At 41.9% G+C, this 72089-nt stretch overlaps 2 protein-coding genes across 4 annotated transcripts; one reads left to right on the forward strand and one right to left on the reverse strand.

Moving 5' to 3' along the window:
• The first annotated feature begins 1451 nt into the window (after positions 1 to 1451).
• si:ch211-256e16.3 (kelch-like protein diablo) lies at positions 1452 to 28947 on the forward strand. Of its 3 annotated transcripts, none has more exons than XM_062452891.1 (12): positions 1452 to 1706; positions 2212 to 2548; positions 2722 to 2856; positions 2947 to 3138; positions 3491 to 3634; positions 22324 to 22510; positions 22760 to 22906; positions 23556 to 23684; positions 24194 to 24370; positions 24678 to 24824; positions 24935 to 25100; positions 28205 to 28947. In XM_062452891.1, exons 2-12 carry the CDS (start codon positions 2270 to 2272, stop codon positions 28374 to 28376), a joined length of 1875 nt encoding a protein of 624 aa, XP_062308875.1. In that variant the 5' UTR covers positions 1452 to 1706; positions 2212 to 2269; the 3' UTR covers positions 28377 to 28947. The 3 variants fall into 3 exon arrangements, with proteins under 3 accessions (XP_062308875.1, XP_062308866.1, XP_062308884.1); XM_062452882.1 differs by having other exon boundaries at positions 2253 to 2548; XM_062452900.1 differs by having other exon boundaries at positions 2253 to 2548; positions 2722 to 2805.
• A 7549-nt stretch (positions 28948 to 36496) lies between these two features.
• LOC134013481 (uncharacterized) lies at positions 36497 to 37458 on the reverse strand. Its single transcript, XM_062452993.1, has 3 exons — positions 37394 to 37458; positions 37143 to 37289; positions 36497 to 36862 (listed from the first exon to the last, which is right to left on the reverse strand). The coding sequence occupies exons 1-3, from the start codon at positions 37436 to 37438 to the stop codon at positions 36701 to 36703; spliced, it is 354 nt and encodes a 117-aa protein (XP_062308977.1). The 5' UTR covers positions 37439 to 37458; the 3' UTR covers positions 36497 to 36700.
• Between the last annotated feature and the right edge of the window lie 34631 nt (positions 37459 to 72089).

The following is a 72089-nucleotide window of genomic DNA, read 5'->3' on the forward strand; positions in this document are numbered from 1 at the left end:
TTCAATTAGCTAACAAGATGATACACAAGTTCTGGTTGGTTGGAGAGTTTAGGTAGTTGAGACAATTGCCTGATAAATTTGCTAACTTTGAACTAAGCTACAGAAAAAATGTGCAAGAATTGGATGTGCCAACAAACGAAAATGTTTTAAGAAAAAAACGACGTTGATAATATCATAATCCAGCTCCTCCATCGACGGGGACAGGTCATTTCAAAACTAAAGCAGATACGCGGGCTCGGCCCATGTAACTGTAGAGCAGAGTAATGACACCGCGAATACGGACGTTTATCATCATTATTATTTTGTATTATTATTAAGAGGCCCCTGATTGGTCGAGGCCCCGGGCTTAAGCCCAGGTAAACCCGTGCATTAAGGCGCCACTGATTGCGATCTATGCCATGAAGCTGAGACAGTTGAGCATATTCTGACATCATGCAGAAAATGTAGGCTATACAGGACAGACAACAAATTATAACATGTTTACGGTAAACATGGCGGGTATGGCAATGTGGAGACAGTGTCGGAATCAGTGGTGTAGTGGTAGAAATAGAGGTGGGTAAACTATGAATTTTAGTATTTATTTATTTACAGGGTCGTCAAGCCCCCCCCCCAGACGAGCTTTCACGTCTGTTTCAACAACCCCCCCCCCCCCCACACACACACACACACACGCATTGACCGGACCGTGAGACACACGCATTTCAGCCCCTTCACAGAGGCTTGACAACCCTGTTTATTTATTCATTTTTACGTTTCATTAGGCCTATTTGGATGGAACCGGTAAGGTTGGCTTGTATCTGCATCGTCGTAATTAAAAGAACGTTATTAATAGTAGGCTAGCCGTTTGTCCCTGTCTTAATGCAATGTTGTGCAAACCAAAACAACGTTTACAAACGTGAATTGATCACTCTGTACTTGAGGCCTTTTGCGGGCATCTGTGGGAGTGGGAGCACTCGATGGTCTCTTAAAAAATCGCCTGATATCCATGGCTAATTAATCCATTCCGAACAGGAAAACTAATCCACAACGTGTGTGTAGGTTTACATAGCCTACTTCGTGGATCCTGATTGGTGTCGCCGCCGCAGCCGCAACGCATTGATTGGAGGGTCACAGACCCTACAGCGCAGATTAAATTATCCAGACTACATCGTTTATATGTTAAACAATATGAAATTTAGTCTTTGGTGTTTTAAAATTACACCAAATTTATTTCGGATTATTCCAACGGCAGAATACGAGGCGCAGGGAACTTAGATGTGCGTAAACGCGCATAAACGCTATTTAGAGGTGGATAAACGCAATTTCTGCAATTAAGAGGTGGATAAAGCTATTTCCGAATTTCGGGAGGTGAGTAAACGGCGTTTACGTGCGTTTAGCCCCCACTACATCCCTGGTCGGAATGGTGGGACTGGAAACAGCGTGACTGGGTCTGAAATGAATGGACACAGAGTTATAATAAAACATGGAAGTGGGAGTAATGCAACTAGCCTACGTGGTTGCCAACTGCCGTAAAACATCTAAGAACAAGCATTTTTTTTGCCAAAACAGCAGGTGGCGGTAAACGCTTTTCAGGTGTGCATGAACTGCTACAGACTCAGAAGGCAGAAGAAGGAATGGCGACTGGTCACGACTCTTGACAAACATTTTTTGTTTGTTTGGGAGAAGCTGAATTTGGACTGTACATTTTCTTCAACAATGTTGAACAGGTAATGTAGTGGAACACCAAGATGCCATCATATTTTTTTGTAATTTTATGTATATACAACTGGTTAAAATTGAATGTTGAAACATTAGCTAACAAGTAACTAGAGGCTATCATCAATAGCTAGAAAGCCAGTTGCCTGAAGTAGTAGTGCAGTAGGCTGCATTAGTACGGGACAGTGCATGTGACGGTGATTGATGATAATACCTCCTTTGTTATTCAGCTATTTACTTGGTTTACATATTTTCTTATGCTTATTTCTATGGCACAAACAGTTCTACTCGACAGTCTTGGAGTAGTCAAGTCCGTGGTCGCTTTAAATCGAAACCACTGAACTGGTCTTTGCATTTGACATTATCAGTGTTGTTTTATTCTGCCCTGTAAAATGTTTCTAGTGTAGGCTGTAAAGTTAGAAATGAATAGGAATCTGTAAGATACCTTATCCCAAACAGTGAGTTTGTCATGCACAAATCATTCAAGTGTATTTTATTTATTTATTTTGCCCAAAGGTAGACAACGTAACGACAGAACACGTGTTTCTCACATCTAGTCTGATCTAAACTGAGAATGGCTGAAATCATCGCGGTGAACATCATCTCGCCCTCTTCTCCTCCTGTCACCGCCACCCTGCCTCCCTCACCAGTCCTGGAGGACTCTAGCCTGCCATTGGCCTCTCTGGACAGTGAAGACTATGTGTTTGTGGAAGCCAGGCACCCTAACAAGGTCCTTGAAGGCCTGAACAGTCTGCGACTCAACAATGCCTTCTGTGACGTGACTCTGTGTTGTGGGGGACAAGAGTTCCCCTGCCATCGCATTGTACTAGCATCTTTCAGCTCCTACTTTCAGGTACACAACAACCACTATTGATCTTGTATACTGGTCTTGTTTTCAATGGACTTACAACATTTTATAAATTTAGCAGATACTTTTATCCAAAGTAACATACACATATCCCACTGAATGAGTTCTTTAAACAAGACTATTCTAATCTCTGTAAATGTCTATTGTTTTATCATCAGGCCATGTTCTCCACTGACCTCATGGAGTCCAGGCAGGAGCGGGTGGCCATCAATGGGGTGGAGCCTCAGATGATTGGCATGCTGGTGAGCTATGCCTACACAGCGGAGGTGGTCATCTCCAAGGCCAATGTACAGGTGCATCCCCCCCACCCCACCTTTCCAGTTTGCAGTTACTTTAGGCCTATAGTTACCATATCCGCCTAAAATCCCACTCGTCCTGCACAGGCCCTGCTAGCGGCAGCAAACTTGCTGGATGTGATGGCTGTGCGAGAAGCCTGCTGCCGTTTCATGGAGCGTCAGATGGATGAGATGAACTGTGTGGGGATCCACTGCTTTGCCGAGGCCCACTCCTGTACGGAGCTGGAGAAACGCAGCATGGACTTCATCCTCCAGCACTTCTGCACTGTCTGTCAGCAGGTGAGAGAGGGAATACAGATGGATGGAGAGAGGGGTGATGGATGGATGATGGGATGGAAAGAATGTAGGGGGGAAAAGGGGATGAGTTGATTTATTGAAATGTGGAGGAAACGTATGGATGAGCAAAAGGAAGGGATGAAATAAAGGAGGAACTTTTAAAAGGGTGCGAGTGAGTATTTTATTGTTGTAGTTCCTCAACCTTTTCTGCGTGGTTGGATCCTAGCCACTGTCAATGTTTGTGTACGGTAACTTTCGCCATTTACACCCAGTCAGCTTAGTGGCATTAAGGAACGAGTTAAAAGGAGTAAAATAAAGGAATGGGCTCACATCCTCGCTGCATTTTCCATTGTAGGAGGAATTCCTGTCTCTGTGTGTAGACAAACTGACAGAGATCATCGCCAGCGACCATCTCAATGTACTCCAAGAGGAGGCTGTGTTTGAGGCGGCCATGTTGTGGCTGGACAAGTGTGCCACCCGAAGGCAGAGCTTTGAGAAGGTTTGAGTATTTGAATGACCTGTGTCTTCTATGGTACAGTAGAAAGACTTATTGAGCTGTGTTTAATGCCATCTGTCTGCCAGCTTGTGTTGCCTATGCACGTGTCTGTGTGCACGCAGGGGCGGACTTACCCATTAGGCAAAGTAGGCAACCGCCTGGGGCCCCCAGCTGCCAGGAGGCACCTTGAAAGACTCCATAAAAATAATATATGATCAATAATAACTATAATAATAATACAAATCAATTAAGTCATAACCTTCCCCAAAAGTATCAACAAAGATGCCAACAGAGCGTTTATTCTATTTGTGTCAACGCAGGCTTCCTCTCCCACCCGATACTACTGTGGACTATTCCATCGATTGCAGCAACTGCGCAGCAAAGCACGTCATTTCAGTTGGTTAATATGAGACAGTAGAAGAGTTAAGTGAATGCAAAAACCAATTTGCTAAATGAAACGCAACTCCCCGAGCAGAGCACAAAAGAGGAAGACAAAAGACGAGAGAAAACAAGTAGTTGCCAAACTGAAACTACTGAATGAAACGTCATTTTCCTCTCCACTGGTATCCTATGATGCGGCAACTAGCACAAGTGCTGCTCAGTGAAGTTTGGCTAGCAACAGCAGCTAGGCTACTGTAGCTTGTTCGTAGCACAATTTACCGGGGTCAGCTTCTCCACGCAGGGCTCTAGACTGAGACCAAATTTGGCATTGTTACTAACAATGATCGCTTCCAACAAACCTTTTTTGAATTAGCCATGTCCCCCTAAATAAATGTCAAGCTTATTTACGTTTTGGGTGGCATATTTTCAGTCAGCAGATGGTACTGTTTGAATCGCGATTCCATCTGAAATACTGCCGGTGACAATGGTGTTACAATAGCTTGTTTCAAAGGGGGTTCTTAATTGGGTGTGCTTTGCCTTCGGCAAGGGCACAACCTTTGTTCTCTCACATATATATTATTATTGTGAGATTGTTTTCCTGTTTCTCTTTATTATTATTATTATTGTGAGAATGCTGTTAAGCATTCTCACTATTGTTTTCCTGTTTCTCTTTATTGTTGGAATGCTGCTTCAGCATTCCAAGTATTGTTCTTTGAATCTTTATTGTTGGAATGCTGCTTCAGCATTCCAAGTATTGTTCTTTGAATCTTTATTGTTGGAATGCTGAAGCAGCATTCCAAGTATTGTTCTTTGAATATTTATTCAACTTATTATTGTTGGAATGCTGCTTCGTTTTTGGATCAATAGATAGCTAATTTTGTGCTGGTCGTAGACAGTTGTCTGTTGAATCCAACAGACGTACACATTTGTTCAGAGCCCCACGAAAGCGAGACAAAGTCCAACTCTCGCCCCATAGAGACCAATGCAAATCTGGTGACAAAATCGTCAGAGAAAGCAAAAAGAACAAGATTTTGAAACTGCCGGTAGAGTCGTATTTCTGACCGCACAGAAATATATAGAATATCTCTGGTTTCGGCAGAGTCTTGGGTCTCGGAAAATATCCTTAGATTTTGGATTGGACGTACAGTTTTGCGTCTAGGTCAACTTGTTTGAGGTGTGGATTCTAGCTACATTTCTCTTATTCTCTGCCCTCAGCGCGTTAGCAATCATAGCTGCACCATCACCGTAACGACAGACACGCACCACTCAGTCTCTCAAATAGGTGATTGGTACGTTTACTTGACCATGAGAAACCCGATTACTAGCAATTGTCGGTTTATGCCAATAATACGATTACTCCGTTTACATGTGTAATTGTGAGAATGCTGTTAAGCATTCTCACTATTGTTTTCCTGTTTCTCGTTACTGTGAGAATGCTGTTCAGCATTCTCACTATTGTTTTTCAACTTCTTAGTTCTTCCGCCGTTTTTTGGCCTTTAACTCGTTCTGCATACTTTAACCGATTCCTACAACTCTTGTATCAAAACGTTCAGCTCCTTCAGGAGATGATGGCTATGACTTTTGGTATTTCTCACTTTTATACTTTTTAAGACATTAAGGTTTTTGTGCAAATTATTCTCCCATTAAAAGTAACTGTCTTCCTGTATCGGCCCTACTGCTGTATGTTTCATTCCATCAACACATTGAATCCAACTAAGAAAGCCGAGTAAACGCATAGGCTACATCTGCTACTGCTAATACTATCCCAACTATAATTTAATCTGTTAAAACGATAATATTCTTGTTACGACTAGCTAGCCTACTTCTTCTGTTTAACAGTTCAGCTTTCAGCTTCTCCCACATTGTAGGCTATTTTAGCTCTTAGCTTTGTTAAGATGATGCAGTTCAGCTTCCACACTGCCTCTTTTGTGTGACTCACACATTTTTGAAATTCATTTCAGCTTGCGGGTATTTTCTCATTTCTCACTTTTATACTTTTTAAAATATAAAGGTTTTTGTGCAAATTAATCTCCCTTTAAAAGTAATGGTAAATCCTTTCAAATCATTGTTGGAATGCTGCTCCAGCCCCTTTCAAAAATACCTTTCGGTTGCTTTGAAGCTTCAGCTTATAACTTTCTACTAAATTTTCACAATTTTCCGCTTTTTTAGCATGGTCAGCTATCCCCATTCAGGTTTTCAGCATTCTCACTGCTGTTTCGCAGGAACAGCCGTTTCTAGTTATTATTATATCAACTTCTTAGTTCTTCTGCCGTTTTTTGGCCTTTAACTAGTTCTGCATACTTTCACCGATTCCTACAACTTTTGTATCAAAACGTTCAGCTCCTTCAGGAGATGTTGGCTATGACTTTTGGTATTTCTCACTTTTATACTTAAGACATTAAGGTTTTTGTGCAAATTATTCTCCCATTAAAAGTAATGGTAAATCCTTTCAAATCATTAAAAAGCTTCCTCCTCTTTCAAACGTAACTACTTCAGCATACTTTCAGCTAGAGACACCATTCAACCTTTAAAATGTTCACAAGACATTCAGCTATTCCCAAATGATTCAGCTTTTTCAAATATTCAGCCAATTTTGAATTATGACAGTTTGAAATACATTAAAATGTTTGCTCCTTCTTGATTTTTATGAATGAGCAGCCAGCAGAGTGGCACACTGCTGGCTGCTCTTTTTCTGATATTCAACTAATTTGTCAAACAAATTCCTCTAACGTTCATATAGTTTAACTTACAGAAACAAGTTATACCTTAAAATGTAGGAAAAATTGTCCTCTTTCAGCCAATGTAACTACTAAAGAGCTCACGTTTACATATTTTCAGCTATGAGCCTTGAAGCGAGAGCAGCCTTTCAAATTCTCTCACTAACTTCAATGGAGAGGTGAGTAAAATCAGTCAGAGAAAGCAAGAAGGAACAAGATTTTGAAACTGCCGATAGAGTCGTATTTCTGACCGCACAGACATATAAAGGACATCTCTGGATTCGGCAGAGTCTTGGGTCTCGGAAAATATCCTTATATTTTGGATTGGACGTACAGTTTTGCGTCTAGGTTATCTTGTTTGAGGTGTGGATTCTAGCTACATTTCTCTTATTCTCTGCCCTCGGCGCGTTAGCAATCATAGCTGCACCATCACCGTAACGACAGACACGCACCACTCAGTCTCTCACACAGGTGATTGGTACGTTTACTTGACCATGAGAAACACGATTACTAGCAATTGTCGGTTTATGCCAATAATACGATTACTCCGTTTACATGTGTAATTAGTTATGCGATTACTCAATAAACACGTCTACATGATTCTTTTTTATTAATCGTTGTATGCTCCACGGACAAAACTTGCACCATCATCCTTCTGCAACAAAGTGTCGCCGTGTCTTCCTGTATCGGCCCTACTGCTGTATGTTTCATTCCATCAACACATTGAATCCAACTAAGAAAGCCGAGTAAACGCATAGGCTACATCTGCTACTGCTAATACTATCCCAACTATAATTTAGTCTGTTAAAACGATAATATTCTTGTTACGACTAGCTAGCCTACATCTTCTTCTGTTTAACAGTTCAGCTTTCAGCTTCTCCCACATTGTAGGCTATTTTAGCTCTTAGCTTTGTTAAGATGATGCAGTTCAGCTTCCACACTGCCTCTTTTGTGTGACTCACACATTTTTGAAATTCATTTCAGCTTTCAGCTTGGAAATGCTGAATGTTATCATTGTTGGAATGCTGCTCCAGCCCCTTTCAAAAATACCTTTCGGTTGCTTTGAAGCTTCAGCTCATAACTTTCTACTAAATTTTAACTTTTCAGATTTTTTTAGCATAGTCAGCTATCCCCATTCAGGATTTCAGCATTCTCACTGCTGTTTCGCAGGAACAGCCTTTTCTAGTTATTGGGTGTGCTTTGCCTTCGGCAAGGGCACAACCTTTGTTCTCTCACATATATATTATTATTATTATTATTTCTTTTTGCCCCCCTAAAACTCAGTCAATATTTGGCCTACATAGACAACATAGGTGTCAAAAGTTTCGTCTTGGTAGCGATTGAGTTGCTTCTATTGGAATTTACGTTCCGTTGCATGGTTTGGGCTTAAGTTAAGTTTTTGTGGCGAAAAGTGAAGCTAACGGTGGCTAATTTGCTAGCCACAGTCACTGATGTTACTAACGTCACGAAAACACGCGTGACTACCTTTAGCAGAACATTCATTTCGCATCTGTTAACTTGGGGGATAGCTAGGCTAACTATAGCTTTACTGCAAGGCAGCTGCAGAAACGCCACAAGCAAAGAGGCCAGGGTGATAACTATTTACTCATTTTACTTTGTGATATGACACACAATTGTGATGTGTAATGTACAATATAAGCTGATATTATTAAGGAAGTACATCTACTTTCGGAAACAGTAGTCTACTATGTCACTGAAGTATTAGCATCATGACGTTAGCCTGTGTTGCCCGGGCAACACATACTACAGTGGTCTATGATGTATCTGTTTTCAATCGTTAAAATAAACATTCCTCACATATACATTTTCGTTGTAGGATTTATTCTGACATTAGTAAACGATTTGTTGGCGAAATTACCATTACCTGTGGTTTCAAACCAGTGTAGCTCACTGCAACGCTGTAGCTTACGCGAGACACACTACAAAAACATCTACACTACACAGCTATTTAGGAAGTCAAACGGCGACAGAACATGTTCGGCACTCCCCTTACTTAAATCAAAAGTCTATCTAACTACTAACCTGAACTTCATTGCCACAGCCTAAACGTTGTCAATCTGTTCATGAAAATAATTAATTTCAGCTTAAACCGTACAACGGAACGTTAAATCCAATTCAACCAACGCAATCGCTACCAAGACGAACACAGCAGTAGTCTAGTACTGTACCGTAGTAGTACAATTTACCGGGGCAGCTTCTCCACATAGGGCTATATTGCATTTTGCGTTGTTGCTGACAATGATCGCTACCAGTGAGCTTTTTATGAACGAGCGATTTTCCACTAAATAAATGTCAAGCTTATTTATGGTTTTGGGGGCATATTTTCAGTTAGCAGATGGTACTGTTTGAATCGCGATTCCATCTTCTACTGCCGGGTAACGTAATAGAATAATCTTCAAAGGGGGTTCTTTATTAATGAATGAATGCCATGAGTAGGCTAAATGCCTGAAAATATCATAAGGGAAAAACTTAAAATGACGTTTAAGTCATAGAGATTAGGTCAATTTTTACACTGGTCTGCCAAATTTATTCGTTTTGATTTAACGATGAGGCTGCCTCTTGCAGGGGAAATGAGAAGACATCTATTTCATTCTACACTTCACTCGTATTTTCAGTTGTAAATGAGCAGCAAAAAAAAAATCTTTTAAATCTATGTAATCTTTATAAATAATAAGTATGCATTTTTATATAAAATATACAGAATTCTGTTGTAAAAATGTCATTCAAAAACGGACCCCTGTGCAACCGACGCAAGCAAGCACACCCTACAATTTCCCCAGAAATTGTACCCTCTCTAGTGAATTAATGCAATATGAGTAGGCTAAATGCTTGGAAATATCGATAGAAGGGAAACGCTTAATGTGTCAGAGGTTAGGATCGTTTTGCACCGGATTTCCCAATATCTTTACAACTGAGGCTGCTATAGCTTATCAATTTTCCTTCTTGCAGGGGAAATGAGTATGGAAGCAAATCGTTACCACAATTCAAATGCAAATGCATTTCCAGAAATGCATTTGCATTTCAGAAATGAAATTAGTAATCAATCATCCTATTTGCATTCTAATTTTCTCCAAGAGTGCTCAATCTTTCACTTAATTAAAATGAAAAAGAAATAGACATTTGAGATTTAATTTTCAAAACATGCCCCAGCAAATAGATACCAAAATTCAATTTGAAATGTAACATTTGAAAATTAAAATGCATTTCCAGAAATGCATTTTCATTTTAAGAACGTGGCTGCAAAATCATGATCACAATTCAAATTCAAATGCATTTGCAGAAATGCAAAATGAACGAAAAAGCATTCTGAGCGGCGCAGCAGAGTGACGTCAGTAGCCGCTCTTCTTCAGCTCCCTGCTGACCGAGCTACCCGTCTTGTTCGGTAGGGGGCGGTGTGCACATCTGCATTGCATTACATTGCAAATGTGCCGGGAAATTGATTGAATTGCCGGGTCTTTAGAGGACGCATCACAGACTGAGCAACTTGATGTCAAACAATGACTAAAACAGTGGCAGAGCTACTATTAATGTGTAAATCTGTGACGGCAGAGTATGCAGCCAAGCTCTCTATGACTTGTTCTACTCGGTCACGGGCATCAGACTCAGATATATTATTAGATTCTACCTGTTCAGCTAATTCTAACAGTGTTTGCACAATTTGAGGGAGCGCCATGATCTGTGATGCGTCCTCTAAAGCAGCGGTCCCCAACCTTTTTTGCGCCACGGACCGCTTTCATGTAAGACATATTTTCAAGGACCGGCAGGGACGGACTGGGAGGAAAGATAGGCCCTGGACAGCTGCGCTGCTAATGCATGCACATTCTGGGTTTGATGTGATCCTAGTTAGTGACTTCCACACCTAATGCGAGCGCGCGGAGCTGATTAGCTGATTTGAGTTTTATGTAAAATAAACAGCCGTTTTTTCAATTGACAAAACCATGTCTAGTGAATGTGATGTATGTTTGTCTCAATTTTTCAGCCCCATCTTTAACCCGTTAAGGAGTAGCGTCACACATATGTGATCGTTCGAAAGCGGGCCCCACAGAGTACCGTCACACATGTGTGATTCTGAACATTCCAACCGACTATTTTCCGATAGACAAAAACTATATGACACTATAGTATGGCTTCAAAATTTACAATTAGGAGGCTAACAAGTAATACTAGCAGGTAGTAGCATTGCTACGAGTATTATGCTAGGTTGCTAGGTAACGGAAGCTAACTAAAGCTAGCTAGCTTCCGTTTTGGAAAAATAACTCACTCTGGTGGAAGCGTCGGTAATATTTAGAACTCACTCCTTAAAAGGTTAAGTTTCTTGGTTTTCCATCATTATATTGTTACTAGCTAGCTTTCGATGTGTCAGTCCCACTGTTGTGTGTGACTATAAGCTACGACAGTGACACCCGAAGTGCGTTCCTTATATCCAGTTTAGGCCTATTCCATAATTTTGTTTGATTGCTGTCACGGCAGAAAATCCCGCTTGATGTTGGAAATGGAAGAAGGTTTTTCAGTGCTTTAGTGGCGATCTCAGGATAGCCTTCATCCAAAACACTGATAGAGTTGTTGTCTCAAACAGGCTTCATTGAGTGGTAACTATCACTTGTCATGTGTCAAGAGGAAGAGACGCGCATGATACCGCTCAATAAAGCCCACAAACTTGCTAAAAAATGAGTAAACACGTCTTTGCAGGGATTTTTTGCTCAGGGGAAAAGGCCTGCGGAGAAGGAGAGAATCAGGTCATTTTTCAGAATAAAACGTCTTTCAGACTCTGATAATCAATTAAAAGGAAATAATGTTATTAATTCTTTTTTGTGCGGCCTTGTACGAAATGACCCACGGACCGGTACGGGCACCGGTTGGGGAACGCTGCTCTAAAGACCCGGCAATTCAATCAATTTCCCGGCACATTTGCAATGTAATGCAATGCAGATGTGCACACCGCCCCTTACCGAACAAGACGGGTAGCTCGGTCAGCAGGGAGCGGAAGAAGAGCGGCTACTGACGTCACTCTGCTGCGCCGCTCAGAATGCTTTTTCGTTCATTTTGCATTTCTGCAAATGCATTTGAATTTGAATTGTGGTCACGATTTCGCAGCCACGTTCTTAAAATGAAAATGCATTTCTGGAAATGCATTTGAATTTGAATTGTGGTCACGATTTTGCAGCCACGTTCTTAAAATGAAAATGCATTTCTGGAAATGCATTTGAATTTGAATTGTGGTCACGATTTTGCAGCCACGTTCTTGAAATGAAAATGCATTTCTGGAAATGCATTTGAATTTTGGTAACGATTTGCTTCCATAAATGAGAAGACAACAGTTTCATTCTACACTTCACTTTTTGTATTTTGAATTGTAAATGAGCCGCAACAAATGTATGTATTACAATTGGGAAGGGCTGGCTTTAAGTGCGTGTGGGATCTACTGGAAAAAGATATACCGTATTTCTTCAAATAAACGCTGTGGCGTTTATTAAATATAGTTCAATTTTGGTGCAGCCTTTATTTGAGGGCGGCGTTTATTCGAGGGCGGCGTTTAAATTAGTAAGAGATTTCGTGAATTGTAGCTGCAGTGCAGCCATAGACAACTTTGTTGCTGGCATTGTGATAAATGAATCATGCAGCTAAAAACGCAGGTTTCTTTTACTACCGCTGACCTTGTCTATTTTTTGTTTGTCTAAGTGCGGCAACTCCCTTTCTCATTGGCGATCATTTAGGTGTGCGTTGGTAGTACAACTGTCTCAAATACAAATGTTCTGCATTGTGTAGAAAGGATTGCAAGGACGTAGATACACTGCCTTATCAAATTAAAATGCAAAAATATTAGTTATAAATATAGCTGCAAGCAGCAATGAGGTGGCCAAGCAGTCGAATGACCCATAAAACATGTTGTACGTCCTCAGAAGAGGGTTACGAGTACACGCAACAAGTTTGGTGTGAATCCATCAAAGATTTGCTGAGATACGACCCAACTTCCTGTTTGCTGGCTTAACGGCACATTTTGATTGGCCGTACCGGGCAAACGGTTTTGAAAATCCAAAAAACATATGATGGCTTTTGTGAGGCCTGGTCTGAAGATGATCTCTGCCAAATTTGGTGAAGATTGGAAAACATTTGTAGGAGGAGTACAGAAAAAACGTTTTTTCAGTAATTCAAAATGGCGGCCGCATCAATTCGGCTGTTATCACAAGTTATCATGTGTCACACACGGGATGTCCCAAGATATCATGAGACAAAGGAATCACTTAATAAAGGCAAACGAATCAACAGTTATTGGCCAAAACACATTTTTGCATCCTGTGGCCACGCCCAGTGATCACATGACACCAAATTGTTTGGACATCCTCAGATGAGGGTTCCGAGTCATCATACCAAGTTTGGTGTTGATTTCTCAAGGATTGGCTGAGATATGACCCAACTTCCTGTTTGGTGTCTTTGCTGCCGATTTTGATTGGCTGTACCGGACAAACGGTTTTGAAAATCAAAAATCTTTGGATAACTTCTGTGAGGGTTGCTCTGACGATGATGTGTGCCAATTCTGGGGAAGATTAAAGAATAATTGTAGGAGGAGTAGGCTTTCAAAGGTTTTCGATAAAACCGGAAATGGCGGAAAATCTATATAACCGGAAATTGACGTCATAGGGTGTGTTGAACTCGTCTTGACCCAGGGAATCCAATGGTACCTCATTTTTGAAAATCGGTCATACGGTTCAAAAGTTACGTGTGTAAACACAAGTCCAACTTTGACCCGTTGGTGGCGCTAGAGTGCTCCAATGGGAGACATGAAACTTGGTGAATATGAAGAGGGGACTGTGCTTAATGAGCGTGCCAAATTTCACAACTTTTTACCATACGGTTCTAGGGGCTGCCATAGACTCCAATGGCAGAAGAAGTGTAATAATAAATATAGCTGCAAGCAGCAATGGAGGGGCCAAGCAGTCCAGAGCAGGACATGGCTTCCATAGCACTTGTGCAACAATTAAGTCACAACAACCTGTTGCACTCATGCAACACACCAAGTTTGGTTGAAATATATGTTTGCGTTCAAGAGTACTGAGAGTTCAAAGTTATTTTTCTGGTATAACACTGCAGGCCTCCTCTGCTCCTCATGGGAACGATGGAACCCAAGTTTGGTGACAATCGCGCAAATGGTTGCTGAGATATGCTCTTGCGCCTCGTTTGGCGGCTTCGCCACCGCTTTTGATCGTCTCTACCGAACAAAGTTTTTGAAAATTCTTCTGATTGCTTTTGTGAAACTGGGTCTAAAGATCATCTTTGCCAAATTTGGTAAACATTGGACAAAAATTGGGGCGTGCAAAAGGTTTTTATACTTTTCCATGAAATCCAAAATGGCGGCCACGTCCGTTCGAATTTTATGAAAAGTTATTAATAGTCAGGCTTGATATCTCACAAGACATCAACAGACAAAGAATTTACTTTATTAAGGTAAACACTTCAACAGTTATTAGCCAAAACACGTTTATGCTTCCGGCCACGCCCCCTTTTAGTCACATGACACAATCTTTGGAGGACATCCTCAGAATAAGTTTCCGAGGCGGCCTACCAAATTTAGTTTCACTGCCTCAAACAACTGCTGAGATATGACTTCACTTCCTGTTTGGTGGCTTTTCTGCTGATTTTGATTGGCTGTCACGGACAAACGGTTGTGGGTATCAAAATGCTCTACCATAACTTTTGTGCGGCTTGGTCTGAAGAGCATATCTGGTAATTTTGAAGAAGATTTGACAAAGATTGTAGGAGGAGTAGGCTTTTAAAGGTTTTTGATAAAACCGGAAATAGCGGAAAATCTATATAACCGGAAATTGACCCCATAGGGTGTGTTGAACCCGTCTTGGTCCAGGGAATCCAATGGTACCTCATTTTTTAAAATTGGTCATACGGTTCAAAAGTTGCCTGTGTAAACACAAGTCCAACTTTGACCCATTGGTGGCGCTAGAGTGCCCGAGTATGGGACATGAAACTTTGTGAATTGTACCAAGGGACTGTCCCCAATGAGTGTGCCAAATTTCACAACTTTCGACCAAGCGCTTCTAGGGCCTGCCATAGACACCCAGTCTTAAGAAGTATAATAATAATAATAATAATAATAATAATAATAATAATACTAACAATAACAATAGGTGCTTCGCTGCTTGGCCCCTAATAAATATAGCTGCAAGCAGCAATGGAGGGGCCAAGCAGTCCAGAGCAGGACATGGCCTCCATAGCACTTGCGCAACAATTAAGTCACAACAACCTGTTGCACTCATGCAACACACCAAATTTGGTTGAAATACATGTTTGCGTTCAAGAGTACTGAGAGTTCAAAGTTATTTTTCTGGTATAACACTGCAGGCCTCCTCTGCTCCTCATGGGAACGATGGATCCCAAGTTTGGTGACAATCGCGCAAATGGTTGCTGAGATATGCTCTTGCGCCTCGTTTGGCGGCTTCGCCACCGCTTTTGATCGTCTCTACCGAACAAAGTTTTTGAAAATTGAAAATTCTTCTGATTGCTTTTGTGAAACTGGGTCTAAAGATCATCTTTGCCAAATTTGGTAAACATTGGACAAAAATTGGGGCGTGCAAAAGGTTTTTATACTTTTCCATGAAATCCAAAATGGCGGCCACGTCCGTTCGAATTTTATGAAAAGTTATTAATAGTCAGGCTTGATATCTCACAAGACATCAACAGACAAAGAAATTACTTTATTAAGGTAAACACTTCAACAGTTATTAGCCAAAACACGTTTATGCTTCCGGCCACGCCCCCTTTTAGTCACATGACACAATCTTTGGAGGACATCCTCAGAATAAGTTTCCGAGGCGGCCTACCAAATTTAGTTTCACTGCCTCAAACAACTGCTGAGATATGACTTCACTTCCTGTTTGGTGGCTTTTCTGCTGATTTTGATTGGCTGTCACGGACAAACGGTTGTGGGTATCAAAATGCTCTACCATAACTTTTGTGCGGCTTGGTCTGAAGAGCATATCTGGTAATTTTGAAGAAGATTTGACAAAGATTGTAGGAGGAGTAGGCTTTCAAAGGTTTTTGATAAAACCGGAAATAGCGGAAAATCGATAAACCTGAAATTGACGCCATGGTGTGCATTGAATTCGGCTTGATCCAGGGAATCCAATGGTACCTCATTTTTGAAAATGGGTCATACGGTTTAAAAGTTGCGTGTGTAAACACAACTCCAACTTTGACCCATTGGTGGCGCTAGAGTGCCCGAGTATGGGACATGAAACTTTGTGAATTGGACCAGGGGACTGTCCCCAATGAGTGTGCCAAATTTCACAACTTTCGACCAAGCGCTTCTAGGGCCTGCCATAGACACCCAGTCTTAAGAAGTATAATAATAATAATAATAAATATAGCTGCAGGCAGCAATGGCGGGTTCCTCCTCAGCATTGCAAACCATTACAAAATTGACATGACACAGACATGTATTTCATACATGTACACAACATTTCAATACAATTGGATCAATGGCTGATTTGAAGTCATTTTTTGAAATTCTTCACAAATTGTCACTGTAGAGAAATATCCATGCTGCCGACATTATGGGTTCTTGAGACTTCTTTGTTCCCCATTGGCAATAAGGCATGCGTACCAACTTTTAGACATTTTGGACTGACAGGGTTAAAATGCCACCCTTTTGAAAGTGACAACTTTGAAGCGTGTTCTGTCAGGCCACCTGTGCTCTGGTCAGGCCCATCATGCAGAGATCCATTCTTTAAAAGCTTTGATTACAACAATAACTTTATGAAAGTCAGAATACACTTTAGTAAAGGACGTGTGTAGTTTATGTACTACTACTGCTTGCTCTGCCCACACACTTTCCCCATCCATGCTGTTTCCCTCTTTGCCAGTGCGGGTGGTGCGGTGGCCGCATGAGGTTTAGGTGTAGTCCAAAAGTTGCCTCCCACAATCAAAACATATTAACCGCAACATTGTTTTCAAACTTTCTCAAAGATGGCTTGAAAACCACAGATATTGACTCTCTTCTTGAGTAGATCTCTTTCCAGAATCTCAGTCAATCCAGAATCAAGATTAGCCTCATAGGCAATTGGTCTGGTCTAGGGCACAGCCCACGTTCAGCTCCTTGCAAGTATAGCCTGTGATAGTAAAATGGCCGACTCTCTGTTCCCATTAAACTACACAGCATGCACACTCAAGGTGACCAACAAGATTATATTAACTAACAAACAATGGCCGGGTTTCCCAGATTCGTTAAGAAGCTCTTAACGCTAAGAGCTTCTTAAGAGCGTTCTAAGAACGCTCTAGAACGCTCTTAGAACGCTCCTAAGAAGCTCTTAGCGTTAAGAGCTTCTTAACGAATCTGGGAAACCCGGCCAATAACATTACAAACATCTAACTGAACGAACACAACAACTGAAATCCCTTGCGTAGCTGTTGTTTTTTTAACATGCCGCACTGCATGCTGGGTACCCAAGAGCGCTGACGCTGATTATCTAGCTGTGCTCCGACTGCGTGATATGACGAGATGCTAGTGGTGCGCTGAGGTCTCAGAGTCTCCTGCCCGAGTTCAAGTTCTGCCCGATTAGCAAGCTATTTTTACTAATGTTTTGTTAGCAATTGAATGGTAATGCAAGCTAGCTAAAAACAATGTTAGTTAGCTTGGCTAAACTGGTTTTCATAGCAACAGAAATCAACAAATCAGATCAGTCGAACTTTATTCAGAAATGGGGGGATGGCGGGAACATTAAAGGTGTAGGTACAGTAAAAGTGAAATGGAACGCGTCTTTCTGCCTTGAAGCTGCGTGCGCATCAACAAGACCCCATCTATATGTAAAGATAACATCCAAGCTAACAATTTCGCCAAATCTGACTGCAGCATTGTATACCATATGTACCGTGTTATGGTTGTTTGAGTTAAACAACTTGCTAAATGAATTAAATGTCAAATCCAACTATAAATGTATAAAAGAGAGTTCCAATCAAATCTGAATTTGTTTTAAACCTAGAGGTTTAAAAGGTTACCTTTGCCTAAACTGACATGCACCAACTCAGTTTCAACAGCCATTTACACATTTAGTCTCTATTTGTTACTCTATTCTTAAGGCATGTTTAACTTAATGTCTGCACCTCTCTGTCACCAACTGTCTCTGCAGTGGGGGCTTCACAGGGTGTCTACAGGTATAAACAAGTTAAATGTAAGACCTTTTAATACCACTTCCAAATGAAATTAAAGACCAAACTTACGATGGAAATACAAATCAAAAGTGGAAATATACAGTCATCTTTCCAAGTAAACACTGATGTCTGTTCAATATGAACAGTATGGTAAAATGACAATAATCGGTTGAGTTTAAGAACATTGACTAAATGTGTGTAATGCGGAAGGATAACACAAAAATGTAATTGCTGTCCTAAATTATACTTATTATTACACTAGGGTGGAAATGGTGGAGCAGAAACTAACAATTCAATGAATCCCATGGAAACAAAGGCAAATGTGTGAGATGTACTGATGTGGAGCACAAATGCTCCAAGAAGCAGTACTTCTCTTGAGTGGTTTTTATTCAGATGAATAATCATTGGATTCAGGTCAAAAGTCTATCACTGGAACTAGTTTCATCACTTAAGACACAAAGTCAGCAGCTTGGCATACTGGCACATGGAAAGGATTAAACATTTAGACTTTCATCAAAGTAATGCTGGCTTGTCCTTTTTCATCAATGTCCTCAAAAAAGCAGGCTGCAGAGCTACTGTGTCTGTGGGGTGACTGTCTCTGGAGGGCTGGCAGGCAGGGGCAAGCAGGGCCTGCAGGCAGGCAGGCAGGCAGGCCAGCTGGATCAAGCTGTTCTGGGGTCAGGGCTGAAGAGAAGCTGTCCAGCTAGAGAGGGGTAGTCCAGCAAGGGGTCTGTGTGGATCTCACCATCCTCGAGTCTGTTGCATCCTCTGTTGAACTCTGTTGAGCAGGCCTCTGCATGACCCTCCAGACCTGTCAAAGTGAAGAAAGGGTCCATGTCAGTTGTGAAAAATGAAGCTTTTCCCATCTACACTTGATACAGACTTCAGTTTTGACTGTGAAATGCAGTGTCATTACTTGAACTTGAATCCAAATGTGTTGACGTCATGGAGACCCATGCAGTCACTCAAAACACAGGTTCGATTCCAGGCTCTGGCAAGAGTATTTACCTCTAAACTGGTCAATATATACACATCTGACAAAAGACCAGCTCGACCTTTGCTTGTAAACAGTGATTCTGACTGTAAGAGACCTTTAAATAGCCTGACTTACCGAAATTGGCAAAACTAGCCTGGCTAACGTAGGTCGCTTTCTCAGGGCATATGACGAATGAAACAGGCTCGCCTTGAAAAAGTCTCCCTGCCGCATAGGCTTATTACAAAGACTTTCACGCCAAAAATCACCATTATGAGCCGACAGGTCTGTGGGGAATTGCTTTTTCTCCTAAAGGCTGCTCTCCTCGACCTTTTTGATGAACAATTCGCCGAGATGCAAAATGACTCACTAATTAAAAACACAGAGGAAAAAAGCTAGAGCTACAGTAGCTACTTTTCGAGTTTGGTTTTCCGTCACTTCAGAATCACGATCTATAAGGTCTAAAAGTGCTAAACCTTCACCATAATTCAAGAGTAGTGTACTTTCACAAACCCAATCATTAATTCTATCTTAAAATGTGTAAAACCAGGACTTACCGAAAGTGGCTGCCTCCAACACGGCTTTCACGGGAGACGACTTTCACGGGACACGGGAAACAACAATGGCCGCCGAAAAATAATTTGTATTCGTAACAGCGAGCTGCGATTGGAAGCGAAATGAAACAGGGGCTAAAAAACGAGGGTGGGGGCTTGGTCAGCACACATTTTCAAGAAAGCATGCGTGTGTCAAGGGGCTCTGGCCCCTTGTGTGTGAGAGAATGTGGAGCACGCGCGCACAGGAGCAAAGGGAGAGAGGATTTGGGGAAACAGCCCTAGAAATTAGCCAAGCATGCATGTTTCAAATATTCACTAAAAATCGAGTTTTCATGTTACAGTCAACTTTTTCTCAGATTTGTGTACTCAACATTCTCAAGAGTCTTCATATGAACTAGTGATTGAATCAGAGTATCAGTTTTTGGCCGGCGGATGTGTAAAGCATTATTTTAGCATTAGCAATAAATTCAATTTGCTTTATATCAATCATTTTTAGAGGTATGAAGTTGCCTTTGCACATGGTAACATGTTGTAGTGTCTTCCACGTGACATACCAAGTTTGGTGTTGATATCTCAAAGATTTGCTGAGATTTGACCAAACGTCCTGTTTGGTTGCTTTGTTGCAGATTTTGATTGGCTCTACCGGACAAACGGTTTTGAAAATCAGAAATCCCTACGATAACTTTTGTGAGGCTCAGTCTGGATATCATCTATGGCAATTTTGAAGAAAATTCGACCAAAAATGTAGGAGGAGTAGGGAAAAAACGCGTTTCCTTAATCTTTATTGTACAGACAAATCCAATATGGTGGCCGTTATAGCTTCTTGAGGCTTTTTTATTCCTCATGAGAAATAAGGCATATGTAATGAATTTCAGAATTTTGGGACTTATGGCCTGCAAATGGCATCAATTTGAAAATTGACATATTGGGGCGTGGCCTGTAGCGCCACCTATTGTCTCACATGGCCCATGTTTGGTATGGTAGTTACTAATGGTCTGCAGTTTCAACATGCCAAATTTCACAACTTTTTACGGTACTGGTCTAGGGGCTGCCATTGACTCCCATGGGTAAAAAATAATAATACCACCAATAACAATAGGGTTCTCCTACCGGAGGAACCCTAATAATAATAATCATAATAATAATCATAATAATAATAATAATAATAATAACAATAACAATAGGTGCTTCGCTGCTTGGCCCCTAATAAATATAGCTGCAAGCAGCAATGGAGGGGCCAAGCAGTCCAGAGCAGGACATGGCCTCCATAGCACTTGCGCAACAATTAAGTCACAACAACCTGTTGCACTCATGCAACACACCAAATTTGGTTGAAATATATGTTTGCGTTCAAGAGTACTGAGAGTTCAAAGTTATTTTTCTGGTATAACACTGCAGGCCTCCTCTGCTCCTCATGGGAACGATGGAACCCAAGTTTGGTGACAATCGCGCAAATGGTTGCTGAGATATGCTCTTGCGCCTCGTTTGGCGGCTTCGCCACCGCTTTTGATCGTCTCTACCGAACAAAGTTTTTGAAAATTGAAAATTCTTCTGATTGCTTTTGTGAAACTGGGTCTAAAGATCATCTTTGCCAAATTTGGTAAACATTGGACAAAAATTGGGGCGTGCAAAAGGTTTTTATACTTTTCCATGAAATCCAAAATGGCGGCCACGTCCGTTCGAATTTTATGAAAAGTTATTAATACTCAGGCTTGATATCTCACAAGACATCAACAGACAAAGAAATTACTTTATTAAGGTAAACACTTCAACCGTTATTAGCCAAAACACGTTTATGCTTCCGGCCACGCCCCCTTTTAGTCACATGACACAATCTTTGGAGGACATCCTCAGAATAAGTTTCCGAGGCGGCCTACCAAATTTAGTTTCACTGCCTCAAACAACTGCTGAGATGACTTCACTTCCTGTTTGGTGGCTTTTCTGCTGATTTTGATTGGCTGTCACGGACAAACGGTTGTGGGTATCAAAATGCTCTACCATAACTTTTGTGCGGCTTGGTCTGAAGAGCATATCTGGTAATTTTGAAGAAGATTTGACAAAGATTGTAGGAGGAGTAGGCTTTCAAAGGTTTTTGATAAAACCGGAAATAGCAGAAAATCGATAAACCTGAAATTGACGCCATGGTGTGCATTGAATTCGGCTTGATCCAGGGAATCCAATGGTACCTCATTTTTGAAAATGGGTCATACGGTTTAAAAGTTGCGTGTGTAAACACAACTCCAACTTTGACCCATTGGTGGCGCTAGAGTGCCCGAGTATGGGACATGAAACTTTGTGAATTGGACCAGGGGACTGTCCCTAATGAGTGTGCCAAATTTCAAACTTTCGACCAAGCGCTTCTAGGGCCTGCCATAGACACCCAGTCTTAAGAAGTATAATAATAATAATAATAATACTAACAATAACAATAGGGGCCTCGCAGCTTCGCTGCTTGGCCCCTAATAATACTAACAATAACAATAGGTGCCTCGCAGCTTCGCTGCTTGGCTCCTAATAATAATAATAATAATACTAACAATAGGTGCCTCGCAGCTTCGCTGCTTGGCCCCTAATAATACTAACAATAACAATAGGTGCCTCGCAGCTTCGCTGCTTGGCCCCTAATAAGAAAAGGTAGAAACACTTAAGTGGCTTCGCCGCTTCGCGGCTTGGCCACCAATAAGAAAAGGTAGAAACACTTAAGTGGCTTCGCCGCTTCGCGGCTTGGCCACCAATTAGTAATTTCTTAATTTAAGTAAACAACTATTTTAAGTCACTATCCACCTATACTAGAAACAAATCCTATTAGATTGGAAATCTTAAAAACAAGTTAATCACACTTGGATGTTTTGCAGTGAACTTGAAGTATTTCCCTGTGTATCTGTGTAGGTCCTGGAGCACATCCGCCTGCCTCTGATTAGCCCTTATTACCTCCATGATGTGGTTGAGTCCCTGGAGGTGGTGAGGGAGTCGCAGCGCTGTCAGAGGCTCATCTCTGAGGCCAAGGACTACCTCCTGCTGCAGGACCGCAGAGGAGAGCTGTACTGCCCCAGAGCACGCCCACGCAGGTCTACAGGTAACACACACACTATGGTCACCTAAACACATGCGCAATCCAGCTCTTAAAACGGCCAAATGCAATAATTGAATGTGCCCTTAAGGGTAAACAAAACTCAAAAAACAAATATCTTTGGGAAGGCAAGCATGCCTGGAAGGATTGTCTTCTATTGAATCTTCTATTGTCCTCACTTTGAACTCCTAAATCCATATGGCTGATCAGATCAGTCCCTCTTCCCCTGTCTCTCTCTTATTTTCACGGTGACAGGGACAGCTGAGGTGATTGTGACTGTGGGCGGGGAGGACGACAAGGTGGTCCTGCGTAGCGTGGAGAGCTTTGACCCCCTCACCGGCCAGTGGAAGAGCCTGGCCTGTCTGCCCTTTGCTGTCAGCAAGCATGGCCTTGTGGTGTCAGGTGAGGAGGAAGTGGCTCACGATACTTCATTTGATTACAGGCAATTCAATTATAAATGTAGGGCTCAAAATTAACTTTTTTACTTGGTAGTACTTGGTGCTCCCAACAAAGCCAAAAATTAAGAGCACCCACAAAATATTAGGGCCGCATTAATTTTTTTATGTTATAGATCTATTTTGCGTGCTAGTTGGCTCCCTGTCAGGTCAAATGGAACGTTCGCGGCGATGCAAGCAACACAATTGGGACCAAGACGAACATTTTGATACCAACATTGTCTACAGGGCTTCAAATGAAATGTTTTACTTGCTAATACTGGTGCTCCCAACTTAAAAATGTTAGGAGCACAGCAACATTATTGGAGAACTCACCAAAATGTTCATATTGTCTTTGCGACCAAAATGGTTGCATTTTCATAGTAGAGGTGGGTTTCAATCTCAAATTTCACATTGATATTTTCCCTCTGCTGTGACGTTATTCTGTTGGATTGTGTATATATATATATATATATATATATATATATATATATATATATATATATATATATATATATATATATATATATATATATATATTTGTATATATATATATATATATATATATATATACAAATATATATATATATATTTCCCTCTATCTCTCTCCTCCTCAGGCTCAACTCTGTACCTGGCTGGAGGAGAGTTCCCTGATGGGTCAGCCAGCAGGGAGATGTGGCGCTACGACCCCAGCTTTGACTCCTGGCTGGAGATGGCACCCATGAACGTAGCTCGTTCAGAGTTAGGTAAGTCTATCACTGTACAATGTACATGAAGAATGCACATTTATACATTTGTACATTAATAAAGAAATTAAAACTGGTACCATAACGGTTATCTGCACTCGGTTATCTGCACACAATTTTTGGAGCATATGCAACCAAAATGGTCGCAATTTCAAACCCTATCCTTAATCAAATCATGATCAATTGCATACAGGACAAATTTGAACTTGATATTTTTCCACACCACTAAAATTGTCTGCAGCTGGTGTTTACATGAACTGAAAGCTTATTCAATGATGCCTATTTGAGAGTATGGGTTTTATTATCGGAACTGTAAAGAAAATATATTTGTTATTGGAATTCAGATTATTATTATATTTTGTGTAAGTGCAGTATCGGACCCATCCCTAAAAATGCGATTTTCAAGAATCTACGTGGATACGATTCAACACTTACAACCTAGTAGGCCACCAATCTGTGGATGTGGATTTATGTGGAGGCATTTCAGTTAAGGTGAGGCTTACCCCCAGGTCTGGTGACGCTGGATGGGTATGTGTTTGCTGTGGGAGGCTGGGAGGGCCGCTCTCGTCTGGACTCTGTAGAGTGCTACAACCCTCACACCAACACCTGGCAGTTCATGGAGTCAGTCAAGATGGCTGTCACCAGCCCTGCAGTGGTGGCCCTAGATGGCCTGCTCTATGTTACAGGTACAGAGTGGGGTGACGTCCTCATAACATTGTGTTGTATATTGACATAAAAAGTGTAATAGTTCTGCATGCCCTATTCCAGATGGGGAGAACTTAAGACTGTTTAGTTTCACAAATATTTGACCATATTTAACCTACAAATCAGTCTTGTCTTTAATTAGTAAAAAATAATATCACATTGATATAGCACCTTTCAAAAAACCCAAGGACTCTTTATTCTTGAATACATTGTAGTCTTATTACAATACCCCTACAGTAGCCCTCTTCTCTTATGTATCCTATTATAGTGTTTCCCCCTTGCTTCTAGGTGGGGCTGTTCTAGAGGAAGGGGATGGCACAGAGATGGCGCAGGTGTACAATCCTAAAACCTCAGGGTGGACAGAAGTCGCCCCCATGCATATTCCTCGCTCTGGATCAGCCTCCTGCTCTCTGAAGGGAAAAATCTATGTCATAGGTAGTGGATTCTTACAGGGACCAAGCTCAGGCATTACATTGAAATAAATGCTTTTTATACATTTTACTACTACACTATGACTCATTATTCTCTCCCTCTTTGACCTGCAGGTGGCTGGCATGCCTCTGTTGAGAACACAGACAAGGTGGAGTGGTACGACCCCAAGACCAACCAGTGGACCATGTGTTCCCCCATGAAGGAGAGGCGCTACCGGCCTGGGGTGGCGGTGGTGGATGGAAAGATCTACGTCCTGGGAGGGGAGGAAGGCTGGGACAGGTAAGTTACTACTAGAGCCCTACCTATTTATCGGCGTGCCGATATTATCGGACGATATTAGGCATTTTCACTATCGGTATTGGCATTTATAATGGCCGATATTTTTTATTATGCCTTCACAATACAAACAAAATCAAGGCTCATAATGGCCAATAAATGAAAAAAAGAAGAAAAAGAAAGACCCTTCAACCATGTTATGAGTGTTGGCGTTGCATAGTTTGTCCACCAGAGGGCACTCTTCAATGTCCCTGTTGGCAACACTCATGTTTAGAACACCACAAACCCTATAACCAGCTGATCCAACCAGTCGGGCAGAGTGTTAGGGAAATCTGTTTGTTTTGTTACGCGTTTCTGGATTATAATTTTTTTGTATATATATATATATATAGGAATATCAGATTTTCTTATCACCAAATATTTGTATCGGTATCGGCCTTAAAAATCCTTTAGCGGTTGGGCTCTAGTTACTACCTGCTGGAAGGAGTTGACTGGGCTCAACTCTTAACTGCTGAATGTAGTAGATCAGTGTTTTCCAAACTTTTTTTGGCAACCCTCATTTTCAAAATGACAAACCATCGCGACCCAAATGATATGAAAAAGGGTGTTTGCAAATATACCATTTTCCTATAATTATTATTTATTTGTATGAGTTTTAACCCTTGCGTTATCTTCGGGTCGTTCTGACCCATCAGTCATTGTGACCCACCGTCGTATTGCGACAACTTTACCGCATACAAAAACAAAGTGAAGCATTTTATTTTAACCGTTGGGCTGTCTCAGACCCCCCACATTGCGAAGGTTAAAAGAAAATTATTTTTATTTGTTTTTGTATTGGGTAAAATTGGGTAAACACAACGATGGTTTGTTATGAACCTTTGGGTCATGTGACCCGAAGGCAGCACGAGGGTTAACAAAATAATTCATTCTAATTGTTATCAGTAATAACACATTAATTTTCTCAATATTGACAGTATTATCATCACAGAACGGTCTTGTAAAAACATGTTTTAATCACAAAAATAACCAAGATCAGGTGATTTCCCCCCCCCCCCAAATAAGTATTAGACTCCTCATATAAATGTACTTACATTAGGTGCTAATGTGACAGGTGCGCCTGCTTCTTTTTCCTCAATATTACAGTCCAGTCAGGTGTGCAGGATGAGAGGTCAGTCTATTTCTGTGCTTTATTTTTGTCAGAGTGGAAAATCCAACTTCACATTTGTATGTGAAGTTGGAAGTTGCTTTACTTAGCACTGGATATTCAGATGCGATGCTCAGTCAGAATGATAACTTCATGACTGCGTGTCGTTATTTCAATGTACTGTCACTGGTCAGCTGTAGTAGCTCAGTTTTCCTCAGATGGAGTTAAGGTCAACTCAAGGAGTGACAGTGGGCTTTCAAAATCAAAGGTTTTTTTAATCAATTTCTTGTCCCTCAAAGTACCATCAAACCTCTCTTCTGGAAAGTAGCGATTGAAGTTGTCTATAAGTGCTGTCAGATGTAATTGAATAAGGTCAGTCATGCTCTTGATACCGGTGTCACTAAAACCATTTTCTTTTATGTACTGTAACATAGTCGGAAACATGTAGTAGCTGGGTTTGGGCCTACTGAGTCGCGCACGCATTATTGACGATTTGTCATGATCTTGGATTGTTCGGTTCTCATTTTGGACTTGCTGTCATAGCAACAAGGAGGATGACACGGGAGCAGGCTTATGTAAACAAGATTTGATTGCGGCTTTATGATACAGGAAGTCTGTCACAGCCATGTCTTGTCCGTTTTTACGACAACCTGTTGCAGAAGGTGCAAAAATAATTAGCAGAATTGAACATGAACCCGAATTAATTGCGCATTGCGTGATAGACAGTGCGATAGGCTACTATACTTTTAGCTTGTAGCTTAAATTATATAGGGAGAATATTGGTAAAGTATGTAGGCCTACAAAGTAATATTTAATAAATAATTCTAAAGTTGACAACTTTACAAATGTTCACCGCAGTCTACAATTAATGTAGTAAAATAATAACATATTTATTGTATTGAAATATATCAAATAATATGGTGTATTTTATCATAATCAGCCGATTTTGATTTTAAAAAACCAAGCCACGCAGCAGCGCCACGCAGCCTGTGTGGCCGGTCCAATTTGATAACATGGGCGCCGAAAGGCCGAACTGTGCTTTCTCATTCAATGTTATGTTTTTATCAAGAACCTTAGCAGAATACTTAATTTCTTCTGCTTTCCTTTGAAAGAAGAATACAATCAGGATGGCTAGTCTCGCCAGTGGGAGCTTGCCTAGCAGCAGTGCTAGTAATAAGTGGTTCTGATTCTAGACCTCATTCTGACAACAAAACAATCCATGTTGATGTTTTAACTAGCGAAACTAAAGTAAAATTAATGTTGGTTTGGTTTGTTTTTGTTTTTTTTGACGACTTAGTTAAGGCGGAAGGCGTGTTGCTTAGGCGGCCGCCTTAACCCTTGTGCTGCCTTCGGGAGCATCGTTGTGTTGCGACAACTTTACCCAATACAAAACAAATAAAAAGCATTTTCTTTTAACCTTCGCGATGTGGGGGGTCTGAGACAGCCCGACAGTTAAAAGAAAATGCTTCACTTTGTTTTTGTATGCGGTAAAGTTGTCGCAATACGACGGTGGGTCACAATGACTGATGGGTCAGAATGACCCAAAGACAACACAAGGGTAAACTGAAAAGTGCTGCGGGAGACCCTGCATTCTCAACGTACAGTGGTTATTTTGACTTGGGTAAGCTTGACCTACATTTGTGTCTGTGGAGATGTACTGTCAATAATAAAAAAATTAACCCTGAGAGAAAACCAATGACAAAATAATTATGAAAACATATTTTCCGACCCCAGACTTTGAAAAATACTGTACTAGATGATTAATATCGCTTTGAAATGCCAAATTAGTTTCTCGATCAGCAATTTCCCATACAGTAAGTAAATGTTAAAATATTGGAGTAACTATGCACTCCCAAATACCAATTTCAAAACTGTTTTGGCACAACAACCTAGGAATAATTTATGTAAAATGGAGGTAGTAGCAGCCATTGTCTTACCTAGCATACGTATCCTGCCTCTGCAGGTACCACGACACCATTGAGCGGTACTGTGAGGAGACGGACACTTGGGAGATCGTGGGGGAGATGCCCACCAGCCGCAGCTGGCTAAGCTGCGTCTCCCTCCAGATTAGGAAGGACGCTCACGGGGGGGGCCACCCCGGCACGGCTTCAGAGACTGAGTTCTCTGTGGACTGACAGGGGAGCCCTATTATGCCTTCTGTAGGAGAGCTCAGTGCATCTCTGCCAAACAGTCTTCAGACAGTCACCTATCCTCTTTTCAGGACATTGCAGTTCTGCATTCTAGAGAGGATCACCAGCAGGCAGCTACCTTGGCATGGTGCCCTCTTGTGCCACTCAGGACACGGCACATCACTGTTTCTCTGAACCTTAGCTACAGGGAAGAGAAATCTTAATGCCTTGTTGACAGCTGCGGAAAAAAATAGGTTATTTTCTCAATTGCTTGTCTCTTCACAGTGGCAGCAAGAGAATAACGTCACCTTGTGCGTATCTATGGTAAGTGTCTTTATGGATGAATTTTCCATCCCTCTTGTCAAACCCTTGCTCTTGCTGTCTAGAATGTGAAAGAGTGGAGTCAGGGTGTGTCATGGTTTGGATGTCAGTTGCCTTTTCAGTGTAGATATTTTCCTCACCATAGTGTATTTTTGTACCATATTTTTGTGATGACTTGTATTTATTTTGGTTAAGATATGAGAATACCCTTTGAAAAAAAACAAAAAACAAAAAAAAAAACAGTATTTTCCCAAGTCCAGCTCCCCCCAACAAGATGCTCTTTGGGCCAAAAGAATCCATTACGTGGTCTTTTGTTTTTGAGTGACAACAAAAATGCCAACAATGTGTAAGTAAGTTTGTTCTGTGATTTCTAAGTCTATTAACAATTGCCTTTTGTACTGCCTTTTACACAGTTCTGTTTCAGTCGGTGTGCTTTGTTGGATCAGTGTGTCCTTATGAGGCTTTTCAATAAAGATATGTAATGAAACAAAAACAAGTTGATATGAAACTAAATACATTTTTACAAAAATGTAATGAAAATGATTATTCATCACAGTCAACAGACTAATGGCTTCCATCATGCGTAATATTGAGTAGCTTGGTACAATGAATAAACTTAAGCATACTTGCTGTACTGACTGGATTTGGGGTTTCAGCTGAGACCCCTCCTTGATGGTGATGGAGGTGACGATATCTGGTCGGGAAACGCCACAGGCACGCGGCACGCCCCAGGGCTTGCTTGGAGCGTACAAAAACGTAGGGCACGTTCTTGTCCTCGCAGAGCAATGGAAGGTGGAGGATAATTTTCAGTGGTTCAGCATCGGCAGCCATCACAATGAACTCTGCAATTCTGCGGTTTAGGGTCTTTGTAGCTGAGGGAGAAAGAGAATGGTGCAGCACTTAAAGCAAAGGATGCCTTCAGTGTTGGTAGCTTATCATACGATGCACAGAGATGGTGTGTAAAAGGTTCCTATAGGAGTTCAACAACACAGGTTGATATGTATTCAATCATATTAACTACCTCCATAAGTCTTTATCGGAGCTGCTTGTAGTTCGATGCTTGCTGTACAAGGTCCGAGATAAGTTTTGGTCAGTGTAGCATGAACCAGAGGGTAGGCCTTGGGATTGACTTCAGGATCAGCCTTATTTACAAAGTACGAGACACCAACATGTCTTCTGAAAACCCAGCTGTAACTGGTTCTAACTGCCTCCCCCATACTAGTTTAGTGACACTAGTGTACATAGCAGACAGACGGTACCAAGAGATGACGGTGCATGATTAGGGTGACCAGACGTCCGGATTTCGTCCGGTTTTCCAGCCCTTTGTCCGGACCGCTGTTGCGTGTCCTCCTTTCCTCCCTTTTGTCCCCCTTTTTGCCCTTTTGTCCTCATTTTTGACCCTTCCTGCCCACCGTTGCAATTGACCACTCGTGTAGGCTTTCAGATGCCAAAAAGAAAGACCTTCAAACTTACGTGGAGTTCAGAACTCCACTTTGCCACTAAAAGCAGCAAAGATCAATATCGTGCCTTCTGTAAGCTCTGTCGCATTGATATAGACGTGAGTAGTAGGGGGAAAGGGGCTTTAGAGCGGCATGCCTGCGCTAGGCAACGGCACAAGGATAATGCTAGTTCTGCCGGGCACTCTTCCTTAACATCATTTTTTGCTCCGAACACAACAACAGCGGATGATAAAACAACCGCTGCTGAGCTGACCAAATTATATATTTTAATTTCTATTCCAATTGAAATAGTTTGGGGAATGGTACTGTCTTATTTTCTTATTTATCTTTTGACTAAACTTGTCTCACCAAAGACAACAGAAAATCAGTGCACTTGTTTTGAAGTATTGGATTTGTATTCAAATTACAAATGTTGACTTACTAAAATGACTAATGGTATTGTCTTAATTTCATCCTAATCCCCCCCCCCCCCCCCCCCGGTGTGGCAACTGCCAAATATCCAGAAGTTCAGAAGTTATAGCCGGAGCAAGAACAATCTGAGTTTTCTTGGTGGCCATGATGTTGTGGCCCTCCTCCCCACAGGGTTCGGGAAAAGTTTGATTTTCCAGCTAACTCCGTTAGTGGTGAAGGAGTTGGCTAAGGCGAACCCTAGCGATTGGTTATGGCAGATCCAGAGTGGCTCTGGGCAGATCTAATAGTTGTAAACTTCAAGAGTACCCCTCCTTCAAGGAAGTTAACGATTGTCAATGGAGCGATCCCAGACTCTCTGTACAAATGAAATTTACGAGAGTCTGGTAGAACCAGGCTAAGGGTGACCACCATCAAACAAACCAAATGTGGGACGATTACTAAGTTTGTGTGGGACAATGTGAGACATGTTACCGACACTAAAACATAACCTGAAACTGTTATATAATGTATATCTAACTTAATAAAAACATGTGCATAATGTTTTGTTCTTTAGTACCTTCCAGAAAACACCATTATATCACAATGTAACATAACAGATTATAGATCCAAGATGGCGCCGACGATGGCTGCCTCGGCCGGTTGGTGTGTTTTGTTTTGTCAATTCAGTGTTCTGCCAAGATTTTCAGAGTTTTCTAACAAGAGACAAACTCCTAAACATCAGGGAAACAACTTCTGTGGATTTATTCCCCACTGTTCTGCTGCCAGCCGCAGAATTAGTGGGGACTCTAGTCAAAGCCGCGCTAGGCTTTGCTCAAGCAGTGAAATGCCGCAGAAGGGGAAAGCAAGCAGGAGCGCTAGTTAGGCTACACAGGCGTGGGATCCGAACAGTAGTGATTCCAGATTTTATCCCGGACGCCGCGTTACCACAGGCTTTCAACTCGTGAGAGCTGATCGGGTCACGGCACTCCGGCAAAACGAAAGGTGGTATTTGTTTTTACATCAACAGTGGCTGGTGTATGGAGGATTATAGGGGCCATAAATAATTTAATAATGGAATGGCTAAATACTTGAATAAATTAATAATTATATAATACAAAGCTTAAATAAATTACTATTTATATAATGTGATGCCTAATTGACATACAAAATGTATAAATTACAAATTAAATGAGGCACTAAATATATAAATGTCACATGTCCGTGTGTGTGTGTATATATATATATAGATTTACATTTTCATTTGTTAACATTTATTTATTTATACTTTCATTTATCCACGGTGTAATTTGCTGCAGCAAAATAAATCTGTCGTCACCCGTCAAGTCAGGGGGCGGGTTAAAGCTTCTGATTGGTGGTTCAACTTGAATCGACTGCTTTTGACTAATTCAAGAGGGCAGCACCCAGTGCGGATTCAATGAATTAAATATTGCATGCTACAGTGGTCGAAATGTTGGCTGTAGCTGAAGAGATGGAGGCAACTGCCAATTCACAATTTACATCATATTGAGAGCTTCGCTAAAATTATAGCAATGATATCGGCCCTGACTGACACAGACATCAATGAAAATGTGTTCACAATCCTTGGCGAGATGGTACAGCATAGGGGTGGGCGGATCGATCTAAAGTAGGCTATCGATAGTATCAATACCAACGTTGGTATCAGTATTGATTGATACTGACGTGATGAGATCGATACTTAAGTTTCAATTTATCTTGTCTACATTCAGTACACAACTCCCCTTACATCATAGTGGTTGTGCAAACACCGCTCCTCTAATTTAGCTCAAGCTCACTTTGCCTCTCCCCAGCTATGCTGTGAGTTGTTGCCAGCGTGCACGTGCAGTAACACGACTCAGCAGCACACTATACTAACAGTATTTTTGACAAAACTCTTTGTCCTGTGTTTTTATTATGATCATATTCACGAACAATTAAAGGAAAAATCCCAAAAACATTCAATGATCACGAAAAAATATATTGATGCATATTGATGATGCATTCACTTCATAAATTGAGGCATTGCTTTCCCCGACACGAAAGTAGATGAACTGCTTTTCTAAGTAAAAAGTATTGGTATTGGCAATACTGGCCCTGTATTTACTTGGTATCGGATCAATACCACATTTTGCAGTATCGCACACCCCTATTGAGGCTGCCGAATGAGACGATCCCTCTGGATCGAAGAGAGCTTGATCGACTGGTTGAGCCTGCCTGGTGTGTCATACCAGAGCCCGTCTAGGGAGAGCCTGTCCACTCCCATTGTACCAAATTTGGTTGCAGTTCCACCAGAGTTCCACTGGGGGTGATCGCCGGCATGAGGCAATGACGGCTAAATTGGTCTCTTTCGCCTGATTGTCGTTGAGCAATCTCAGATTTGATTGTAGTTTTTGCAAGTTAAACATGGATTATAGGTCGAAAGAACGAGTACTTATGTCCTTTCGATTTCTTACAGGGTGAGTCGTTGCCCATAACACGCTAGCATTCTGCTAATGAATGCTGATTGTATGACGTCTTTGACATTTTAAAAGGCTTTTTAGAACAAAAAAGCTATTAAAAAAAAATCTAACACGCAGCAGTGTGTATTTTCTTTGCCTCCCCTTTCGAATGCAACATTCAAATTACTAGACAAAATTATATCCTTAGAAAAGTGGATTTTGAGGGGTATAGCTCCATAGACCTCCATTCATTCTGCACTCACTGGTGAGCGCCCTTATATGGAACCAGAGTGGAAATGAAACCAGTTCAGAAGCCGGAAGTTTCCCGAGAGTGACAGTTCTCCCCATATTAGACATTCTCTGGTAATACTGTTCATTCACTAATCAGAGGCTTTAACCTGCCCCCTGACTTTTACATTTACATTTAGTCATTTAGCAGATGCTCTTATCCAGAGCGACTTCCAGTAAGTACAGGGACACTCCCCCGAGGCAAGTAGGGTGAAGTGCTTTGCCCAAGGACACGTCATTTTTGCACAGCTGGGAATCGAACCAGCAACTTTTTGATTACTGGCCCGATTCTCTAACCGCTCAGCCACCTGACTCCCGACTTTTGAGGGGGGACTACAGATTTATTTTGCTGCAACAAGTTACACCATGGAGAAATGAAAGTATAAATAAATAAATGTGAACACATGAAATCTAAATCACGTAAATCTATATACACAAATACAATAACATTTATATATTTAGTGTCTCATTGGGTGTGCTTTGCCTTCGGCAAGGGCACAACCTTTGTTCTCTCACATATATATTAGCATTCTCACTATTGTTTATCCAACTTCTTAGTTCTTCCGTAGGTTTTTTGTCCTTTAACTAGTCCTGCATACTTTGACCGATTCCTACAATTTTGCAATCAAAACGTTCAGCTCCTTCAGGAGATGTGTGCTATGACTTTTCTCATTTCTCACTTTTATACTTTTAAATATATATTAAGGTTTTTGTGCAAATTATTCTCCCATTAAAAGTAATGGTAAATCCTTTCAAATCATTAAAAAGCTTCCTCCTCTTTCAAACGTGACTTCTTCAGCATACTTTCAGATAGAGACACCATTCAACCTTTAAAATGTTCACAAGACATTCAGCTATTCCCAAATGATTCAACTTTTTCAAATATTCAGCCAATTTTGAATTATGACAGTGAAATACATTAAAATGTTTGCTCCTTGATTTTTATGAATGAGCAGCAAGCAGAGTGGCACACTGCTGCCTGCTCTTTTTCTGATATTCAACTAAATTGTCAAACAAATTCCTCTACCTTTCATATAGTTTAACTTACAGAAACAAGTTATACCTTAAAATGTAAGAAAAATGGTCCTCTTTCAGACAATGTAACTACTAAAGAGCTCACATTTACAGATTTTCAGCTATGAGCCTTGAAGCGAGAGCAGCCTTTCAAATTCTCTCACTAACTTCAATGGAGAGGTGGGTAAAATTCGTCAGAGAAAGCCGAAGGAACAAGATTTTGAAACTGCCGATAGAGTCGTATTTCTGACCACACAGACAAAGGACATCTCTGGTTTTGGCAGAGTCTTGGGTCTCGGAAAATATCCTTATTTTTTGGATTGGAAGTATAGTTTTGCGTCTAGGTTAATTTGTTTGAGGTGTGGATGCTAGATACATTTCTGTTATTCTCTGCCCAGCTCGTTAGCGATCACAGCTGCGCCATCACCGTGGCAACCAAACAGACACGCACCATGAAAGCAGAATTGGGTACACGTTTTTGAAACTGCCGGTAGAGTTGTATTTCTGACTGCACAGACATATAAAGGATATCTCTGGTTTCGGCAGAGTCTTGGGTCTCGGAAAATATCCTTATGCGTCTAGGTTAACTTGTTTGAGGTGTGGATTCTAGCTACATTTCTGTTATTCTCTCTTCGAGCTAGCGCGATGGCTCTCCATAACTAAAAACGGTTCGACTTTTTTTCCACAATCGACCAAATTGGCCAAACAAGGTATGTACATTGAGCTTAAAGTGTACATAATCTAGCTAGATCGTTTTTATTTTAGCAAGTTTCACAGAAATCTGCAAAAATCGAGGCTCAAGACTGTCATAGCTGACCGTCACGAACAGCCAAACCGGGGTCGCGTAACGTTGTGTTTGCTGCAGCTGGCGTTAATCCTACGAACAAACGCTTCGTAACTGGAAAGTTTTTACTTTTAATTGACGATATTGAACACAGATGTTAAGTAACTTGTCTTTACTCTAAATATCTTCTCCGTTTTCAATTTTAAGCAGTACATCTAACACAGTAGGAATTCTCCCACGACATCCGCTCGCTCCGCTTTGACTAACAAATATGTTTTCTCAGTCCACCATACATTAGACGAGCAAATTTTCGAGCACTTTCAGTACAAGATACAGGCCATGTTAGAGTTGATATATATATATATATATATAATTGTGTGGTCAATGTAGAACAGCAGACAGATTTGAAATAGGATCTTTTGTTATGGCCATTCTAGTGACACTACGACTGTCATCATACGGCGAAACCAGGTCACATAACTAGCTACGTTTTTCCAGACATAATATTCGTTACCTAGCTACAAACAAATGCTTCGGAACTGAAGAGTATTTACTTTTTATTGGCGATATTGACAACAGAGGTTAAGGAACTTGTCTTTAATCAAAAGATGGTCTCCGTTTTCAATTTGAAGCAGTAGATATGGCTTACTGTAGAAAGTCTCCCATTGCATCCTCTCTCTAGCTTCGCTTTGGCTACAGATGGACGACAATCACGATGCATGCATTATTTACGCCTACGGTGTTTATACAGTCTGTAAAAATACCACTTTGACACACTTGCAAGATGATCCGCTGGTTAGATGTAGCATGATCTTATTTACTACCCACAATAGTTCAGCTTTTTTTGCAGCAGCATTTTAATCAGAGTTAGCTCCAGGTCCTCTCTAAAATACATTTCAGACCTTTTGAAACCTGAGCAAATGACTTTCTACAACATTTTCAAATCCTTCTGAATTATTTACTTATTTATTTTTAATTATTATATACTCTTTTTGCATTTTTCTGCTCTTTTCTGTAGTTTTATGCCTTCGTCCAGCTCCAGCCCCTTTCAAAAATACCTTTCTTCGATTGCTTCACAACGTCCAAACTTACGCTACACGCTTTTTATTAACGCTGGTTTGCAAGGAACGTAAATGATCTTATCGTTTCGTAACTTTCCTTCTAATGCCGACTAACAGTCTAGCTAGAGTCATTTGCTCAGTAAGGTATGTTGATATGTATTTGAAACGTATTTGAGACATCCCAACCTAGCCCTATAGCCTACCTAGAAAATCTTCCACCAGACGGATAAGACACATCTACTGAAAATAAGTCACATGCAGCTTTTAAAATGAACAATTATGTTTTCATGAAACAATGCACAACATTACTAAGATTGAATATTTATTGCAACAAATAGGCCTAGGCTAACAATTCAGAGCTGTAAAAAAACAACAACAATAAATAACTATAAACATAATTACAATGAACATTGAACATGTATTTATGCCAATAAATAACTATATACACAATTACTATAACTATATACACAATTGAACATATCAATAAAAGAAATCAAAGAAATCAAAATAAAATATTTAAATTTTCGCTATTTCTTGCACCGTGTTCCCTATTAATTTAATTTTGATATTCATTCCGGGTTCCGTCATCATGAGCTTGATTGGCTCCCACAATTGCTCCTCGATGATCACGGTCCGGCTGTCTTCTAAAAGAAGATTGAGGATCTCCCTCAGTCTCCATTACCCCAAGGGCACCCACGATGTCCTCTGAGCGGACCTCCTGTCGAGGGAAAAGTAGACATTAGCTACCCCTCTATCACCCAGAACCCAACGAGCGTTCATTACCGTTTTTACACATGCAAATAAAATACCCCAGCACGGAGGCATTGCATTTTAATGTAAGATGTTCTTTACTGTTCCTTTTTTTATCGGCACTTCACATACATCGCAACATCAATTGAGCAACCTTTGCTGTGTGTATAGATTGAAGCTGGATAGTGTAAAAAATTTAAAATGAATGTCTGCTTCAATGTAATAAAAAAAAAAACGAGTAGGCCTACCTCCATGGTGGAGTAGTTTGTGGACTGGAGCCTGACTCCGTAGGCCGACTTTCCGGCCTTGAGGTGGGAAACTTTAATGTGGGACCCGACCTGTAGTTCCCACACCGCAGCCTCCCGCCAGAGACACAGGGACATCTGTGTTTCCCCCTGTAGAATGTAATGTGAAATATATATATATATTTTAAATCTCTCTCTCTTTCATTCATATATATGTAGGTGTAGGCTACTGTATATGAAGTGGATTGCCATACCTGCTGCATCGTAATATTGCACAGGGGAACGACATCTCTCCCCATTGATATTTCTTTCAATTTCGTCATCTGATCAAAATGGATGTTTCAGTTAATGTACATTTTAAATTAATGTGCACCAACTTCTAAACCTGTTTCCTTAAATAAACCACCGTATGCTGAAACTTAAGTTACCTCGACTACGGTTACCATGCCCTTCGCATCCCTGCATGATGAGAGCGGAGTCAGCGGAGAAGGGGGATGGATCAGCGCTTCAGCTGACCGTTTAAGCTCTGCGCTGAGCGCTATAGGAGCGCTGCGGAAAAACAACGTATCCTTGGATACATTGATTTGATAGGGGGGAGACTGCCCTCTCAAGGAAAGGCCCTTCACTATATAACTCCCACCCTCCTTGATTTTCTGGGAAAACTCCTCATAGATAGTAACTTTGGCCACTGAATGGCCGTCAGAAATTGCGGCCACTTTGTTCAACTTTGTGCTCGCTGGTCTTGCGCCATCCTTATCAAACTCCCAGGCCACCACCCTAGGCTGCTCCACCGCCAAGACCACACACAGGTGGATTGGCGGGGGTCGAAAGTAGGGCGTTGGAGGCTTGGTTTCCAAGAGTGTCTGTAAGGCCATTCTGAAATATTAAAATACACACAAAGTGTTAAGAATAAGCTATGTGCATATAACGACACACAAGCAACATCTTACAAAATAAATACATCAAAGTTAGAACGTTTCAAGCTATTAATTGTAGCCTTTATCATTTATCATTTGAGAATTTCATTTATAATTTGAATTTTGACAGGAATAATCTTACATATTGGCTACTCCCTCTGATGTGAACAGAAATTGTAGTGGGCGCCTTTGACTTGAGCGCGAGTCTCCTGCTTGAGAGGACGTTCTCGAGCAGTTTTGTAACCAGCACTCAAGTCAGAGGCGGCTACTAGGCTAACTCTAACCGACTTTTATTTAAATTCTGAAAACAGATATGGCTTCTTTGATCAAACTGTTGTCACTTTCTTCTGTTTGTCTATTTATCCGCGTATTGAACGTTTCTTGGTTCCGTGTTAAAGTGGCTATATCAACAAATTATTGTAGACAATCAAGTTTTCACCCACTTCTGTAGTTAACATGTTAGACATAAATTGACCAACAAATCTATAAAATGAGGCAAAGTAATAACGTTTCAAACGTTTCAAGCTGTATAACTATTGATATCTCTAGTAAAGGATGGTGGTAGTGTGACACACCCTGACTGTCACTTATTATGAAGCTCCACAGGACGCAGGCTAATCAATTGAATGACTATGCAGAGGCAGACATGTAGCAAAATAGTTTAGTTTATTTAATAAATATCCGGTCGCTGATGTTGAATGAGTTTACAGAACAATACACACATACATTCATACACTGCCATCAAAATAGCTCCCCACCATGGTACAGGCCACGAGTAACCAGTAACCACAGTCTGACAAACCAATCCCCAATAAAAAGCAACACCATCTGGATTAACACACTACAAATCACTCCAAGTAAGTGGACCAACAAAATCCAGAACAAGGTTAAACTTACACTCCACACAAATGTGTTTGGGGATCTGAACACACAGCAAGATGTCAGAGGCAACCACAAAGGTTACCTTAGGCCTAATACGTCCAACGGTTGGTAGTACCCAGATTGCAATTAACTAAAAATAACACGCATTCATACAAACCAAAAGGAAACAACGACCCAAAAGAAATGTGTTGGTGGCTCTCACTGACTACAGTACGAAACAAATTAAGGTAAGGGAAAACAGTGATCAATTTCGATTGACAGGACGGCCAATGCGCCAGCACAAACGCGACACGCAGTCTGCAATCAGGTCTTCCTATGCCGCAGAGTTCCTCCAGCGACAGACAGCCCCGGACAACACACGCCAAACAATTCAAATGATTTACTCAGTCGGGCGGAAACGAAGTATATATACCCCCACCTTTAGGGGGGCGTGCCCAATGCACTGCAAGTCAGCCCTACCACATACACCCCTGGCTTAAAGTTCACCGTCCCGGTGAACAGTAAAGGTTTACCTATTGCCAAGGCCTAAAGGGAGTGAGGGTCATGTTCACTTCAGCCACATTGACAGATAGTGCTTGGATGACAGCCTGTGGCAGGCGGAAGGGATTTGGATGTTGTCCAGCTGTGCTGCGGGTGGTACGTCTGGGGGATGGAATGGGGCCAAAACCCAGATCCAACTCACCAGGGGGCTGTACTGTGGGGGTGTCAGCACCTGGTATAATCTGGGCCAGCCCTGGTCCTGTAATAGGGGCAGTGCTCACTGGTGTTGTGTCCGTGGGTTCCGTATTGTTTGTGAGGGGGTGGGTGCCCAGAGCCTTTTCTGAGCGAGCAGGGGTCTGTGGGTTAGGTGCGGAGCCTGGGGGATTCAGCTCTGCAGGGCCCTGAGCATTCTTCCTGGTGTTGACTATGGCTACCCTGAGTTGGCCTCCAGCATCAGGGTAGTCTTGGCCTTGCCTCCTCTGGTCGTCTTCATGTAGCTCCTGGACTGCTGGTGCGGGGCGGCTGGCAAAGTTTTGGCCTGTAGGCACCTGTTTGAGCTCGGTGCAATGTATGGTCCTGTTGGGGCCCTCCTTCCCTTGTGGCTTGATCTTGTAAAGAGTGCCAATCCCATCCATGCATTCAACAACCTCATACTGTGCCGAACTCCAAATGTCCTGGATTTTATGGCGGCCATGAAAATGGTTCTTACAATAAACTAACGTGCCAGATTGCAATATAGGCACCGAGTCAGGGTCACCTCGCCTTCGATATGCTGCCGCTTCTTCCAGATGTTTCCTTGCACTCGTGTAGACAGATGTAAGGTACTCTTGGTGCTGTGCCACCCAATCTGTCGGTGGGCCATCTCCTTCATCTTCAATATTCCCCAGCAAATGGTCCACTGGTAACTGTGGCTTCTGACCAAACATCAGCTCATAAGGGGAGTGTTGTGTTGAGTGATGCACAGTTGTATTGTAGGCAAACAGGAGCTGAGGGAGCAACTGAGGCCATTTCCGCTTCTTCTCGGGTGGTAGTGTTCGGAGCAAGTCATGCAATGTCCGATTGAAACGTTCGCACTGTCCATTTCCTTCTGGATGGTACGAAGTGGTCCTACTCTTTGTTATACCATAGATTTCACACAAACGTTTCAACAACTCCCCCTCAAAGCTGCGCCCCTGGTCAGAATGAATTCTCCTTGGCACCCCATACACATAGAACCATCTCTCAGTCAAGATCTTTGCTACAGTGACAGCTTTTTGATCAGGGGTGGGGTAGGCCTGGGTAAACTTGGAGAATACATCTGTTACCACAAGAACATTCTCCTGTCCTGTGCTAGTTCGATCTAAGACAGTGAAGTCTATGGCGATTATCTCCAATGGCTTGGTTGCTAATAGATTTCCCATAAAGGTCCTGGCTTTGGGCTGTGATGCCTTAGCAACTGTACAACGCTCACACTCGGTGCACCACTGTCGAACGTCATGCCACATCTGGGGCCAATAACACCTCTGGCGTATCAAGTCTGTAGTCCTATCAACCCCCTGATGGCCATGATTGTTGTGCAAGCTAGTAAGGACTTCCGCCTGTAGCGTCTTTGGCAATATCAGCTGCAGCACTGGGTCCCTTGATGGAGGGGCCTGGATTGCTCTGTACAGGACCCCTTCTACCTCCTGTATCCGTGGCCACTGCTTTATCAATTGATTTGCCTCCTTGGGTTCCCTTTCTTGACGTGTAGGCGGTCGGCCCCTGCGCCAAAACCACAGTAACCGGGAGATACCGGGATCTGCTCCTTGCAGGGCTCCAAGGTCTGCTTTGGTCCGAATGGGAATGGCGTCTACTGTGCAGGATTCTGCCATCCAAAGAGCTTTCTCAGGTGCCCTCTGGGCTTGTATGTTGGCCATAACAATTGGCAGGGGGATGTCTAGCCCCTGGGATACAGAGTGATGGGTGCTTGTGGGGCTTACTGGAAGCCTTGAGAGGGCATCTGCATTACGATTAGCCACTCCCGGCCGGTATACAATGTTGTAGTCAAAGAGGGCAAGCTGAGAGACCCAGCGCTGTTCGACCGCACCCAATTTCGCTGACTGCAAGTACCGGAGGGGATTGTTATCAGTGTAAACTGTAAATTTGCTGCCGAGAAGGTACTCCCGAAACTTTTCTGTGATTGCCCACTTCACTGCAAGAAGTTCGAGTTTCATAGCACTGTAATTTGACATGTTCCTTTCACTTGGTCGTAAGCCCCGGCTAGCAAAGGCGATCGGTCGTCGTAGCCCATCCTCCTCCTGTGACAAAACAGCTCCCAGCCCTGCACTGCTTGCATCAGTTTCTAAAATGAAGGGTCGATTGAAATCTGCATACCTGAGGACTGGGGCTTGGACGAGCCGTTGTTTCAAAGCACAAAAGGAGCTTTCACAGGCCTCATCCCAGTGTCGTTCCAGAGGGCCATGGGCTGTAGGAGGGGGCCGTTTGCGAGTACCCTGTAGTGCTCCAACCAATTTGTGCAACGGGGCCGCCAGGCCAGCAAATCCATCCACGAAACGTTTATAATAGGACGCAAATCCAAGAAAAGAGCGGAGCTGTTTGACAGTGGTAGGCCTGCCCCATTCCTTCACCACACGGATCTTCTCTGGATCTGTTGCCACACCAGCTGCAGAGATTACATGGCCCAAGTAGCCCACCTTGACCTGAAAGAACTTGCATTTCTTTAATTTTAATTTGAGATTGTGCTCTTGAAGACGACTCAGCACTATTTCCAACTGCTCCAGATGTTGCTGGAATGTGTTTGAAAAAATTACAATATCATCCAAATACAGTAGAAGGGTGTGAAGGCTCTGGTCACCAAAGATCCGTTCCATGAGACGCTGAAAAGTACTTGGGGCGTTGCATAAGCCAAAAGGCATCCTATTGAATTCAAAAAGCCCAAAAGGCGTACAGAAAGCAGTCTTATGTCGGTCCTTGGGGGCCATTGACACCTGGTTGTAGCCACTAGCTAGATCTAAAGTGCTGAACAACTTAGCACCACCGAGGGAGTCCAGAGTCTCTTCTATTCTTGGCAAGGGAAAGGCATCTTTGCGGGTTTTTGCATTGAGCTGCCGATAGTCTACACATAGGCGAATTGAGCCATCTTTCTTTCGGACCACCACTGTGGGAGAGGCATAAGGGCTACAACTGGGGCTGGCAATACCATGTGCAACCAACTCTTGAATGTGAGATTTCACCAGATCGTATTGGGTTGGCGGGAGACGCCGATACCTTTGGCGCACTGGGATGTCATCCAGCAGAGGTATGGTATGTTGGAGCAAGTCAGTGCACCCCAAATCCCCATCGCTGGAGCTGAAGGCACTCCGGTATTTCCTCAACAGGTTTCGAGCATCTTCCTGTTGTTTTGGGGGCAGAGTGGGCCAAGTAAGTTGGGAAAACTCGACACCGGGGTCCCTGTCAGCTTGCACCGATTGTACTACGGCTATTTGTTCATGTTCATCCTCCTGGACTTGAAACTGGATGGGGCAGGTCGAATCAGGAGACTGGACAACATGCAACTCTCCAAGTACAGTCTTTGGCTGAAGCCATCGGTCCTGATTGCCCACATTAATGACTGGTATCCTGACCATCCCGCTGGTGACAGTCGTGCGGCTGGGACAAGGAGGTCACTAGGCAACTGGCCTTCTACAAATGACAGAGGCTCTAAAAAACAAGAGGGAAGAATGTACCCTAGTTGCTGATGGCAGGTTGCATGGACAAGTCTCATTGAACCCGCAGGGATTCGTACCGCAGGACCTTTCTGAACTCTAGCCAAGCCCACCCGGCCCGTCTCCAAAGTCTGTTCTAGACGTTGACACACCGTGAGAGCCTGCTGCCATGCTTTCCCTGCCTGTTGAATAAAGGGGGACTGGAACAATGCGTGGCCATGCTCCAAAAATAATTCACGATAGCATTCACCAATGATGTTCATGCCGAGGAGGCCGGGGACTCGCTCCCGTCGAGATTGCATGGCTGGGTCGGTGGAATCCTTAAGAACTAGGATGCCCATGTTAGGTAATGTCTTTCCAAAAATACTTATGGTGTTTTCCAGGTATCCCAGATACGGGATATCTAAGCCATTGGCAGCCTTAAGCTTAAGCCAGTGGCAGGGCTGAAGTTGAAACTGGGGCTGCAACTGCTGCTCAAAAAATGTTTTAGTGACTGTAGTCACCATCGATCCAGTATCTAGTAGACAGGATATCGGCACTTCACCCACACGAACCTCCACCACGGGACATTTACCAATAAGTTGGGGTGCTATTGGGAAGCTAGAGCCCGAAGATTCCCCACCGGACGGTTGGGCCATAACGTCGGAGGGTGTTAGTTTTCCGCCCACTGGGTAGCGGGTACAGAGGGGACCTTACAAAACCGTGCAATGTGGCCAGGCTGACTGCAGCGCAAACAAATAGGTCTACCATCAGCGTGAAAACGATATCGAGAACCACGTGCCAGAGCTCCAGAGGTTGGGGGAGCAAGCACCCTAGAATGTGCTGCCTCTGCTAAAAAACGAGGTGCATCGAGACGCTTCAAGATGGTATCTAGCTGAGCTTGTTGTTTACGAAGACTTTCCTTTACCTCGGCTAACTCTTTAGTGGATGTTAATGACACCGTTTGCGAGTCAACAGATAACTCTGTGATGCTATTGGTACTACATGACTGTGCCCGAGGACGCTGGGCACCAGAGTGTTCACCCTCTCCTACCCAACGGATTGCTTCCCGTCGGATATCCAAGAAACCAAGTCTGGGGTTAAGCCTAGTGTGACGGCATAACTCTCGACGCAGCATACTATCTCGCACAAATTCTATGAATTGGTCACGTAAAACAATGTCTGGATTAGAAAAACAATCTGGATCTTTGCGATTTACGATCTCCATCAGGGACATAAGAGCATGGGAGTACTCCCGCAAAGACTCTCCCTCTAGTTGCCTTCGCTGAAAGAACTGCTTTTGAAGGCTAATGTACGACTGTGAACAACCATAGACATTACTAAGGATGGTAAATATTTTCTCTGGGTCATCTCTGTCCACAGCAGGACGAAACTTTATCTCTGTTCTAGCCTCACCATCCAACAAATCAAAAATGGCTAGGGCTTGTTCGGAAGTGGCCATAGGCCGTAAGGACAGGTGGTTGCAGGCCTCCTCAACCCAATCTTCCACAGTTAAAGAGTCTTGTGACAGCTTTCCTGAAAACCTTGGGCACTTGCGCTCCCTTGGAACATACACAAAACGCTCCCCTGTCCCACTAGGGGCAGTGACTACAGTGTTACTCCTTGCGCTAGTGCTAGGGTGGCTGGGTGGTGAATTTACTGGTATATGGGGTGAAGGGGCTGATGTTACCTCTGCTCTAAGTTTGATGTTCTCAGCCTGGAGTTGCTGCACCAGCTCAGTAAGTGCCTTTAATTGAGCGCCCATCTCTTGAGCAATATCTTCGTCAGCCATTCTACCTCACAGGGATTGAAGTAGAACGAACAAGAAAAAAACAAAACAAGGACAACAAAAAGTTAATAAAAAAAAAAAAAAAAAAAAAAAAAAAAATTCAAAGCAACAAACCCCAGTGGCAAGAGATAACAAGGCAATGGAGTTGGCAGTTCTTTCAAGTTGCCCACGCCAACAGAGTCCTCATCTGGTCTTTAACCTGTTTACGCTCCTGTTTCGCCCGCAAGACAAAAATGCTGCCTCCCCCTCCCTCAGTTACGACGCACTAAATTCTAACAAATATATTTTTTAGACGCTACACATGTTATACATCGTTGGAAAGCTACGATTCTTGTGCTTCCATTGAAATAAAACAATTCAAGATCAATTCGCAATAGCAAGCAAAGTCAACGTCTTTTTCCGGTGAACATTCCTTCAACAATGCCAAAGAAAAAAGTTGTACCACCCTAAGTTGTTCAAATAGGTCCAGGTGTGCAAATCATGCCATCAAAACTTGATCTGCGTAAGTCCCAAGGGTTCAAAGTATCTAACCATGTAAAGTAATTCGTCCAAATACAATGTTTTACGTTCATGAATAGCCATCATCAATATCCCCATTAGCCGACGGAAGAAACAACTTGTTCACATAAAAGTGTTATTTTCTCCGGTTAGCAACGGAGTATTTACAATATGAAGGTATCAAAATGTCCGTTGAACCCTCCCCTTTTGATTGACACCTTGTTCGACCCAATAGGAGCTTCCATGCCCCGTTGACAGCCCTCTAAAGCCAACTAGGTCTGTGCGTCCTGCCCCCCCCCGCCCCCCCCCCCCCCCCACACTCGTTCTAAACAAATTTCTCGAACTGGCTTCGACTGGCTCTGAAATTAGCTCGTTAGCCTTGTAGCTGACAGCTAGCTGAAAATGCCAATACCTCATTTGTATGCGTCTGTGGAGCCTTCAAAATAAGTCGATTGCGCAATATGGTTGACAGAATCAGTGTTCTTTGTGCGCCAATCCTTGGAATCAGATAAAGCACTCCAATGTGTTCATGCTTCAGTTTTTGTGTTTCAGTATTACTAATTAGGGATTTAGCTATTATATATGATAGTTCTAAGTACCACCTTTCATTAGAGATAACAATTATGAAAAATAATACCTTTTTATTTGACCTTGACCTTGGTTACAAAGGGTCATTTTGGAGTCTCCAAAAGACCCTTTTAGAAAATTCCTGGATGTACTCTTATAAAAACATGTGTCAAATATGAATATATTGTGGTATTATGTTTGACTTTTGATTTGAATTGGGTAAGGCTTCAACCTGTGGTCCAATTTAGTCTTCCAGATAATACCTACCACCTCTAGGCCTCTTCAGGCCTCTGTTTTCAAAACAAAATCTAGGCGGAAATAGAAATTTTCACTTTCCTTGTGTTCAAGCTTCTATTACTCAACACTAGAAGGACTGACAGGGGTCCTGACAACAGGGGACATAACTTCAGAGTGTCAGCTTTCAAAAGAGATCATTTACATGCATGTACTCCAAATGGTTCAAGAACAGCTTCCAATTTACTTTGGGTATGCTGTTTAGGCGTTTTCAGGCAAATTTAACAGGAACATGAAAAGGTTAACCACTGTTTTCCCGAACCTAAGCTAAGAACCACCAAAAAAACAAAACCAGCAACAACAAAAAAATATAGCTGCAAGCAGCAATGAGGTGGCCAAGCAATCGAATGACCCATAAAACATGTTGTACATCCTCAGAAGAGGGTTACGAGTACACGCAACAAGTTTGGTGCGAATCCATCAAAGATATGCTGAGATACGACCCAACTTCCTGTTTGCTGGCTTAACGGCACATTTTGATTGGCTGTACCGGACAAACGGTTTTGAAAATCAAAAATCTTTGGATAACTTCTGTCAGGGTTGCTCTGACGATGATGTGTTCCAATTCTGGGGAAGATTGAAGAAAAATTGTAGGAGGAGTAGGCTTTCAAAGGTTTTTGCTAAAACCGGAAATGGCGGAAAATCTATATAACCGGAAATTGACGTCATAGGGTGTGTTGAACTCGACTCGATCCAGGGAATCCAACGGTACCTCATTTCTGAAAATCGGTCATACGGTTCAAAAGTTATGTGTGTAAACACAAGTCCAACTTTGACCAGTTGGTGGCGCTAGAGTGCTCCAATGAGAGACATGAAACTTGGTGAATATAAAGAGGGGACTGTGCTTAATGAGTGTGCCAAAATTCACAACTTTTTACCATATGGTTCTAGGGGCTGCCATAGACTCCAATGGCAGAAGAAGTGTAATAATAAATATAGCTGCAAGCAGCAATGAGGTGGCCAAGCAATCGAATGACCCATAAAACATGTTGTACATCCTCAGAAGAGGGTTACGAGTACACGCAACAAGTTTGGTGCGAATCCATCAAAGATTTGCTGAGATACAACCCAACTTCCTGTTTGCTGGCTTAACGGCACATTTTGATTGGCCGTACCGGGCAAACGGTTTTGAAAATCCAAAAAACATATGATGGCTTTTGTGAGGCTTGGTCTGAAGATGATCTCTGCCAAATTTGGTGAAGATTGGAAAACATTTGTAGGAGGAGTACAGAAAAAACGTTTTTTCAGTAATTCAAAATGGCGGACGCATCAATTCGGCTGTTATCACAAGTTATCATGTGTCACACACGGGATGTCCCAAGATATCATGAGACAAAGGAATCACTTAATAAAGGCAAACGAATCAACAGTTATTGGCCAAAACACATTTTTGCATCCTGCGGCCACGCCGAGTGATCACATGACACCAAATTGTTTGGACATCCTCAGATGAGGGTTCCGAGTCATCATACCAAGTTTGGTGTTGATTTCTCAAGGATTGGCTGAGATATGACCCAACTTCCTGTTTGGTGTCTTTGCTGCCGATTTTGATTGGCTGTACCGGACAAACGGTTTTGAAAATCAAAAATCTTTGGATAACTTCTGTGAGGGTTGCTCTGACGATGATGTGTTCCAATTCTGGGGAAGATTGAAGAAAAATTGTAGGAGGAGTAGGCTTTCAAAGGTTTTTGCTAAAACCGGAAATGGCGGAAAATTTATATAACCGGAAATTGACGTCATAGGGTGTGTTGAACTCGTCTCGATCCAGGGAATCCAACGGTACCTCATTTCTGAAAATCGGTCATACGGTTCAAAAGTTTTGTGTGTAAACACAATTCCAACTTTGACCCGTTGGTGGCGCTAGAGTGCTCCAATGAGATACATGAAACTTGGTGAATATAAAGAGGGGACTGTGCTTAATGAGTGTGATAAAATTCACAACTTTTTACCATATGGTTCTAGGGGCTGCCATAGACTCCAATGGCAGAAGAAGTGTAATAATAATAAGAAAAGGTAGAAACACTTAAGTGGCTTCGCCGCTTCGCGGCTTGGCCACCAAATATAGCTGCAAGCAGCAATGGAGGGGCCAAGCAGTCCAGAGCAGGACATGGCTTCCATAGCACTTGTGCAACAATTGTCACAACAACCTGTTGCACTCATGCAACACACCAAGTTTGGTTGAAATATATGTTTGCGTTCAAGAGTACTGAGAGTTCAAAGTTATATTTATGGTATAACACTGCAGGCCTCCTCTGCTCCTCATGGGAACGATGGAACCCAAGTTTGGTGACAATCGCGCAAATGGTTGCTGAGATATGCTCTTGCGCCTCGTTTGGCGGCTTCGCCACCGCTTTTGATCGTCTCTACCGAACAAACGTTTTTGAAAATTGAAAATTCATCTGATTGCTTTTGTGAAACTGGGTCTAAAGATCATCTTTGCCAAATTTGGTAAACATTGGACAAAAATTGGTGCGTGCAAAAGGTTTTTACACTTTTCCATGAAATCCAAAATGGCGGCCACGTCCATTCGAATTTTATGAAAAGTTATTAATAGTCAGGCTTTATATCTCAAGACATCAACAGACAAAGAAATTACTTTATTAAGGTAAACACTTCAACCGTTATTAGCCAAAACGCGTTTATGCTTCCGGCCACGCCCCCTTTTAGTCACATGACACAATTTTTGGAGGACATCCTCAGAATAAGGTTCCGAGGCGGCGTACCAAATTTAGTTTCACTGCCTCAAACAACTGCTGAGATATGACTTCACTTCCTGTTTGGCGGCTTTTCTGCTTATTTTGATTGGCTGTCACGGACAAACGGTTGTGGGTATCAAAATGCTCTACCATAACTTTTGTGCGGCTTGGTCTGAAGAGCATATCTGGTAATTTTGAAGAAGATTTGACAAAGATTGTAGGAGGAGTAGGCTTTCAAAGGTTTTTGATAAAACCGGAGATAGCGGAAAATTTATATAACCGGAAATTGACCCCATAGGGTGTGTTGAACTCGTCTTGGTCCAGGGAATCCAATGGTACCTCATTTTTTAAAATGGGTCATACGGTTCAAAAGTTGCCTGTGTAAACACAAGTCCAACTTTGACCCATTGGTGGCGCTAGAGTGCCCGAGTATGGGACATGAAACTTTGTGAATTGGACCAGGGGACTGTCCCCAATGAGTGTGCCAAATTTCACAACTTTCGACCAAGCGCTTCTAGGGCCTGCCATAGACACCCAGTCTTAAGAAGTATAATAATAATAATAATAAATATAGCTGCAGGCAGCAATGGCGGGTTCCTCCTCAGCATTGCAAACCATTACAAAATTGACATGACACAGACATGTATTTCATACATGTACACAACATTTCAAGACAATTGGATCAATGGCTGATTTGAAGTCATTTTTTGAAATTCTTCACAAATTGTCACTGTAGAGAAATATCCATGCTGCCGACATTATGGGTTCTTGAGACTTCTTTGTTCCCCATTGACAATCAGGCATGCGTACCAACTTTTAGACATTTTGGACTGACAGGGTTAAAATGCCACCCTTTTGAAAGTGACAACTTTGAAGCGTGTTCTGTCAGGCCACCTGTGCTCTGGTCAGGCCCATCATGCAGAGATCCATTCTTTAAAAGCTTTGATTACAACATTAACTTTATGAAAGTGAGGATACACTTCACTAAAGGAAGTGTGTAGGTTATGTACTACTACTGCTTGCTCTGCCCACACACTTTCCCCATCCATGCTGTTTCCCTCTTTCCCAGCGCAGGTCATGCCAAGGCATAAATGCGGCAGCCGTATGAGTATTAGAAGTAGCCCAAAAAACATACCATACACAGTCACACTGTTTTCAAAACTGAAACTGGTTAGAAGACCATGGCTATTAGAACTCTACCTGAATTGAGCTCTCTCTAGAGTCTCAGTCAAACAACTGTCAAGAGTCATGTAGGGAACTGGACCAAGGTATAGCTAATGTCCAGCTGTTAGCAAGTGTACCTTGTGATGGTACAGCAGCTTAACAATACTTTGTCATGGTCAGACTCTCTGATCCCATTAAACTACACAACATGGTGTAGGGTGACCAACAGTATTATCTTAAGTAAAAAACAATAACATTACACACATTTAAGTGAACGAACACAACAACTGAAATCCCTTGCACAGCTGTTGTAACCAAACTATTTTCCACAACTATTTGCGTTTTTGGTGTGCACTGCATGCTGGGTACCCAAGGGCGCTGACGCTACAATATTTATTATCTAGCTGTCTTCCGGCTGTGTAATATGACGAGATGCTAGCGATGCAAACATGAAAGCTTGTCTCGGGGGGTCATGCATGTGATCTCACTACAAGCTTTTGATTACACGTGAGGACTGTTAGCAAAGTATTTCTATTCGTGTTTTGTTAGTGATTGAATGGTAATGTCAGCTAGCTAAAAACAATGTTATTTAGCTTGGCTAAAATGGTTTTCATAGCAACAGATATCAACAAATCAGATCCATCTAACTTTATTCAGAAGGGGGGGGGGGGGGGGAACATATACACTAGAGGTGAAATGGTAGGCATTGTTCTGCCTTGAAGCTGCGTGCGCATCCTCATTGTTTGTAACCACCAACCCATCTATATGTAAAGATAACATCCAAGCTAGCAATTTCGCCAAATTTGACTGCAGATTTTTTACACCATATGTACTTCGTTATGGTTTTTGAGTCAAACAACTTGCTAAATGATTAAATGTCTGTTAAATGTCAAATCCAACTTTAAATGTATAAAAGAGAGAATTAAACCTAGAGGTTGAAAAGGCTACGTTTGTCTAAACTGACATGCACAAACTCAGAGCACTGAGTTTCAACATCCATGTACACATTTTGTCTCTATTTTTTACTCTACTCTTTAACGCATGACTATGTTTAACTTAATGTCAGCACCTCTCTGTCATCAATTGTCTCTGGAGTGGGGGATGGGGGCTTCTTATCCAACAAATTACATCCCTGAACTTTTAAAACATATCAATGGCCTACTACAATTGTAAACATCCTTTGGCCTTCCCATGCTGGGAAGAAAACTACAGTTTTTCTTTGATTAAACGTTGACCTTGAATAAACGCTGCACCAAAAATGAACATTGTGTAATAAATGGCACCTTCGATTAAACGCCTCCCCCAAAAAATCAGAAAACGGTTATTTAATTGGTTAAATTAAAACACAGTATTTATTACACAAGTAATTTACAAGTGTAGCATACTATTATCCCATGAAACACTGGCAGGCACAAGTGTCTTTCTTGCTACAGATTTATTTGAAGCTTTTTCTCCAAATCCACCGTTAAAACTAAACTCACGCTGTAATGAGAAAATAAAGACCACATTAGCTTAATATGAACATGCAATGACATGCGCAGCATGTAAATAACATTCACCAAAGTCAAATACAGACACAAAACAACATACTTTGTTGGCTGCATGCTGTAGCCTACACAAGGGAATAGAGGTTTCCTTAGATTGCTAACAACCTCTATAACAACCTTAAACTTATCACTTAAAGTGAATGTGCATAAAGCTCCAGGACCTGACAACATCCCTGGCTGTGTTCTCAAGGCCTGTGCTCCTGAACTGGCAGAGGTGTTCACTGACATCTTTAACCTCTCCCTGTCGCAGTCTGTCGTCCCCAATAGGTTCAAGGGGGCCACCATCATCCCAGTCTCTAAGAAACCATCAGTGAGCTGTCTCAATGATTACCGCCCTGTTGCCCTGTTGTGATGAAATGCTTTGAGACGTTAGTCAAAGACCACATTACATGCTGCCTGTCACCTGCATTAGACCCACTCCAGTTTGCATATAGGCCGAACAGGTCTACAGATGATGTTGTAGCTTTGGCCTTGAACACTGCTCTCTTTCACTTGGATCAGAACAACATATACGTGCGGATGCTCTTCATCGACTTCAGCTCCGTTTTCAACACCATAGTACCATCCAGGCTCATCATAAAACTACAGGACCGGAACATCAGTCCTTCCATGTGCAGCTGGACAGGACACAGGCAGTACGGCTAGGTAACATCACCCCACCAGTCTAACACTCAGCACTGGTGCCCCACAGAGTTGTGTGTTAAGCCCACTGTTGTACTCTCTGTTCACCTATGGTTGTGCAGCCACAAACAGCTCCAACACTATCATTATGTTTGCTGATGACACCACCATTATCGGCTGCATCAAGAATGGTGATGAGTCTGCCTACAGAGCAGAGGTGGCAACAATGACATCCTGGTGTCAGCATAACAGCCTGTTGCTTAATGTAGCAAAAACCAAGGAGTTGATAGTGGACTACAGGCGGCTGCAGGGAGAACATGCACCCATTCACATCGCGGGCACAGCTGTGGAGAGTCAAAAGTTTCAGATTTTTTGGTATCAACATCAGTGAGGATCTGAGCTGGACCACCATATTGGTGTGGTTACAAGGACAGCGAAACAGAGGCTCTTTTTTCAGCGGCGACTGTGGAAATTTGGCATGGACTGCACTATACTGACCAATTTTTACCGGTGCACCATTGAGAGCATACTGACTGGTGGCATTACAACATGGTTTGGCAACAGCACTGCCCAGGACAGGAAGACACTACAAAGAGTGGTCAAATCTGCACAGCGTATTACAAGGACTGCATTACCATCCATTCAGGACCTTTACAGCCAGCGGTGCAGGAGAAAGGCCAAGTGGATCATTTCTGACCCTAGTCATCCCTGCCACAGTCTTTTCTCCCTCCTGCCTTCTGGAAGGCGATACAAGAGTATAAGGTCCTGTACCAGCAGATACAGGGATAGTTTTCTCACACATGCCATCAGGATGCTGAACTGTCCTTGAAATATCTTTTTGCACTACAATTTTTCTTATTTTTTCTACCCTTTTTCTCCATTCTTTAGTATTTAATTTTTTTATTCTGCAAGTTGAACGGACATTGAGCACAAAGAATTTCATTACTTATAAATGCTGTTTATGAGTATATGATAATAAACTTGAACTTGAAACTTTTATCAGAGCTTTAAATTGTCTGTGCTTCGCTTGCTGTTAGGTTGTCGACTCTCTCACTCATGAGCGTCCCAAAAGGCCTTCAAAATAAAGTCACGTAATAATTCTGAATACAATTATATAATTCTAAATTAAGACATTGCTTGAAAAAAAATTATACATTATTATAATGCAATTGCGACAATTGCATTCAGGCCTATAGATAGTTCTACATATTGTATAGAATATGGCGAGGTAGCTGACTTAACCATTCCTGAATGTGCTTTTCATCAACACCAAGTTTGCGTGCTATAGATCTGTTGCTGGTGGTGAGTGCTTTCTGCACAGGTTTCTGTTTGAAAGCTGTAAGAATGTTACGGCATGCTGCGTCAGATTTGTACACAAAGTAGAGACACGCGCAGCATACATTTTACACTGGGCTTTTGTTTGACTTCCTTGTCTATTCTGTGTTTGTCTATGGCTGCACTGCAGCTACAATTCACTGAATCTCTCTTACCAATTAAACGTTGCCCTTGAATGAACGCCACCCTCGAATAAACGCTGCACCACTAACTGCTCTATTAAAAGGGTTCACTATGAAGCAAACCATTCTAACAAAATAATAACAACATTTACAATGATTTCAACAAGAAGTCTCTCTGACTTGACAACTCTCTAAACAAGCAACTTTCCAAAGCAAAAAGCAATCTCTGACCAGTGTGGTAATTTTATGTTGACAACTAAACCGCTGATTGGAAGTGCGCAGCTGATTGCCAATCACGAGATAGGGAGACTGATAGCCAACCGCCAACAAACGCTGACTAGACCATACCTGCATGCAGCGAATAGAAAGAAAGAAGGGAGAAAAGAAAAAACACACAACCACAACTATACAGACTGAATTAGGACATTTTAAACATGGGTCCGTAACAAAGACGTTGTTAAAAATGCTCATTCACATTCATTTTTCTCAATTAATCTTATCACTTAAACACACTGGTTTAGCATTTTTTCCCACAAGGAAGTCTAACCTCAACAGTGGATCCTTGGTCCCTGGATCTCTTGCTGGAACATGGCATCTAAAAAACACATAGAAAAACCATCAAAAACTATGAAATGTAACATACCACACTACTGCTTAACAATTTCATAGTCTTACATTATCATAACTTCATACTCAACAGTTCTAGTATACAGACCTTTAAGAAAATATTGAAATGGTTAGGATTCTCAAAACACCAATCTCTGTACTTAAAAAAAATATTTAGACATCCATTATTTACCTTTATTCAATTTACACTGTCTACATTCAAATTTAAGTCTGTAAAATGTAAACAGAGAAACGGACTCGACTATAAATACAAATTAAGACCAATTGAGAACAATTTATCTTGCAAATGGTTTTTACTTTAAATTCATGTTTCACCAAAAGAATCATCACAGTTTAACACAAATAACCAAACCTTACTGTTAAAATACTGCCAAGCCACTGACTCACATTAGAAAATTAAAACAAATAAACATAGCCTAGAAGATGTACCTGTAGGTCAATTACATAATCAAGAGCATGGAGTAGGAATGGATGGATGACAAAATACCCCGCCGAGCCCAATCCATTAAATATTTCCTACCCATAAGTTAATTTCCTGAAATGCAATAATTCACCAACATTTTGACAATTTCATGCTCCAAACTTTGTGGGAACAGTTTGGAGATGGCCCCTTCCTGTTCTAACATGACTGTGCAACAGTGCACAAAGCAAGGCCCATAAACACATGGATGAGCGAGATTGGTGTGGACGAACTTGAGTGGCCTGCACACAGTCCTGACCTCAACCCAATACAACACCTTTGGGATGAATTAGAGCAGGGACTGCGAGCCAAACCTTCTTGTTCCACATCAATGTTGGACCTCACAAATGCACTTCTGGAAGAATGGTAAAACATTTCCATAAACCTCTTAAACCTTGTGGAAAGACTTCCTAGACGAGTTGAAACTATTATAGCTACAAAGGGTGGTCCGACATCATATCCTATGGTTTAAGAATGAGATGTCACTCACGTTCATGAGCGTGTAAAGGCAACCGAGCGAATACTTTGGCAATTTAGTGTATAAAATTGATACAAATATAAAATGTTATCAAGAGATAGGAAATCGTGCAGCATGGTACAAAATGCCGATTACAAACGTATTGTAGGTCTATAGGCTTTCAATGGAACTCCTAAACGATCAAACCATGAACCCAAACAAAGCTAGCAAGCAAAACAACCATGGTACCATTGCTACTTGCTTATGCTAGGTAGCTCTAACTGTGCAGCAAACTAGGCTACCTAGCTACAGTTTCAAAAAGAATAACTTACGATGTGAAGACCGTCAGAAAAACTTGGAACGAACAAACAAAATTACATCAACAATGACATGTAGCTAAAGACAGAATAACCCAACCGTAGGTACGTACAGTACATAAATTTGAAACGCCGTCCACAAAAGCAAAAACTAGCCTTAAGGGTTATAGCTTGCTCGGCATTTATCTGACCTCCTTGTCTATTTGTTTGTGTATGGCCGCACTGCAACTACAATTCACTGAATCTGTCTTACTAATTTAACGTTGCCTTCGAATAAACGCCGCACCACAAATGATCATTGTGTAATACACGCTGCAGTGTTTAATCGAAAGACACATTTGGAACTCACCGTACTAATTTAAATTACATCAACAATGACATGTAAAAATAGAACAACCCAACCGCATAGTTACGCACAGTATACAAATTTCAAACGCGTCTCACAGAAGCAAGTATAATGTTAAAGATTTTACGACTTGCTAGCCTGTAATACTGTCTGTACAAAGAGATATCCTTAGCTCAGCTAGCCTAGATAGATTAGCTGCTATCCTGTTTACGACAGTATAAAAGTCTTCAAGTTATCATACGAATACAAACGCTAAAATACATGTTTTGTACTGCCATTGTAGGATCTTATTACTCACTGTCAAATGTAACAATGAAAATCTCTGAGGGCTGCAGGAGTTCTCCAACGATAAAATAAAATGGTCGTCTTCTTGTGCGTGTACCAAGCTCGCGCGTGTGTCAAGGGGCTCTGGCCCCTTGTGTGTGTGAGAATGTGGAGCACGCGCGCACAGGAGCAAAGGGAGAGAGGATTTGGGGAAACAGCCCTAGAAATTAGCCAAGCATGCATGTTTCAAATATTCACTAAAAATCGAGTTTTCATGTTACAGTCAACTTTTTCTCAGATTTGTGTACTCAACATTCTCAAGAGTCTTCATATGAACTAGTGATTGAATCAGAGTATCATTTTTTGGCCGGCGGATGTGTAAAGCATTATTTTAGCATTAGCAATAAATTCAATTTGCTTTATATCAATCATTTTTAGATGTATGAAGTTGCCTTTGCACATGGTAACATGTTGTAGTGTCTTCCACGTGACATACCAAGTTTGGTGTTGATATCTCAAAGATTTGCTGAGATTTGACCAAACGTCCTGTTTGGTTGCTTTGTTGCAGATTTTGATTGGCTCTACCGGACAAACGGTTTTGAAAATCAGAAATCCCTACGATAACTTTTGTGAGGCTCAGTCTGGATATCATCTATGGCAATTTTGAAGAAAATTCGACCAAAAATGTAGGAGGAGTAGGGAAAAAACGTGTTTCCTTAATCTTTATTGTACAGACAAATTCAATATGGCGGCCGTTATAGCTTCTTGAGGCTTTTTTATTCCTCATGAGAAATAAGGCATATGTAATGAATTTCAGAATTTTGGGACTTATGGCCTGCAAATGGCATCAATTTGAAAATTGACATATTGGGGCGTGGCCTGTAGCGCCACCTATTGTCTCACATGGCCCATGTTTGGTATGGTAGTTACTAATGGTCTGCAGTTTCAACATGCCAAATTTCACAACTTTTTAGGGTACTGGTCTAGGGGCTGCCATTGACTCCCATGGGTAAAACATAATAATAATACCACCAATAACAATAGGGTTCTCCTACCGGAGGAACCCTAAATATAGCTGCAGGCAGCAATGGCGGGTTCCTCCTCAGCATTGCAAACCATTACAAAATTGACATGACACAGACATGTATTTCATACATGTACACAACATTTCAAGACAATTGGATCAATGGCTGATTTGAAGTCATTTTTTGAAATTCTTCACAAATTGTCACTGTCGAGAAATATCCATGCTGCCGACATTATGGGTTCTTGAGACTTCTTTGTTCCCCATTGGCAATAAGGCATGCGTACCAACTTTTAGACATTTTGGACTGACAGGGTTAAAATGCCACCCTTTTGAAAGTGACAACTTTGAAGCGTGTTCTGTCAGGCCACCTGTGCTCTGGTCAGGCCCATCATGCAGAGATCCATTCTTTAAAAGCTTTGATTACAACAATAACTTTATGAAAGTCAGAATACACTTTAGTAAAGGACGTGTGTAGTTTATGTACTACTACTGCTTGCTCTGCCCACACACTTTCCCCATCCATGCTGTTTCCCTCTTTGCCAGTGCGGGTGGTGCGGTGGCCGCATGAGGTTTATGTGTAGTCCAAAAGTTGCCTCCCACAATCAAAACATATTAACCGCAACATTGTTTTCAAACTTTCTCAAAGATGGCTTGAAAACCACAGATATTGACTCTCTTCTTGAGTAGATCTCTTTCCAGAATCTCAGTCAATCCAGAATCAAGATTAGCCTCATAGGCAATTGGTCTGGTCTAGGGCACAGCCCACGTTCAGCTCCTTGCAAGTATAGCCTGTGATAGTAAAATGGCCGACTCTCTGTTCCCATTAAACTACACAGCATGCACACTCAAGGTGACCAACAAGATTATATTAACTAACAAACAATGGCCGCTAAGAGCTTCTTAAGAGCGTTCTAAGAACGCTCTAGAACGCTCTTAGAACGCTCCTAAGAAGCTCTTAGCGTTAAGAGCTTCTTAACGAATCTGGGAAACCCGGCCAATAACATTACAAACATCTAACTGAACGAACACAACAACTGAAATCCCTTGCGTAGCTGTTGTTTTTTTAACATGCCGCACTGCATGCTGGGTACCCAAGAGCGCTGACGCTGATTATCTAGCTGTGCTCCGACTGCGTGATATGACGAGATGCTAGTGGTGCGCTGAGGTCTCAGAGTCTCCTGCCCGAGTTCAAGTTCTGCCCGATTAGCAAGCTATTTTTACTAATGTTTTGTTAGCAATTGAATGGTAATGCAAGCTAGCTAAAAACAATGTTAGTTAGCTTGACTGGTTTTCATAGCAACAGAAATCAACAAATCAGATCAGTCGAACTTTATTCAGAAATGGGGGGATGGCGGGAACATTAAAGGTGTAGGTACAGTAAAAGTGAAATGGAACGCGTCTTTCTGCCTTGAAGCTGCGTGCGCATCAACAAGACCCCATCTATATGTAAAGATAACATCCAAGCTAACAATTTCGCCAAATCTGACTGCAGCTTTGTATACCATATGTACCGTGTTATGGTTGTTTGAGTTAAACAACTTGCTAAATGAATTAAATGTCAAATCCAACTATAAATGTATAAAAGAGAGTTCCAATCAAATCTGAATTTGTTTTAAACCTAGAGGTTTAAAAGGTTACCTTTGCCTAAACTGACATGCACCAACTCAGAGAACTGAGTTTCAACAGCCATTTACACATTTAGTCTCTATTTGTTACTCTATTCTTAAGGCATGTTTAACTTAATGTCTGCACCTCTCTGTCACCAACTGTCTCTGCAGTGGGGGCTTCACAGGGTGTCTACAGGTATAAACAAGTTAAATGTAAGACCTTTTAATACCACTTCCAAATGAAATTAAAGACCAAACTTACGATGGAAATACAAATCAAAAGTGGAAATATACAGTCATCTTTCCAAGTAAACACTGATGTCTGTTCAATATGAACAGTATGGTAATATGACAATAATCGGTTGAGTTTAAGAACATTGACTAAATGTGTGTAATGCGGAAGGATAACACAAAAATGTAATTGCTGTCCTAAATTATACTTATTATTACACTAGGGTGGAAATGGTGGAGCAGAAACTAACAATTCCATGAATCCCATGGAAACAAAGGCAAATGTGTGAGATGTACTGATGTGGAGCACAAATGCTCCAAGAAGCAGTACTTCTCTTGAGTGGTTTTTATTCAGATGAATAATCATTGGATTCAGGTCAAAAGTCTATCACTTGAACTAGTTTCATCACTTAACCCTTGTGTTCTCTTCGGGTCATTCTGACCCATCAGTCATTGTTACCCACCGTCGTATTGTGACAACTTTACCGCATACAAAAACAAAGTGAAGCATTTTCTTTTAACCGTCGGGCTGTCTCAGACCCTCCACATTGCGAAGGTTAAAAGAAAATGATTTTTATTTGTTTTTGTATTGGGTAAAATTGGGTAAACACAACGATGGTTCGTTATGAACCTTTGGGTCATGTGACCCGAAGGCAGCACAAGGGTTAAGACACAAAGTCAGCAGCTTGGCATACTGGCACATGGAAAGGATTAAACATTTAGACTTTCATCAAAGTAATGCTGGCTTGTCCTTTTTCATCAATGTCCTCAAAAAAGCAGGCTGCAGAGCTACTGTGTCTGTGGGGTGACTGTCCCTGTAGGCAGGCAGGCCAGCTGGATCAAGCTGTTCTGGGGTCAGGGCTGAAGAGAAGCTGTCCAGCTAGAGAGGGGTAGTCCAGCAAGGGGTCTGTGTGGATCTCACCATCCTTGAGTCTGTTGCATCCTCTGTTGAACTCTGTTGAGCAGGCCTCTGCATGACCCTCCAGACCTGTCAAAGTGAAGAAAGGGTCCATGTCAGTTGTGAAAAATGAAGCTTTTCCCATCTACACTTGATACAGACTTCAGTTTTGACTGTGAAATGCAGTGTCATTACTTGAACTTGAATCCAAATGTGTTGATACAGACTTCAGTTTTGACTGTGAAATGCAGTGTCATTACTTGAACTTGAATCCAAATGTGTTGACCTCATGGAGACCCATGCAGTCACTCGAAACACGGGTTCGATTCCAGGCTCTGGCAAGAGTATTTACCTCTAAACTGGTCAATATATACACATCTGACAAAAGACCAGCTCGACCTTTGCTTGTAAACAGTGATTCTGACTGTAAGAGACCTTTAAATAGCCTGACTTACCGAAATTGGCAAAACTAGCCTGGCTAACGTAGGTCGCTTTCTCAGGGCATATGACGAATGAAACAGGCTCGCCTTGAAAAAGTCTCCCTGCCGCATAGGCTTATTACAAAGACTTTCACGCCAAAAATCACCATTATGAGCCGACAGGTCTGTGGGGAATTGCTTTTTCTCCTAAAGGCTGCTCTCCTCGACCTTTTTGATGAACAATTCGCCGAGATGCAAAATGACTCACTAATTAAAAACACAGAGGAAAAAAGCTAGAGCTACAGTAGCTACTTTTCGAGTTCGGTTTTCCGTCACTTCAGAATCACGATCTAAAAGGTCTAAAAGTGGTAAACCTTCACCATAATTCAAGAGTAGTGTACTTTCACAAGCCCAATCATTAATTCTAGCTTAAAATGTGTAAAACCAGGACTTACCGAAAGTGGCTGCCTTCAACACGGCTTTCACGGGACACGACTTTCACGGGACACAGGAAACAACAATGGCCGCCGAAAAATAATTTATATTCGTAACAGCGAGCTGCGATTGGAAGCGAAATGAAACAGGGGCTAAAAAACGAGGGTGGGGGCGTGGTCAGCACACATTTTCAAGAAAGCATGCGTGTGTGTGAGAATGTGGAGCACGCGCGCACAGGAGCAAAGGGAGAGAGGATTTGGGGAAACAGCCCTAGAAATTAGCCAAGCATGCATGTTTCAAATATTCACTAAAAATCGAGTTTTCATGTTACAGTCAACTTTTTCTCAGATTTGTGTACTCAACATTCTCAAGAGTCTTCATATGAACTAGTGATTGAATCAGAGTATCATTTTTTGGCCGGCGGATGTGTAAAGCATTATTTTAGCATTAGCAATAAATTCTATTTGCTTTATATCAATCATTTTTAGAGGTATGAAGTTGCCTTTGCACATGGTAACATGTTGTAGTGTCTTCCACGTGACATACCAAGTTTGGTGTTGATATCTCAAAGATTTGCTGAGATTTGACCAAACGTCCTGTTTGGTTGCTTTGTTGCAGATTTTGATTGGCTCTACCGGACAAACGGTTTTGAAAATCAGAAATCCCTACGATAACTTTTGTGAGGCTCAGTCTGGATATCATCTATGGCAATTTTGAAGAAAATTCGACCAAAAATGTAGGAGGAGTAGGGAAAAAACGCGTTTCCTTAATCTTTACTGTACAGACAAATTCAATATGGCGGCCGTTATAGCTTCTTGAGGCTTTTTTATTCCTCATGAGAAATAAGGCATATGTAATGAATTTCAGAATTTTGGGACTTATGTCCTGCAAATGGCATCAATTTGAAAATTGACATATTGGGGCGTGGCCTGTAGCGCCACCTATTGTCTCACATGGCCCATGTTTGGTATGGTAGTTACTAATGGTCTGCAGTTTCAACATGCCAAATTTCACAACTTTTTACGGTACTGGTCTAGGGGCTGCCATTGACTCCCATGGGTAAAACATAATAATAATACCACCAATAACAATAGGGTTCTCCTACCGGAGGAACCCTAATAATACTAACAATAACAATAGGTGCCTCGCAGCTTCGCTGCTTGGCCCCTAAATATAGCTGCAAGCAGCAATGAGGTGGCCAAGCAGTCGAATGACCCATAAAACATGTTGTACATCCTCAGAAGAGGGTTACGAGTACACGCAACAAGTTTGGTGCGAATCCATCAAAGATTTGCTGAGATACGACCCAACTTCCTGTTTGCTGGCTTAACGGCACATTTTGATTGGCCGTACCGGGCAAACGGTTTTGAAAATCCAAAAAACATATGATGGATTTTGTGAGGCTTGGTCTGAAGATGATCTCTGCCAAATTTGGTGAAGATTGGAAAACATTTGTAGGAGGAGTACAGAAAAAACGTTTTTTCAGTAATTCAAAATGGCGGCCGCATCAATTCGGCTGTTATCACAAGTTATCATGTGTTACACACGGGATGTCCCAAGATATCATGAGACAAAGGAATCACTTAATAAAGGCAAACGAATCAACAGTTATTGGCCAAAACACATTTTTGCATCCTGCGGCCACGCCCAGTGATCACATGACACCAAATTGTTTGGACATCCTCAGATGAGGGTTCCGAGTCATCATACCAAGTTTGGTGTTGATTTCTCAAGGATTGGCTGAGATATGACCCAACTTCCTGTTTGGTGTCTTTGCTGCCGATTTTGATTGGCTGTACCGGACAAACGGTTTTGAAAATCAAAAATCTTTGGATAACTTCTGTGAGGGTTGCTCTGACGATGATGTGTACCAATTCTGGGGAAGATTAAAGAAAAATTGTAGGAGGAGTAGGCTTTCAAAGGTTTTCGATAAAACCGGAAATGGCGGACAATCTATATAACCGGAAATAGACGACATAGGGTGTGTTGAACTCGTCTTGACCCAGGGAATCCAATGGTACCTCATTTTTGAAAATCGGTCATACGGTTCAAAAGTTACGTGTGTAAACACAAGTCCAACTTTGACCAGTTGGTGGCGCTAGAGTGCTTCAATGGGAGACATGAAACTTGGTGAATATAAAGAGGGGACTGTGCTTAATGAGTGTGCCAAAATTCACAACTTTTTACCATACGGTTCTAGGGGCTGCCATAGACTCCAATGGCAGAAGAAGTGTAATAATAAATATAGCTGCAAGCAGCAATGAGGTGGCCGAGCAATCGAATGACCCATAAAACATGTTGTACATCCTCAGAAGAGGGTTACGAGTACACGCAACAAGTTTGGTGCGAATCCATCAAAGATATGCTGAGATACGACCCAACTTCCTGTTTGCTGGCTTAACGGCACATTTTTATTGGCCGTACCGGGCAAACGGTTTTGAAAATCCAAAAAACATATGATGGCTTTTGTGAGGCTTGGTCTGAAGATGATCTCTGCCAAATTTGGTGAAGATTGGAAAACATTTGTAGGAGGAGTACAGAAAAAACGTTTTTTCAGTAATTCAAAATGGCGGCCGCATCAATTCGGCTGTTATCACAAGTTATCATGTGTCACACACGGGATGTCCCAAGATATCATGAGACAAAGGAATCACTTAATAAAGGCAAACGAATCAACAGTTATTGGCCAAAACACATTTTTGCATCCTGCGGCCACGCCCAGTGATCACATGACACCAAATTGTTTGGACATCCTCAGATGAGGGTTCCGAGTCATCATACCAAGTTTGGTGTTGATTTCTCAAGGATTGGCTGAGATATGACCCAACTTCCTGTTTGGTGTCTTTGCTGCCGATTTTGATTGGCTGTACCGGACAAACGGTTTTGAAAATCAAAAATCTTTGGATAACTTCTGTGAGGGTTGCTCTGACGATAATGTGTTCCAATTCTGGGGAAGATTGAAGAAAAATTGTAGGAGGAGTAGGCTTTCAAAGGTTTTTGCTAAAACCGGAAATGGCGGAAAATCTATATAACCGGAAATTGACCCCATAGAGTGCGTTGAACTCGTCTCGATCCAGGGAATCCAACGGTACCTCATTTTTGAAAATCGGTCATACGGTTCAAAAGTTACGTGTGTAAACACAAGTCCAACTTTGACCAGTTGGTGGCGCTAGAGTGCTCCAATGAGAGACATGAAACTTGGTGAATATAAAGAGGGGACTGTGCTTAATGAGTGTGCCAAAATTCACAACTTTTTACTATATGGTTCTAGGGGCTGCCATAGACTCCAATGGCAGAAGAAGTGTAATAATAATAAGAAAAGGTAGAAACACTTAAGTGGCTTCGCCGCTTCGCGGCTTGGCCACCAAATATAGCTGCAAGCAGCAATGGAGGGGCCAAGCAGTCCAGAGCAGGACATGGCCTCCATAGCACTTGTGCAACAATTAAGTCACAACAACCTGTTGCACTCATGCAACACACCAAGTTTGGTTGAAATATATGTTTGCGTTCAAGAGTACTGAGAGTTCAAAGTTATTTTTCTGGTATAACACTGCAGGCCTCCTCTGCTCCTCATGGGAACGATGAAACCCAAGTTTGGTGACAATCGCGCAAATGGTTTCTGAGATATGCTCTTGCGCCTCGTTTGGCGGCTTCGCCACCGCTTTTGATCGTCTCTACCGAACAAACGTTTTTGAAAATTGAAAATTCATCTGATTGCTTTCGTGAAACTGGGTCTAAAGATCATCTTTGCCAAATTTGGTAAACATTGGACAAAAATTGGTGCGTGCAAAAGGTTTTTACACTTTTCCATGAAATCCAAAATGGCGGCCACGTCCATTCGAATTTTATGAAAAGTTATTAATAGTCAGGCTTTATATCTCAAGACATCAACAGACAAAGAAATTACTTTATTAAGGTAAACACTTCAACAGTTATTAGCATAAACACGTTTATGCTTCCGGCCACGCCCCCTTTTAGTCACATGACACAATTTTTGGAGGACATCCTCAGAATAAGGTTCCGAGGCGGCGTACCAAATTTAGTTTCACTGCCTCAAACAACTGCTGAGATATGACTTCACTTCCTGTTTGGCGGCTTTTCTGCTTATTTTGATTGGCTGTCACGGACAAACGGTTGTGGGTATCAAAATGTCCAAGTATGGGACATGAAACTTTGTGAATTGGACCAGGGGACTGTCCCTAATGAGTGTGCCAAATTTCACAACTTTCGACCAAGCGCTTCTAGGGCCTGCCATAGACACCCAGTCTTAAGAAGTATAATAATAATAATAATAATAATACTAACAATAACAATAGGTGCCTCGCAGCTTCGCTGCTTGGCCCCTAAATATAGCTGCAAGCAGCAATGAGGTGGCCAAGCAATCGAATGACCCATGAAACATGTTGTACATCCTCAGAAGAGGGTTACGAGTACACGCAACAAGTTTGGTGCGAATCCATCAAAGATATGCTGAGATACGACCCAACTTCCTGTTTGCTGGCTTAACGGCACATTTTGATTGGCCGTACCGGGCAAACGGTTTTGAAAATCCAAAAAACATATGACGGCTTTTGTGAGGCTTGGTCTGAAGATGATCTCTGCCAAATTTGGTGAAGATTGGAAAACATTTGTAGGAGGAGTACAGAAAAAACGTTTTTTCAGTAATTCAAAATGGCGGCCGCATCAATTCGGCTGTTATCACAAGTTATCATGTGTCACACACGGGATGTCCCAAGATATCATGAGACAAAGGAATCACTTAATAAAGGCAAACGAATCAACAGTTATTGGCCAAAACACATTTTTGCATCCTGCAGCCACGCCCAGTGATCACATGACACCAAATTGTTTGGACATCCTCAGATGAGGGTTCCGAGTCATCATACCAAGTTTGGTGTTGATTTCTCAAGGATTGGCTGAGATATGACCCAACTTCCTGTTTGGTGTCTTTGCTGCCGATTTTGATTGGCTGTACCGGACAAACGGTTTTGAAAATCAAAAATCTTTGGATAACTTCTGTGAGGGTTGCTCTGACGATAATGTGTTCCAATTCTGGGGAAGATTGAAGAAAAATTGTAGGAGGAGTAGGCTTTCAAAGGTTTTTGCTAAAACCGGAAATGGCGGAAAATCTATATAACCGGAAATTGACCCCATAGAGTGCGTTGAACTCGTCTCGATCCAGGGAATCCAACGGTACCTCATTTTTGAAAATCGGTCATACGGTTCAAAAGTTACGTGTGTAAACACAAGTCCAACTTTGACCAGTTGGTGGCGCTAGAGTGCTCCAATGAGAGACATGAAACTTGGTGAATATAAAGAGGGGACTGTGCTTAATGAGTGTGCCAAAATTCACAACTTTTTACTATATGGTTCTAGGGGCTGCCATAGACTCCAATGGCAGAAGAAGTGTAATAATAATAAGAAAAGGTAGAAACACTTAAGTGGCTTCGCCGCTTCGCGGCTTGGCCACCAAATATAGCTGCAAGCAGCAATGGAGGGGCCAAGCAGTCCAGAGCAGGACATGGCCTCCATAGCACTTGTGCAACAATTAAGTCACAACAACCTGTTGCACTCATGCAACACACCAAGTTTGGTTGAAATATATGTTTGCGTTCAAGAGTACTGAGAGTTCAAAGTTATTTTTCTGGTATAACACTGCAGGCCTCCTCTGCTCCTCATGGGAACGATGAAACCCAAGTTTGGTGACAATCGCGCAAATGGTTTCTGAGATATGCTCTTGCGCCTCGTTTGGCGGCTTCGCCACCGCTTTTGATCGTCTCTACCGAACAAACGTTTTTGAAAATTGAAAATTCATCTGATTGCTTTCGTGAAACTGGGTCTAAAGATCATCTTTGCCAAATTTGGTAAACATTGGACAAAAATTGGTGCGTGCAAAAGGTTTTTACACTTTTCCATGAAATCCAAAATGGCGGCCACGTCCATTCGAATTTTATGAAAAGTTATTAATAGTCAGGCTTTATATCTCAAGACATCAACAGACAAAGAAATTACTTTATTAAGGTAAATACTTCAACAGTTATTAGCATAAACACGTTTATGCTTCCGGCCACGCCCCCTTTTAGTCACATGACACAATTTTTGGAGGACATCCTCAGAATAAGGTTCCGAGGCGGCGTACCAAATTTAGTTTCACTGCCTCAAACAACTGCTGAGATATGACTTCACTTCCTGTTTGGCGGCTTTTCTGCTTATTTTGATTGGCTGTCACGGACAAACGGTTGTGGGTATCAAAATGTCCAAGTATGGGACATGAAACTTTGTGAATTGGACCAGGGGACTGTCCCTAATGAGTGTGCCAAATTTCACAACTTTCGACCAAGCGCTTCTAGGGCCTGCCATAGACACCCAGTCTTAAGAAGTATAATAATAATAATAATAATAATACTAACAATAACAATAGGTGCCTCGCAGCTTCGCTGCTTGGCCCCTAAATATAGCTGCAAGCAGCAATGAGGTGGCCAAGCAATCGAATGACCCATGAAACATGTTGTACATCCTCAGAAGAGGGTTACGAGTACACGCAACAAGTTTGGTGCGAATCCATCAAAGATATGCTGAGATACGACCCAACTTCCTGTTTGCTGGCTTAACGGCACATTTTGATTGGCCGTACCGGGCAAACGGTTTTGAAAATCCAAAAAACATATGACGGCTTTTGTGAGGCTTGGTCTGAAGATGATCTCTGCCAAATTTGGTGAAGATTGGAAAACATTTGTAGGAGGAGTACAGAAAAAACGTTTTTTCAGTAATTCAAAATGGCGGCCGCATCAATTCGGCTGTTATCACAAGTTATCATGTGTCACACACGGGATGTCCCAAGATATCATGAGACAAAGGAATCACTAATAAAGGCAAACGAATCAACAGTTATTGGCCAAAACACATTTTTGCATCCTGCAGCCACGCCCAGTGATCACATGACACCAAATTGTTTGGACATCCTCAGATGAGGGTTCCGAGTCATCATACCAAGTTTGGTGTTGATTTCTCAAGGATTGGCTGAGATATGACCCAACTTCCTGTTTGGTGTCTTTGCTGCCGATTTTGATTGGCTGTACCGGACAAACGGTTTTGAAAATCAAAAATCTTTGGATAACTTCTGTGAGGGTTGCTCTGACGATGATGTGTGCCAATTCTGGGGAAGATTAAAGAAGAATTGTAGGAGGAGTAGGCTTTCAAAGGTTTTCGATAAAACCGGAAATGGCGGAAAATCTATATAACCGGAAATTGACGCCATAGGGTGTGTTGAACTCGTCTTGACCCAGGGAATCCAATGGTACCTCATTTTTGAAAATCGGTCATACGGTTCAAAAGTTACGTGTGTAAACACAATTCCAACTTTGACCCGTTGGTGGCGCTAGAGTGCTCCAATGGGAGACATGAAACTTGGTGAATATAAAGAGGGGACTGTGCTTAATGAGTGTGCCAAATTTCACAACTTTTTACCATACGGTTCTAGGGGCTGCCATAGACTCCAATGGTAGAAGAAGTGTAATAATAATAAGAAAAGGTAGAAACACTTAAGTGGCTTCGCCGCTTCGCGGCTTGGCCACCAAATATAGCTGCAAGCAGCAATGGAGGGGCCAAGCAGTCCAGAGCAGGACATGGCTTCCATAGCACTTGTGCAACAATTAAGTCACAACAACCTGTTGCACTCATGCAACACACCAAGTTTGGTTGAAATATATGTTTGCGTTCAAGAGTACTGATAGTTCAAAGTTATTTTTCTGGTATAACACTGCAGGCCTCCTCTGCTCCTCATGGGAACGATGGAACCCAAGTTTGGTGACAATCGCGCAAATGGTTGCTGAGATATGCTCTTGCGCCTCGTTTGGCGGCTTCGCCACCGCTTTTGATCGTCTCTACCGAACAAACGTTTTTGAAAATTGAAAATTCTTCTGATTGCTTTTGTGAAACTGGGTCTAAAGATCATCTTTGCCAAATTTGGTAAACATTGGACAAAAATTGGGGCGTGCAAAAGGTTTTTATACTTTTCCATGAAATCCAAAATGGCGGCCACGTCCGTTCGAATTTTATGAAAAGTTATTAATAGTCAGGCTTGATATCTCACAAGACATCAACAGACAAAGAAATTACTTTATTAAGGTAAATACTTCAACAGTTATTAGCCAAAACACGTTTATGCTTCCGGCCACGCCCCCTTTTAGTCACATGACACAATCTTTGGAGGACATCCTCAGAATAAGTTTCCGAGGCGGCCTACCAAATTTAGTTTCACTGCCTCAAACAACTGCTGAGATATGACTTCACTTCCTGTTTGGTGGCTTTTCTGCTGATTTTGATTGGCTGTCACGGACAAACGGTTGTGGGTATAAAAATGCTCTACCATAACTTTTGTGCGGCTTGGTCTGAAGAGCATATCTGGTAATTTTGAAGAAGATTTGACAAAGATTGTAGGAGGAGTAGGCTTTCAAAGGTTTTTGATAAAACCGGAAATAGCGGAAAATCTATAAACCGGAAATTGACGCCATGGTGTGCATTGAATTCGGCTTGATCCAGGGAATCCAATGGTACCTCATTTTTGAAAATGGGTCATACGGTTTAAAAGTTGCGTGTGTAAACACAACTCCAACTTTGACCCATTGGTGGCGCTAGAGTGCCAGAGTATGGGACATGAAACTTTGTGAATTGGACCAGGGGACTGTCCCCAATGAGTGTGCCAAATTTCACAACTTTCGACCAAGCGCTTCTAGGGCCTGCCATAGACACCCAGTCTTAAGAAGTATAATAATAATAATAATAATAATAATAATAATACTAACAATAACAATAGGTGCCTCACAGCTTCGCTGCTTGGCCCCTAATAATGATAATAATAATAATAATAATAATAATACTAACAATAACAATAGGTGCCTCGCAGCTTCGCTGCTTGGCCCCTAAATATAGCTGCAAGCAGCAATGGAGGGGCCAAGCAGTCCAGAGCAGGACATGGCTTCCATAGCACTTGTGCAACAATTAAGTCACAATAACCTGTTGCACTCATGCAACACACCAATTTTGTTTGAAATATATGTTTGCGTTTAAGAGTACTGATAGTTCAAAGTTATTTTTCTGGTATAACACTGCAGGCCTCCTCTGCTCCTCATGGGAACGATGGAACCCAAGTTTGGTGACAATCGCGCAAATGGTTGCTGAGATATGCTCTTGCGCCTTGTTTGGCGGCTTCGCCACCGCTTTTGATCGTCTCTACCGAACAAACGTTTTTGAAAATATAAAATTCATATGATTGCTTTTGTGAAACTGGGTCTAAAGATCATCTTTGCCAAATTTGGTAAACATTGGACAAAAATTGGTGCGTGCAAAAGGTTTTTACACTTTTCCATGAAATCCAAAATGGCGGCCACGTCCATTCGAATTTTATGAAAAGTTATTAATAGTCAGGCTTTATATCTCACAAGACATCAACAGACAAAGAAATTACTTTATTAAGGTAAACACTTCAACCGTTATTAGCCAAAACGCGTTTATGCTTCCGGCCACGCCCCCTTTTAGTCACATGACACAATTTTTGGAGGACATCCTCAGAATAAGGTTCCGAGGCGGCGTACCAAATTTAGTTTCACTAGCTCAAACAACTGCTGAGATATGACTTCACTTCCTGTTTGGCGGCTTTTCTGCTTATTTTGATTGGCTGTCACGGACAAACGGTTGTGGGTATCAAAATGCTCTACCATACCTTTTGTGCGGCTTGGTCTGAAGAGCATATCTGGTAATTTTGAAGAAGATTTGACAAAGATTGTAGGAGGAGTAGGCTTTCAAAGGTTTTTGATAAAACCGTAAATAGCGGAAAATCTATATAACCGGAAATTGACCCCATAGGGTGTGTTGAACTCGTCTTGGTCCAGGGAATCCAATGGTACCTCATTTTTTAAAATTGGTCATACGGTTCAAAAGTTGCGTGTGTAAACACAAGTCCAACTTTGACCCATTGGTGGCGCCAGAGTGCCCGAGTATGGGACATGAAACTTTGTGAATTGGACCAGGGGACTGTCCCCAATGAGTGTGCCAAATTTCACAACTTTCGACCAAGCGCTTCTAGGGCCTGCCATAGACACCCAGTCTTAAGAAGTATAATAATAATAATAAATATAGCTGCAAGCAGCAATGGAGGGGCCAAGCAGTCCAGAGCAGGACATGGCCTCCATAGCACTTGTGCAACAATTAAGTCACAACAACCTGTTGCACTCATGCAACACACCAAGTTTGGTTGAAATATATGTTTGCGTTCAAGAGTACTGATAGTTCAAAGTTATTTTTCTGGTATAACACTGCAGGCCTCCTCTGCTCCTCATGGGAACGATGGAACCCAAGTTTGGTGACAATCACGCAAATGGTTGCTGAGATATGCTCTTGCGCCTCGTTTGGCGGCTTCGCCACCGCTTTTGATCGTCTCTACCGAACAAACTTTTTTGAAAATTGAAAATTCTTCTGATTGCTTTTGTGAAACTGGGTCTAAAGATCATCTTTGCCAAATTTGGTAAACATTGGACAAAAATTGGGGCGTGCAAAAGGTTTTTATACTTTTCCATGAAATCCAAAATGGCGGCCACGTCCGTTCGAATTTTATGAAAAGTTATTAATAGTCAGGCTTGATATCTCACAAGACATCAACAGACAAAGAAATTACTTTATTAAGGTAAACACTTCAACAGTTATTAGCCAAAACACGTTTATGCTTCCGGCCACGCCCCCTTTTAGTCACATGACACAATCTTTGGATTACATCCTCAGAATAAGTTTCCGAGGCGGCCTACCAAATTTAGTTTCACTGCCTCAAACAACTGCTGAGATATGACTTCACTTCCTGTTTGGTGGCTTTTCTGCTGATTTTGATTGGCTGTCACGGACAAACGGTTGTGGGTATCAAAATGCTCTACCATTAATTTTGTGCGGCTTGGTCTGAAGAGCATATCTGGTAATTTTGAAGAAGATTTGACAAAGATTGTAGGAGGAGTAGGCTTTCAAAGGTTTTTGATAAAACCGGAAATAGCGGAAAATCTATAAACCGGAAATTGACGCCATAGTGTGCATTGAATTCGGCTTGATCCAGGGAATCCAATGGTACCTCATTTTTGAAAATGGGTCATACGGTTTAAAAGTTGCGTGTGTAAACACAACTCCAACTTTGACCCATTGGTGGCACTAGAGTGCCCGAGTATGGGACATGAAACTTTGTGAATTGGACCAGGGGACTGTCCCCAATGAGTGTACCAAATTTCAAAACTTTCGACTAAGCGCTTCTA

The sequence above is a fragment of the Osmerus eperlanus genome, chromosome 2, assembly GCF_963692335.1.
Source record: "Osmerus eperlanus chromosome 2, fOsmEpe2.1, whole genome shotgun sequence".
Lineage (NCBI taxonomy): Eukaryota > Metazoa > Chordata > Actinopteri > Osmeriformes > Osmeridae > Osmerus > Osmerus eperlanus.

Excerpts from the sequence above, each read along its gene's own strand:
- si:ch211-256e16.3 (XM_062452891.1), top strand. The coding sequence starts at position 2,270 with ATGGCTGAAATCATCGCGGTGAACATCATCTCGCCCTCTTCTCCTCCT. Across the intron at positions 2,857-2,946 it reads TCTCCAAGGCCAATGTACAG|GCCCTGCTAGCGGCAGCAAA; the intron begins GTGCATCCCCCC and ends CGTCCTGCACAG. Across the intron at positions 24,371-24,677 it reads TGGCCTGCTCTATGTTACAG|GTGGGGCTGTTCTAGAGGAA; the intron begins GTACAGAGTGGG and ends CCTTGCTTCTAG.
- LOC134013481 (XM_062452993.1), bottom strand. The coding sequence starts at position 37,438 with ATGGGGAGAGATGTCGTTCCCCTGTGCAATATTACGATGCAGCAG. Across the intron at positions 37,290-37,393 it reads GCAATATTACGATGCAGCAG|GGGGAAACACAGATGTCCCT; the intron begins GTATGGCAATCC and ends TACATTCTACAG. Across the intron at positions 36,863-37,142 it reads CAAACTACTCCACCATGGAG|GAGGTCCGCTCAGAGGACAT; the intron begins GTAGGCCTACTC and ends TTCCCTCGACAG.